The sequence below is a fragment of the Hyalella azteca genome, unplaced genomic scaffold, assembly GCF_000764305.2.
Source record: "Hyalella azteca isolate HAZT.00-mixed unplaced genomic scaffold, Hazt_2.0.2 contig16511, whole genome shotgun sequence".
NCBI classification, from domain to species: domain Eukaryota; kingdom Metazoa; phylum Arthropoda; class Malacostraca; order Amphipoda; family Hyalellidae; genus Hyalella; species Hyalella azteca.
The window spans coordinates 1,090-73,178 of NW_025946330.1; the positions used below are offsets into that span (position 1 = coordinate 1,090).

The following is a 72,089-nucleotide window of genomic DNA, read 5'->3' on the forward strand; positions in this document are numbered from 1 at the left end:
AATATATCACGTAAAGTTTTCACTCAATTATCGTCTCCAAGTTCTGGAGCTTTATCTGCAGTTCAGTCAGTTACCTCACACACCGATTGCTTAATGAGAACTAACAAGTAAACACTAACAATCATTCCCGCCACTTTGGCTGATGCACACAATTGCTTCTGCATGTATAACATTTACGATTTACGAAGGTTATTAAACTATTCTGTTGAATGCCAGTTACTGATAAATTTGTAATATAGAAGAATTTGTATCTATCATTTTTTCAAATGAGTATATTGTATTGATGGTTGGTGTCCCTGCGGCCTGCCACCTTCTTTGTTTATGTTTTTTCGTTAAATTGGTAATCCTGAATCCTGATTGTAATGGTAGGAGTTTCTATGTCTCAGCTTATTGCATCAGTGGTCAGTTTTGTATTTGTCCATTGAATCATAGGCAGTTTTTCATGTATTTGTGAGTGAGTGTACATAGCGAAAATGTTATTCTTTGTGATTTCCATCAATGATGACATAATTACACTATTGTATTACCGTAAAATGGGGTTACTTTGACCAGCGGGGTAACTTTGACTGCTTTTCGTTTTTTTAACAAAAACCCCCAAAACTCGAAAACGATTTGACATAGAAAAATTTTGTCAATGGACATCAAAGGCCTAATACTGAGGCTATGTAACACAATAGAAAGATTTAAAAAGTTTGCATATCTAATAGGTTAAAAAATTAATAATGTGACCCACAAAAAAGAGATATTATTTAAAGCCTGTCTGAGTACCCCCTCCAATTTTTTTTATTTTTGGTAAAATAACTCCAGGTTTTGATGCATTGTAGTAGAACTCTCCTAGTTTCATATGCAAAAGACAAATTTTAGGAAAGTGTCATAGTTTCCAAATGGGGGGCGCCGCCCCCCAATGGGGGAACTTTGACCACCTAATGGCAGCCGTGATGGGGTAACATTGACCGGCTTGGAAATTAAGTTAAAATTACCATAGGTACCTATATAACATATTTTATGTTTGATACACCTATTAATGTTTTTTCTTTATTTTTCAGACTCTACAGAGTCTTATATATGATAATTTTAATTTAATTTCCAAACCGGTCAATGTTACCCCGTCACGGCTGCCATTAGGTGGTCACATTTTGCCCATTGGGGGGCGGCGCCCCCCATTTGCAAACTATGACACTTTCCTAAAATTTGTCTTTTGCATATGTAACTAGAAGAGTTCTACTACAATGCACCACAACCTGGAGTTATTTGGAGTTATTTTACCAAAAAATGAAATTGATTTTTCCACCCGGTCAAAGAAACCCCAAGAGCTGGGGTAACAAAGACCATCACTTTTTTTTAAATTACATCAAAACTATGAGAGGCAGGAGCCAGCAATTTATGGTGAGTAAAGCTAGAGTATAGAGGGGGGATAAATGAGAAAAATGGGAAAAACGCGCATAAAAAAAAACTATGGGGAAAATGAAAAAACCCATGTTTGAATCGACAGGTATGGTCTTTACGAATAGAATGATACGTGTCTCGATGTTGTAGGATGATGTATGTAGGAGGAGAAAGATTTTCCAAAGTACCTACCCCTTTTTAGCCGTTTTTTATCAATTTTTTTGAAAAATTCATAGAAGCAAAATGTTCTTATTTTTACAATTTATGTATGTATGTGAAGTTTCATGATGATCGGATAATAACTGAAGAAGTTTTTCCAGAGGGTAGCCGGTCCCCTTAAGGGGACCGGCGTAGAAGTCCTTAAGGGGACCGGCTACCCTAAGGAAAAACTTCTACAGTTATTATCCGATCATCATGAAACTTCATATACATACGTAAAATGCAAAAATAAGAACATTTTGCTTCTATGAATTTTTTGAAAAAATTGATAGAAAACGTGAAATTCATAGAAAATGGTTAAAAAGGGGTACTTTAGAAAATCTATCTCCTCCTACAAATATCATCCTACAACATCAAGACACGTATCATTCGATTCGTAAAGACCATACCTATCGACTCTCACATCACTTTTTTCATTTTCCACATGGTTTTTTTATGGCGTTATTTCCCATTTTTCTCATTTTTCCCCATCCCCTTCCCCTTCTCCTCCATATAAAGAACAAACCAGACAGGAATTCAAAAAAGTGATGTGACAATCGATAGGTACCGTAAAATGGGGTAACTTAGACTGGCGGGGTAACTTAGACCACTTTTCGTTTTTTAACAAAAACCCACACAACTCAAAAACTATTTGACATAGAAAAATTTTGTCAATGGGCAATAAAGGCCTAATACTGAGGCTACATAACACAATAGAAAGATTTAAAAAGTTTGCATATCTAATAGGTTAATAAATTAAAAATGTAACCCACGAAAAAAAGCTATTATTTAAAGCCTGTCAGAGTACCCCCTCCAGTTTTTTCATTTTTTGGTTAAATAACTCCAGGTTTTGATGCATTGTAGTAGAACTCCTCTAGTTACATATGCAAATGACAAATTTTAGGAAAGTGTCATAGTTTGCAAATGGGGGGCGCTGCCCCCAAATGGGATAACTTAGACCACCTAATGTCAGCCCTGATGGGGTAACATAGACTGGCTTGGAAGTTAATATAAAATTACCATATATAAAATATTTTATATTTGACAGCCTATATATGTTTTTTCTTCATGTTTCAGACTCTACAGTCTTATATATGGTAATTTTAACTTAATTTCCAAGCCAGTCAATATTACCTTATCAGGGATGCCATTAGGTAGTCACATTTCCCTCATTATGGGGCAGCGCCCCCATTTGCAAACTATGACACTTTCCTCAAGTTTGTCATTTGCATATGTAACTAGAAGAGTTCTACTACAATGCACCAAAACCTGGAGTTATTTGGAGTTATTTTACCAAAAAATATAATTGATTTTACCACCCGGTCTAAGTTACCCCAAGAGCTGGTGTAACAAAGATTATCACTTTTTTTGAAATTACATAAAGACTATGAGAGGCAGGAGCCAGCAATTTATGGTGAGTGAAGCTAGAGTATAGACATGCATTTTGCATGTTTCAATTCAAGTTTAATTTAGCTAGTAAAAAAATGGCATCATTTATAAAAAAAGTGGTCTAAGTTACCCCATTTTACGGTATGGTCTTTACGAATGGTATATGTCTCATTGCTGTAGCTTGAAAACTGTAGGAGGAGATAGGTTTTCCGTGACAATAAGTTGAACTTTTCAGGACGGCACGACAAAGTCCCGCGCGCCTCAAAATAGGCACTCAATGTAGCATGGATACCAAACTACAGGCTTCTGTAGCTTAATCCACTCCAGGATGCTAGCGGCAACTTGTAGCGCACCTCTCCGTACAAAGTTAGGAGGGTGACTGAGCTCAGATGCCAGATACACCATGCCAGATACACCATATATGTAGTCTTGCCGCTCTAATTTTCTTAGGTCTATTTACTGAAAGAACTCCACCCCCCGCCCCTCGTTAAAACCCGGCCGTGTGCGTCAATATTGCCGTACATGGATCGCAGTAGTATCGTTGGAAAGCTCAGAATGTCAGCTTTAAGATGAGACTAAGCATGTAACTGCAGCACAACTCAAGTAGAAACTATATTCAAAGATTTCAGCAGCTAATTACTTTATATCTAATTAGTTAAAGAACTCTCCCACCCGCTTCCCTTTAAAGAGACATCATGAACGTAAATATTGGCATACAGCGATGGCAGTGGTACCATTGGAAAGAGCAGAATTCCAGCTTTCAGATGAGCACAGGGAAAACGCCAAAATTGAAAATTTTAGGGTAGCCGGTCCCCTTAAGTTAGCATCAGTGCGTTAACATTGTGTGCATTTGAGGCGGTCCCTTCTAGCTTTCTATCGCTGATTGGATTCCAGTGGCTGTGACGTTGCACACGTTCTAGCAATGATTGGATCCCTGTGACAGTACATTGGACGCTTCAAGCATTGATTGGATTCTTGTGACTGTTACGTTGGACGTGTTCACGTGTTGATTGGATTCTTGTTACTGTGATGATGCAAGCGCTGTTTTTTTCAATAAAAACCGCTGTGGCATCTTGCAGAGACTCATCAGTGATGATGATGGACTGAAAGTGGAAGTGTGCTGGACGTTCTAGATTTTTGGGTCCTGCTTTTTGATTTGCTATGTTTACCAGTTAATATATTACCCCTCTGGAGTTCCACACTGCCCCCAGGAACCTCCTCCTGGAGTGGGACTCTCTGCCCTGGTGTGGGGCTCTCTGCCCTGGAGTGGGACTCTCTGTCCTGGTGTGGGACTCTCTGCCCTGGAGTGGGGCTCTCTGCCCTGGTGTGGGACTCTCTGCCCTGGAGTGGGGCTCTCTGCCCTGGAGTGGGACTCTGCCCTGGAGTGGGGCCCTCTGCCCTGGCGTGGGACTCTCCACCCCGGTGTGGTCTCCACTTTGGTGGCCCCATTCTGTAGTCATTCAGCCTTCAAGAAACATTGGACAAATCTTCAGATTACCTAAATTCCTAGCTGAAAATAATGTTCCTTAAATTTTTCAAACTGTCCTGTCATGGAGCTGCATTGAACTAGTCTTCACTCTTCAGAGGCTCCCATAAACTTTGATTAAAGAAGAAGGGAGCGCAGCCGTGCACCACCAATTTTGTGCACCAATGAGCACTGAATTGAACTTCTTGGATCTCTCCGGTCATCCACCAATCAGCCGTGAACCACTCTGCTTTGTCCTCTTGCGGCTTTGCATAAAACCTGCCGTGCACCACCAGGCCATGGATCGAATATGACTTCCGGGCATCGTTAAATTACGTAATTTTACGTTCATCGCATCTGAGGATAGCATAATGATCTCATGTGTGGCGCAAGTTAGGGCATGGGTGTGATAACTAATACGGGATTAGATCTTGAACTGCTGAATAGAATAATTGCCTGATGACTGACTGTAGTGGTAGCACCCAACTTTGTAGCGTTTGGTACTGAATTGCTGGCCGCCTCTCTGAGGAGGTCCATTTGTATATAGATATGAACTGCTGTATAGATATGGATGCAGGAGTACCTATATAGATGTGCTTTGCGGCTCTGCCGGGTTCCATGGCTCTGCCGTGTTTTGTTTTCTTCAGCGGGTTTGCCGTCATTATGTTATTGCATTCATATTTTATTGTTCTTTTGTACTATAATTTATTTATTTATTGATTTTTTATTAATTTATAATTTTTGTATTTTCTTTGTTGTTTTGTTATATTGTTGTTTGCTGTTTTGTTGTTTGTTTTTCCTTAATATTTATTTCATTCAATACTTTTATCCTTATTATTTATCTATGTTTAATTTTGCATTAAAAATGTATTATTTATATTTATTTATTATTATTTAATTTTTTTTTCTTCTGTTATTTTTAGTTTTTTTTTCTTGTTTTTTCTTTTTCTGTGTGTGTGTGTGTTCTCTCTTTGTTTCATATTTTAACTTTCAGAGCTGTTAGACTGTTAGGTACCAATTAAACCCAGTTTAGGCAAGGGGCTTTATGGACTAGCTTCCAGTGCTCCTATAAGAATAAATTAGAAAGAAGTTCAACTCTTCGGGCTGAACGAAAGTTGTCGTAACTCGTAAGTAACGCTCTTCTGGACTAAAACTTTCAGGTTATTATTTCATGCGGCTTGAGAATAAACGAAGGAAATATTCACTGGAACATTTAATTCTAGTCTTTTGTCTGACACTTCTGATTCCGAGACCCATTTTGAAATATTAAGTTGAACTTAACTCGCTAGTCAGTTCAGTAGTCGCTAAGTAGGCTACTAAATAAATTTGTCTGTTACACTGTTAGTGATAGTCACAATTCTCGTATGCCATATGTCGATATGTGACAATGTCCCGTATCAAATTGAAATCTAATAAAAATATAAAGAGCTAGGCAGTAGGCAGCCTTGATATGAGACTAAATGAGAGTGAGACAGCAATGAATTTGCAATTCTGAAAGAGTTCTTACCCCGTACCCGGTGTACCGCCGTACCGGTACCTGTAGCCTGTAGGTGTTTATACACGAGGCAACTGCAGTTTTGCAGGCTGAGACTCTGAGAGCCTATACTACATTAGTTGAGTAGAACATTTGCTATAATTACAATTCAGACCGAATGCTTTTAATATAAACCTTTGTTGAAAAATCATGGTTCCGAGACCTTGCATGATGCGTCAATACCACATCAAACGGCCATCAGTAGAGTATTTTTGGGAATTGGGACAATACAGTGCGCCCGCGCGATGTTGGGTGTTGACATGCTGTCAAGTGAGGTGTGGTGTGTATTTGGTGGATTTCATGGAAGATGGAACATAACATAGTATGATGGTAACCATAACTACAGCCTACAGGTTTGAGCCTTTGAGAAGGCATTTGCGGAAGGGAAGCAGTTGGTGTGGTGGCATCATTGAGGCTCTTGCCAACAAGGTGAAAAACTTTGTAGATTGGCGATTTGGCGTAGAGTGTGGCTGTGTGGGTGAGGGACTGGATTGGTTAAAGAAATAACTTTGAAGCATCATCTTTTTTGTTCTGCAATCTCTCAGCAGTCAGCAGAAAATCCCATAGCATATAAAAGACACTTGAGAATGAGTACCGACCAATTCAATGAGCTTCTCATCATGATTGAGCCACAAATAACCTACAAACCAGGCTGGAATTCTAAAATTAGTGATTCACATAAAAAAAGTGTTCTGCCTTAAAAAAAATGTTCCAGGCAACTAGAAACAGGTATGCAGGCCGTCAGAAATTGGCTTCGGTTACGGTAGCTATGATTGTATGAATGTCAAGTCAGGCAACACTGTCACAGAGAAGGTCCCTTGCAAGATTGTTAATTGCCGCTTATTTGCGCGCGTCACTTGCAGATGAGCAAGAGGGATGGATCTACAGAAGGAATTAAGGAAATACTATTTACTCCCAATATAATAGTTTCAAATTAAATATAAAAAAACATTTCTGGCACCTATTTGTTAGTTGTTACCTCAGCTTTCAAATTGAGGAGAAACTCATCGGCAGTTGGAGAAACTTCTCGAAGAAAAGGCAATGCACCACAAACAACATGACACTTCACAGTTGACTGACTAGGTAGAATAGACTCAATAGTCAATAGAGTACTCTAAAGTAAAAAATTTAGCATTCAAAACTTTAGATTCTGTGAACCTTGTGATTTCTTCATTATTAAAACTTTAGAAGGCTCACAATATATCACGTAAAGTTTTCACTCAATTATCGTCTCCAAGTTTGGGAGCTTTATCTGCAGTTAATTCAGTTACCTCACACACTGATTGCTTAAGGAGAACTAACAAGTAAACAGTAAACACTAACCATCATTCCTGCCACTTTGGCTGTTGCACACAATTGATTCTGCATGTATAACATTTACGATTTACAAAGGTTATTAAACCATTCTGTTGAATGCCAGTTACTGATAAATTTGTAATATAGAAGAATTCGTATCTATCATTTTTTCAAATCAGTATACCTATTGATGGTTGGTGTCCCTGCGGCCTGCTACCTTCTTTGTTTATGTTTTTTGTCAAGTTGGTAATCCTGATCGTAATGGTAGGAGTTTCCATGTCTCAGCTTATTGCATCAGTGGTCAGTTTTGTATTTGTCGATTGAATCATAGGCAGTTTTTTATGCATTTGTGAGCGAAAATGTTATTCTTTGCGATTTCCATCAATAATGACATATAACTACACTATTGTATTACGCTCTTGAAATAAGAATTTTAGCATTACGCATTAAGTTAGCATCAGTGCGTTAACATTGTGTGCATTTGAGGCGGTCCCTTCTAGCTTTCTATTGCTGATTGAATTCCAGTGGCTGTGACGTTGCACACGTTCCCTGTGACAGTACGTTGGACGCGTTCAAGCGTTGATTGGATTCTTGTTACTGTGATGATGCAAGCGCTGTTTTTTTCAATAAAAACCGCTGTGGCATCTTGCAGAGACTCATCAGTGATGATGATGGACTGAAAGTGGAAGTGTGCTGGATGTTCCCGATGCTTCCCGATTTGCTATGTTTACCAGTTAATATATTACCCCTCTGGAATTCCACACTGCGAGTACAAACTATATGTCTCTAGTCTAAAAACAACACAATATCATCTGGACTCCACACTCCACAGTCCACTTTAAGTTCTTAAAAACTTCTTATTAGAGCTGTCGTTTGAACATGATATGCAGCAGGCATGGGCCATCATGCCATGGAATGATCATTGCTGGAATATATCTACTTGGCAAGCTGCGACTGGATTTTTTGAGCCTTGTCTTCATGGCTTTGCCAGCCGTGTTTTCATTTCTTTGAGCCATGGCTTCATGGGTTTGCCAGCTGTAATTCCATTTCTTCAAGCTGTGAATTCCATATCTCAGCCATGAAAAGCCATTGCCCATCAGCCATTTATGACCCATTAACTTGTTATTTACAAAGTCCCTTAGTATTTACAAAATCCCATACAAAAAAAGCCACTCGCATTTGTCTTCACTAAAGCAGCAACTGAACATGTGATAATGCAGTATGATCAATCTGACGTGACCGCCGACCGGCTGACCGCAACTACGCGATCTTCATGGAGGAAACATTTTGAGTTGACTTATCACATTTTGCATGTTATTTTGGCGGGAGGCATGAGCATTGAAGTATATACACTGCAGATTGCGGAAGTTAAAAATTTTATGAAATGACATGTTTGCGAAGTTTGGCAAACCACAATTTTTTCAATGAAACAAAAATTTATTACATTAGAGCTGCAAGATTTCATACCTACTGAAATTATATGATATTAAAGCTGCAATATTTCAGAAAAAAAATAGGACTTTTCCATCCCTGAATTATGCAGCATATACTTGCATCACCAAAGTTCTAAGAATGAGAGTGATGCAGTTGTGCTGCGCATACTACAAAAGCTTAGGCGCTACTGAGCAGTGGGCACACTTGACTCAGTCAACTGCTTCAAAACAACTTGAGCTGCTCTGCATGCAATGCGCTAGCTAGTTGCCTTTGAAGATGTTGATCATTGCAAAATTTACTAATTGCCCTGTGTATAAGCACCTTTTCTGCTAGGGCTAGTCTAATTTAGACAATGACACAAAAATTCACCATATCTTTCTAAGAGAAAGCATTTCGGAGACCAGCTCCATTGCCAGTTCATAACACAAAGTTCAGTCCAAATACAATCAATTAGTAAAGTAAAATCCACTGTTGGGTATTAAAACAGAAAGCAGGTAAATGAGACATGAAATTAAAGTTGGTAAACAGCCTATCAACTATTTCAAGAGGAAAGAAGCTTAATTGGCATTTAGGCTAGGCTTTTGTTTGACTCTTTAGGTTTTAGTAGTAAATTATTAATTTTGTCCTCTATATTCAAAATTATTTAACAATTGTCTTAGAATAGTAATTTCTTTAAATTTAGAAGGGTCGGTGATAAGATTAGTAAGGCTACTGTTATAACGATTATGATCAGCTAATACTACTCCTTTGCCCTTATCTGGCTTGCAAATGATGAGGCCCTTATTTTTGGCCAGGTCTTTTAATAAAAGGAAGTCAAGTGGCTGAAAAACAGATGAGAAAATTTTGTGGGATTTGAAACCGTGAAAATGACGGTAAGCTAAACTTTGCAAATTACCAAGAAATTCCTGACAGTTGGTAATGAAAACAGTTTATATGCAAAGAGCAAGTCTTTCAAAAGCTTTAAAGAACTTGTAGAAATCCAATTTAGGAACAGGCAGACAAAAGTCAAGTCCAAAGGTTCAAGGTTCCAGGCTTTATGAACTATAGTTGAAAGCAACTTAATCAGGGTTACGTGGATGAATTTCATTATCAATACCTACCTAAGTTATCAAGTTTCTTCTGATGGGTCTTGAATGAAGTTTTCTTGAATGCTTCAGTTAGACGTCTGGCGTGTTGACGAATAGCAAATGCATCGAGGATGAAAAATAGTACATGTCCAATTTGTGCTTCACTTACGGTGACCAAGTCAGTTAATTCTCTAAATGCCTTCTTCTTGGAAGATAATTCCAAAGAGAGAAAATTCTACTTCTTCTTTTTTTCTTCTTGGAAGATAATTCAATAAATATATACAAGTAGGTATTTAATTACAGTGAAACTGCAGTTTCACTGTAATTAAATATATATTTTTTTGTCCTTCAGTGCTAAGTGGAGCTGTTACATACTACTTTAAAAAGAATTCTATATTTTTCTATCATTTATTATTTTTCTGTCCAGTCTTAGCCAAAGTACTTAGGTACTATTTATTTCATAACAGCAGCTCAACATCATTTTCATTGTTAAGTATTTCTACTACATTCAAGATGGCTCCTGCTAAACAAAAGCAGAAATGTTCTGTTGGAAGAGCTCTTATAAAGCAAAAGGCTCGTGAAAAGAAAGAATTCTTCTCAAAATATAAAGAGGTAATGTATATTATTTAATTATTTGCTTCTTCTATGTAATTAAGTAATATAGGTAGTTGTTGAATAATTGCCAAAGGAATTTTTTTGTCTAAATTTTTACCAATAATCATCAAGGTTTTTTTTTACCTACCTACTGTTTTTTATTGCAATAGTAATTCTGTTGACAAAGCAATAGTTAAACTTAGAATAGTTTGAGAAATGATGCAAAAGATTCAGCTTTGTCCAAATTTAAGTCTTTTCTAATTTGGCTGAGATGAATTTGATGGGACAAATTATTTTTTTAAACTTCCATGTAACACATTTTTTTGTTCTAGCAATTGTCATGTGATTGTTTATTTTTTTGCTTTAATGGAGTGAAGGATTTAGTTATTTTGCTCAGAGATTGTAATCCTAGTTATTTAAGTGTTGATTGGCTAGCACGGTTGTTTTCAGAATCGTCACGTGCATCCTATTTCTGCTGCTGGTGTTCATGAAGAAGCCAGTCTCAAGTCCATCACACAGCAAACTGACCTGGCTGACTTCATGTCAAGAATTGAGATCCATCAAATGAATTTTGAGGTGTGGTGGTTATATATGCTCAGCACTCTCCATAGACTTTTTTCCCTATATTTAGCCTCAAAAACTTTCTAGAACTTTGAGTAATCGGTTAATATAAAACTTGCAATTTTCATGTTTATGTCTCAATTGCTGTTTTTTAGTGAAATTTGAAAATGTTCTAGGTTTACATTTATAATGCCACTGCAAAATTAGCTGTCATGATTTGTTGATATTTAAATTCACTTCATGATAACCATTCCATAAATTTCATTTTTTAAACAAGTACTAAACTTGGTTCTACCATGACAGAATCGTCAATGCAATGTGAAGGTGCAGACAGTAGATAGAGCAGCAGGAATCCTCACTGAATCTGAGAAAGAGCGCATCAACAAAGCTCAAAAGCAGCACTGGCATGAGCTGCGCATTCCTCGCAGGTACTCAGTTCTCTCCTTGCTGTTCTGTGAACAAATAAAAAGTTTAATCAACTTTAAGTGTTTGTGTTGGAATTGAATATGAGTGATTTTAAGGATGGATCATATATACCTATGCTTGTAATCAGTAAAAAAAGTTTTTATTTACTACTGGACGCCAAATTGTATAAGTATCAAAGTATCAGTGATAGTTGATTCTCTAGGCCTGCTTGGGATGAGATGACTTCAAAGGAAGAGCTGCAACAGGCTGAGGCTGAAGCTTTCCGGCAGTGGCGCGTGCAACTGGAGGAGCTGTCATCTGTGGAGGACATTACTGTTACACCCTATGAGAAGAATCCTAGGGTGTGGCAGCAGCTCTGGCGAGTTGTTGAACGCAGGTGCCTGATTATACTGTGTAGTCTTATTGTAGCCTATTGGGTATTGGATGTGTATGTTCTATGCATGCATTTCCTTATATCTGAGAATTTATGTTAATGTTGATAGTGTTGGTGAATCTCATCACTCTGTGTTTTCAATGCCTCTTCTCATTAACCATGTTTGGTGTGTATTTCGTAGGTAGTGTTGAGTTTTTTACTACGTTCTGGTATTGAAAAGCCCAATTTTTAGCTTTCTTGAGTGAAATAGGAATTAAGTTTGCTAACAGTTTGTCCACGTATTAGCTATGGCACAGGCTCTACTTGCCGTTACATCTGTCATATTTATTTCAAGGTTAACGAAACTACTTCTGCAATGGTTTTGCTGTTGACTAGGTACTTCCTTTGTTCCTTTGCTAGTTCCTTTTGTTTGCTAGTTCCTTTGGAAAACTAATATAAGATGCATATGGTGCGATGAAATTTAGTTTTTGCTAAATCAAAAAGTATGATTTACTCATTTGCTGGTGAGATCATCAACTTGAACATGTCCTGAAATTGAGTACCGTAAAATGGGGTAACTTAGACCGGCGGGGTAACTTAGACCACTTTTTGTTTTTTTAACAAAAACCCCCACAACTCAAAAACTATTAGCCCCCCATTTGCAAACTATGACACTTTCCTCAAGTTTGTCATTTGCATATGTAACTAGAAGAGTTCTACTACAATGCACCAAAACCTGGAGTTATTTGGAGTTATTTTACCAAAAAAAATAATTGATTTTACCACCCGGTCTTAGTTACCCCAAGAGCTGGGGTAACAAAGACCATCACTTTTTTTGAAATTACATAAAGACTGTGAGAGGCAGGAGCCAGCAATTTATGGTGAGTGAAGCTAGAGTATAGACCTGTATTTTGCATGTTTCAATTCAAGTTTAATTTAGCTAGTAAAAAATTACATCATTTATAAAAAAAAAGTGGTCTAAGTTACCCCATTTTACGGTACGTTCAATGAATTCAAATGTTGCTCAAATTTACTTGCTCTATAAGTATTAGATGAAGTTTAAATTTCATATTTCATTTCGTGAAAGTTTGTGAAATTATGTTACATTCTCCTGAATGGCTCATTACCTTGTTGCAGTGACGTTGTGGTGCAGATCGTGGACGCTCGTAACCCCCTGATGTTCCGCTGCACTGACCTGGAGAAATACGTCAAGGAGGTGGACCCTGATAAGGTCAACTTACTGCTTGTCAATAAATCAGACTTTCTGAGCGAGGAGCAGAGGCAGGCTTGGGCTGATTACTTCAATATAAATAATGTCTTTGCCGTATTTTTCTCTGCATTGGCAGCCGGCAATGAGCTTGGTAAAGAGCTGGAAGATTTGTCTGAAGAAGAGGATGAAGAGGAAGAGTCTAGGGACAATGTTTCTGGCGAGAGTTCGAAGCTATTCGAGTTCGAAGCCCCTATCGTGCCCGTCTCTCAATGTGATGATGAAATCTCTTTAGTTTCCAGTGAAGACGAGTACGAGAGTGCAAATTCGTCTCTTGATGTTTCAGATTCTGAAGAATTAAACAAAGAAAACTTAGCTGAGATATCGCTTAATTGTTCACAATCAAGCATTGAATCTGAAGCTTTAAAACCACCGACAAATAAACAATCAAACAACACCTCAGTGCCTTCAGCAACCAATAGCATAGCTGAGACTTTAGATTCTGATAATGTGAAATCGTTAACAATTGGCAGCACACACAAGACTGCAGCTTCCTTCGTAACAACCAGCAAACTGCACAACAGAGAAGAGTTGATTGCTGTGTTGGAACACGCATCTCCTGCACCTCGTCTGCTGCAGCAGCACACCACCATCGGCTTGGTCGGCTACCCAAACGTCGGCAAAAGCTCTACCATCAACTGCCTGATGCAGGGAAAACGCGTCACCGTCTCCGCAACTCCTGGCAAGACTAAGCATTTCCAGGTCAGTTTACGCACAAACCAGCGACTTTCTTGATGCACGGCAGTTTGTTACGATGAGAACTTAAAATTAATTTTGTTTAACTTACTGCGGTACATTTGACGTGTAGGTTGAGAAGTTTTTCCTCACTTCTGGACTGATGTTGTGTTATATGCAAGCCATTTATATTTTCAGAGTTATAACATTGTATGTTTGCAGACGCTGTTTTTGACCCCTGAACTGGTGCTGTGCGACTGCCCTGGTCTGGTGTTCCCAGGGTTCGTCAACACCCGTCAGGAGATGATCATTTGGGGCATCCTGCCCATAGACGAGATCAGGCGCGACTACCACAGCCCCGTGACACTCATCTGCAGCACCCTGCCTCCTGCCTCCCTTGAGGCTGCCTACAGCATTCCTCTCCCCGCCGGCGACTCCAGGGCGCCTACTGCAGAGGAGCTACTCACGTCCTACTCAGGTGACGAGGTCCTGCTGCTCAGGTGACGAGTTCCTGCTGCTCAGGTGACGAGTTCCTGCTGCTCAGGTGACGAGTTCCTGCTGCTCAGGTGACCAGTTCCTGCTGCTCAGGTGACGAGTTCCTGCTGCTCTTTGCTTTCACTTTTTCGTGGCTCACATGAATTTTTGGTCACTCAACGTATTTTATGTCTTTTTATTCATCTTTCATTTTCAGTGAATTGAGGAAAAAAGTGTTACCTACTACTGATGTTTCCTCGTTGATTTATTGAATAATTCAAGGTTTGTTGGACTAACTCGTGATCTTGCACCGCCTCTAACGGTCGTCATTTGTTGCTCGTAGCAGTAATTAATTTAAGAATAGGTTACTTCAATCTTGTTAGCCTAAAGCTAGGGATATCAGTAGCCTTCGTGTATCCAGGCCTTAAAGTTAAGGACAAGTTTGTGATGAGGTTTTGAGCGACTGCGTACTACTATTACAACAATATGCTAATACTCTTCTTGGTTTATCATGAAGTGTTTTAAAATAAAGAAGTATTGCAGTGACACGCAGCTTCATGTCGGCACGAGGTCGTCCTGACACATCCCGCGCAGGCCGCGCCATCCTCAAGGACTTCATGAACGGCCGCCTCCTGTACTGCGTCGCGCCCCCCGGCCTCGACCAGCAGCGCTACCACACGTACACTGTACAGGCGGTCAGTCCTTAGTCCTTAGACCTTAGTCCTTAGACCATAGTCCTTAGACTATAGTCCTTAGACCATAGTCCTTAGCCTGCCTCAAACAGCGTAGTGCCGACACATTCCTATTATCCTACAGTCCAGGGGCCATACTTTCAAAACTCGCTAAGTGAACGTAAGTACTTACGCTCTATTTTCTTGTCTATGATTGGTGGATTTGGCTTGAAAGGCCGTCAATGATTGGCTGATGAACTTGCGATCTCTTAACTTTTTTTTGTAAGTATAGGCATTGGTCTATATTGATCCTAAGAAAGTTTGTACGGATCTTTCATCTTTGTCAAATTTTGAGAGCGTTTTTATTCACCATTTCTTCCTGGCGTGTCATATGCCGATGTTGGCAATGCGACGTTTGCCTGATTGCATGTTGCTCTCATTGTAGCGTGTGAGGTTTTAAAATCATCTCAATCCGCCAGCAATTATTTCGATATTTCTGTCGTACCGTCTTGATTCGCTGTAATGAAGGTCATGTTCTAGTGCAAATTATAACAGTACAGCTTCAACTTCAACGCTAAATGAAAATTTTTCACTGTAGGTATTAATTATTTCACATTTTTTCAATCATTTTCTCTCAAAATATTGATTGACTTTTCTACGTGGATATTTTTCTCGATCTTTACCTTCCTTGAGTATATTCAATATATCATTTATTAATGCAGAACTTGTACGGATTTTTCAGAAATGCAAGAATCGTGTCAAGCTCACGCCCATGCAGAAGATGATGATGGTGAGTTTGGTGAATGATTTCTGCACCTACAATACCTAGTGTCTAGTGTGCCTACAATACCTAGTGTCTAGTGTGCCTACAATACCTAGTGTCTAGTGTGCCTACAATACCTAGTGTCTAGTGTGCCTACAATACCTAGTGTCTAGTGCGCCTACAATACCTAGTGTCTAGTGTGCCTACAATACCTAGTGTCTAGTGCAGGGTAGTGCGCTCTACACGTGCCCTCTATTACTGTACCTACAATACCTAGTGTCTAGGGCACCTACAAAACCTAGTATCTAGGACGCGGTAGTGCGCTCCTCCCTTCCTCCAGCCCGGAAACCCTCCGACATTCCCCACACTGCGGGGATGGCAGGGCGCTCGTATCATTGCTGTGTGCGGGGCTGAAACAAATACTAAGGGGCACAGTATTGCTGTTATCTCGCTCTTATCTGGCCGCCATGTCACTAACATTTCTTGCCTGAAGACAACTGACCACAGTCTCAAGACTGCTTTATTATGGTCTCAGTACAGTTCCTATAAGTTCATTTTCAATTTATTGCATTGAAATGACCTTTAATGTAGAATATAATGCACATTTATGATTATTTCAATTATTTTTTACATTACATTGAGCACATACATTACATTGTTCTTTTCCATCGAGTATTAATACATTCCATCATATATTACTTGCATTAAAACTCACAATCTTTGTTATCTTTATGGCATTTCTTACATTCTATCGAATATTTTTTCATTACAGTAAATATTTCTTACATAAAAAATGCGTGCCATCTATTAACTTCACTTGCATTTCAACACCTGTTCGCATCATGATACCTAATTTCTCATAATTCTATCAAAAAATTATCTATTACATATCACATTGCTTCAACGATCCAAGTAGCCGGGTTGATGATTGACTAAAATTAATTCATGATTTCTTTGTTTCAAGAGCCCATCACATGGCATCGATCATTTTTAACGCATAAACTCTCCATTACATCCACACTAAATTCATTACATACAATTAGAATTTTTTATTGCATCAGGTTCGGAAACTTTAAACGTTTACTTAAACATTTACCTGTAAATTTCTTTTTTTAGGCTCAGAATTTATGTCATGTCTATAAAGGACATTTTCTGGTGAGAGATGTTCTATCCTCGGCGTGACCATCACTTATTCTTTGTTTGTCCTGCCTTACCGAGATAAGGAAATGATTATATGTGAGATAAGAAGTCTTTATCTCAGCGCCGCGAGCCGGTCAAAGTTTCCTGCTAATACGCTCATTAATTTGATAGCTAGAGTGTTGATAATTCCTATATTTGATGATATAAAAGCATTCAAACATTGATAACTAACACTTTTATCTGCGTTGTTGGGTAGGTTAGCAGCAGAACCAAAACAATTGAGTTATTACGGTACATAGCATACGAATTGGCAGATCAATTCAGATGCTATCACATGATACTGAGCTTCCTGTGTAGCTGTATTTAAAATGGCTGTAAAGTATACCCATAGATTATGACGGTCTTAATTCCTTATTTTATTTTTGTTGGGATTAATTTTTAATTTTTAAAATGTTCAGTCGATCGTATGAAGTGTGGGAGTGTTCGCCTCTGATAATATGTCTGAGTACCTACATCGAACTAAAAGAGGCCATCTTGTTGTGGAGAGAAGCTAACGTTGTATCATCTTACCTTAGCCTTAACTTCTTTATTTCTCGACGATACTTAACTTATTTCTTCTATATTTCTCTTGTCTAACTCGACGATTTCAACTCCATCTCAACTCCGCTCATGTCTATTCGACATCTCGTCTGAACACAGCGTCTCACCACACACCATGTAGTGCCTCACCACACCATGTAGCGCCTCACCACACCATGTAGCGCCTCACCACACCATGTAGCGCCTCACCACACCATGTAGCGCCTCACCACACACCATGTAGCGCCTCACCACACACCATGTAGCGCCTCACCACACACCATGTAGCGCCTCACCACACCATGTAGCGCCTCACCACACCATGTAGCGCCTCACCACTAACAGCTGTCACCACACACCACTAACATGTCCCCGCCTGTGCAGCCTGAGACAGCAGACGACCGGGACGCGGAGGTGCAGCAGGCGTTCGGTCTGCTGCAGCAGCAGCGGCCCGCGCCCGGCAAGCGTCCCCGCAAAACAAGGGTCAAGAAGCCCAAGGGATACGTCGAGTACACGTGCGTGTCTTGTGAATAATGCGTGTACACGTGCGTGTCTTGTGAATGATACGAGTACACGTGCGTGTCTTGTGAATAATGCGTGTACACGTGCGTGTCTTGTGAATAATGCGTGTACACGTGCGTGTCTTGTGAATAATGCGTGTACACGTGCGTGTCTTGTGAATAATGCGTGTACACGTGCGTGTCTTGTGAATAATGCGTNTGTGATAATGTTTGATCACTCGATGGATGTTATGCGATGATGTTTGATCACTCGATGGATGTTATGCGATGATGTTTGATCACTCGATGGATGTTATGTGATTTTTGAGCACGCGATGGATGTTATGTGATGATGTTTGATCACTCGATGGCTGTTATGTGATTTTTGAGCATGCGATGGATGTTTACTGCAAGGAACGCATCCTATATTCATCGTGTGCGCCTCTCCTGATAGCCCCACGTGCTCTTATCTTGGATAAGGTCATTCTTGTTGTCCTTGTGCCGGTTGTTATCATGGAATGCTGGCCTATTATTATAGGCCCAAAGTGAAAATGTGATTTCAAGACTGATTTACAAATTAATCAAAGTTTTACAATATGTTTACGTACTCCAAATATTCAATACATAAATTGAATTTCATGACTCGCGTGATACTGTTCTCACTTTCCTACACATCTCTTAACATTTGTTGTGTGCAGCGAGGACGAGAACGGCCCCGTGATGGTCATCACCAAGCCATGGAGGAACTTGGAGAAAAAGCAAAAATCCGTCAAAAAAAATCCCAACACGAATAACCCATATGCTGAATATCTCTGGTGATCTTCAGAGGTTTCCTCGCCTTCTAAGATGCATTAAACATTACTACTTTGGCTATATTTTCTTATCCTCAATTATATGTATAGCAAAATAAAAGAAATTGAAAATTTAAGTGTGCGGGAACATCTTTGTTCACATGAGGTTGATGAATCGTAACATGCCTCGACATACATGATGGTGTAGTTAACGTGGATGCTGGCTAATGGAAGATGTTAGTTTCTACTTAATTTTGGTTTGAGTGAGACACGGTTCCCCTAGTCTGAAATATTTTAATTTACTTTCCATTTACGGAGAAGTAAAAGTTGTGTCTTGTTTTGAATTGAACGCAAATATTGATGTCACACTTGTTCATGTAGATCGTATTTCTTTATCCGAACATGCTTCGGACCCAACAGGAGAAAAAGGCAAATTTTCTCTAAAACCAGTCAAATTTTGAAAGTTTTATTTTTAATAAATTTAATACAAAATACTATTTTGTATAATTAAAATAATATTTTTCTATTTTTAAATGCATAACGGATTAATTTCTGAGACATATTCTGATTTGTTTTCGCGTGCAAGATGGTATTGAATATGAGCTGGAATTGATCGTGCAAACATACGACCTTTTCATGCCAATGGAATCCTAAGAATTCTAGAAACACGCGTCAAGTGTTTGACGTGACCCATATTTGGAGTTAGTGCGATTTTACAATTATATTGCAGGAATGGTACCAAGACCCGTCTGTTATTTCCGTTCTTTTTTATAGCCGCATTGAGAAATAAATATCTTCAATTTCGGCAAAATAGATTCTCAGCACTTCACTACGCGTGACACTTTTTGATTTCTGTTTGACCAGGAATTGATTATTGCTATTCATTCGTTTAATTTTTAGCAACGAATTTTTTTATTTGAAAAAAAGGAGGAACTAGCGGCTTGGAACTAACCGAAAAGTAAATTATCATGGATGTGGGGGTTAGATCCACGTCATCAAATGTTATATTCATAGGCTAGTATAGCTTCATCGGCCAATCACATGACTTGAAGCTCCAAATAATTTTAAGAAACCATGTCGGCTACTTATTTGAAATCTGTTCAGTTAAGTATTAGATATTTATTGGTCATCAGAATTTCTAGTCCGATATGGCCTTAAATCATTCGAATGAAGCCGTAGTCGAAATATTTCTCTTGTACAACCATGTGAACTGAATAGAGATGACAACAATAACAAAAATGTTTCTGTACTTAATTGGATTTTCGACTATTCAGTGCATTACTCGACCAGTATAACGGTATAAATTGAGGTTTAATTTAGTATCGATTAATTTCTTAAGACCGGACGATTGGATGCGCCAGACGTTTTTGAGGCAAGTTTTTCAATTTGCAGTAGTCAAAAAATTTCTCTCTCCACGGAACAGTTGTGACTGAAATGAACTAATGAAAATTTTTCTTCATTTTAAGCCATGCAATTTTTTATTTAACCTTTATTCGGTTGTTAGACGGCTTCTCAAGCAGCTCATCGTCCTTAAAAGTAAGTTAAGTTATAGTAATTAGAAACTGAATTGTAAATTGAAAATCGTGAACTGTAAATGAAAATGAATTGCAAGATCGAAGCACTGGTAGTATAGTTTTAATATCCATGAAGTTTTATGAAAATATGTGAGGTAGGCAGATAGTACCATGGTTGGATAGTACGACATGTCTGTATCCGGCGCTTAGCCCGCCGCACGGCAGTAAATGTGCGACGATTTATATTTCAGATGGATTGATCATCATACAACACAACAACCAAATTTCTCGCAAGATTTGGAAAACGACATTTGGTATGACAAATTAAAGATAAATGGGGATAGTTGCAAGTTTCTAGTCACTTCGAGAATTGAATGGTGTGACTATTTGCAACTTTTATTTGTATCGAGATCCTGATAAGCCTGAGAGGCGTTTCTGACAGTGAAGAAAAAGAGCTCTAGTTCAGTACATACCAAAGCGTTGTCGACGATTGTGGTGGTGTAATACAGTTTTGCGCAGTCAGTCGGTGTGAGTAAGCTGCTCTTCAATATGGGACGAATGTTTAATTTCTGTTTGGTGGCGGTCCTGCTAGTAGGTAAGATACCTAATATATTTTAGAAGCCGAGGTAATCGTTTAAGATTAGTTCGCTTGTCGGATTTTGTAGCAATCAATTTAGCAGGCGCTTGATAGGTTGACTCGAACCTATCTATACAAATATAAGTCGATTTTTTTTCTGAACGTGGCCACAATCACATGACGATGATTCACTTTCTTTCCTGTTGCTGTAAATGCCGTTAGTATTCATGATAGAGGCTTCTACATTTCACGTTAGGTATATCGATTGGTCGGCAGCTATATTATTACAAATATAATCGTTCTTTTCATCATTCCATTATTATGATATAGACGATCACGATTCCCATTCCAGAATTTACAAATAACAATTATCATTATCAACTACAATTGATACCCATCAAGAGTTCACTTTGATTTATTGTAAGTAGAATCATAGATCCAAATTTATAGTTTATACTATGATAAAAACTATATCATATGCCTTGATAATAGGCTTATAAATGCTGGTTAGCTACTAGCCATTTAGGTACATGAGCCCTTAAAACATTTAATGAGCCCTGAGACTAAGCTGGGCTTAGAACATTTCTTGAGCCCTTAAAACATTTAATAGCTATACTAAACTCCAAAGTATAGCCTAAACTTGCTGCTTGTAGTAGTGTAGCTTTAATGGAAATCTATTTGGAATTTGGAGTTGTCAGAAATGACACTTGGCCCTTGTGCATCATGTGCTCCATTATAAATTTAATTGTTTTTGTGATTGAAGTGCCCATGATAAATTATTACAAAGAAATTCACCAGTCTCTGGAATCTGGATTCTACAACCCTTGCATGATTTCTTTTGAGAATTGTTTAAAAATGTTTCAAATATGAGTACGGTAAACGCGGTATATTCCGGCATCGTGGGTAATTCAGTCACCTCTCTTTTTCCTTTATATTAAGCTTTGTTTTAGTTCCATGCGTTTGTTGATGGTTGAAATGGTGACGTCGTACATTTGTGCGTCAAACTACTGCCAAAACACTAGGTCTTGGCCATCTAGCAGGAAAATATTGAGATCCAAAGAGACAATGTGGGCTACCCAGTGATATCATTGAAAAATGTGTCAAATTTGACAGTTGACCTTGCTCTACCAAATAGTGAATAACTGTTTGTATAGGAAGAATATTATGGTTTGAGACTTTTAAATACGTCTGTGAATATATTAGGAATCCTTCAAGTATACTTGTATTTGCTGATTTCAAGTGATAAATAAATTAATAGATGATTAAGTTGAGAAATGGATTTAGACACATGAAAACTAATTCCGTCACAACTTGAATTGGACACACACAGATCGTTCCAAGCTATGTACAAAAATTAAAATTTGCTTAATTAAAAGCTTAATAGTTGTTAATTAAAAGCGTAATTAAGTAGTGTTCAATATTCATTAGTGTTCTAATTCAAAGCTGTGTTGTATTCCAATACAGCTCACACAGGGAACGGAATTTGAACACATGGATGATGGCATTACGTATCAGTAGAATTTGAAGCACGGACGGAATACGCCTCTCCACATGCCAAATATTGCCACACACAGTGTCGGAATATAGGGATTTGGTAGGTTTGCATTCTAAAGGCTTTTAAATATGGCAACATTTTGTGACGTTTAATTGTTGCTGGCGCATAGTACGGTGTTTTGTGAGTCACATAAAGCAAACAGAACTCGAGTAACGCATACGGTTATTTTTTATAGTTTTTCATTTTTATGTGTCCTTAATGTGTCAGAATATACCGCATTTACCCTATTTAAAGGCAGTTGTTGAATGTTCTTTTATTTCATCAGCAATGTGGAATTTTTTTTTTCATTTTTCCACATTGCTTATCATCTAATGTAGTACTTGCATTGGAGAAGCCAAGACTTTCTGTGAACAATATATAGAATAGATGGATGAAATGCAATGCCTAAGTGAAAATTGCAGAAGCCCTCCATCAATAGGACAAAACTGACTGTAAATCTGTCAATTTTGTCTCTTCCTATTGTCTTGTGTCCATATTTCTTCGATTTAAAATGAGATTTTCACTATTCCGTAACTTATAAAGTTACCTTTGCTAATGAGATTGAGATGCATTGGGACAAACTACAGAATTTTTAAAATTGGTTTACTATGGATTTCCTAGTTTATTCAAAATTTAAATACCTAAATTCATTACCTACTTATGAAAATGCTGGTTTCCATAATACCTTACTGGTCTACTTATACTATGACTCAAAAATGAATTTGAAGGAAGTCTAAAAACACTTGGCTCTGCTACCGTGATGTAATGACATCAATTTCTAGTTTGGCACTTGAAATGGCCCCTTATTAGCATTAGGCGACTGCATTCCTCGATAGTCTATAGACTGCATTGAATTGAGGTCAGATATTTAGACCAGTTATTCAAGGACATGCTCAACTGACTACTGATAATTTGTTAATTGGAAGCTCAGTGGAAGCTGCATACTGGATAATTATACAAATGGGGTTGTTTATGCCATTCAGAATAGTTATATGGAGAAGCTGATAATATCAAGGTATAAAGAAAGTTTTTGTCAGCTCGTTCATTGTAATGAATGTCCATTTATAAACACTTCCTCACTGCTTTCTAGACACGATATTTATGCTTTTTGTCTACTCGTGCTGCCAATTCATAGAATTTGAAGTAGTTGCCAAACCAGTTATATTATCACAGGCCATTTCATATGCCTTTTTCTCCTGGAATTTCACCTTTTGCAGGACTGTAATGATATAAATAAGACTGTATGGCTGTTTCCTTTTGTAATTTTAAGTAGATTTTATAGGCGGCTTTGAGTTGTGAACATTACTTAATTAGTTTGAAAGAATTTTTACAAATGGCTATTGAGAGCGTGTTGAGAATCTACAAGAGATGTTATAACATTAACCATATCATGTCATTCTATGGAATTTTGTTTGTTGGAGTCTTGGTGTAATCATGTCATTGATTGCATCAAAATTCTGTAGTTTGTCTGGTCTCCATACAAACTGTTATCCAGCATTACTACTGTTGAATTAAGATTCTGATAGTAGAGCAAAGTTTTCAGTACGGTCCCTTCATATTTCTCTATTACAAAAGTGAACTGCTTTGAATGTAGGCAAGAGTGGTTATTGAGTATATTGTTACTGGATCCATTTTCAATCAGTCTAGTTTTAATCCTGCTCTTGCTGAATTTCTGGTCTTTGGATGGACAAAAATGGCCAAGTTGGCTAAGAGATAGAAATCCTTGAAGAATAAAACTTGAATTCCAACTGCTAAGTTGCTGCTCCATTGAGCTTGTGTGAAAATTTATAAAATTAAGCAAAAATAGTCAAAATATACAATGAAACTATTAATACATGGTTTGAAGTTATGAGTTTGTGCTAGGTAAGTAGTTTTGTATATACAAGTTTGATTCTCAACTTGCCCATCATTTTGTTGAGCTTTTTGTGTAATTGTTGAATTATTTCCTTTCGCATATTGCTTCAAGATGCATAATCTTTATCTGATGGAATTTGCACTGTCCTTTCCCTTTTCTCTCTGGGCTTCACTTGAGTCTTCATGCTCAATCTAGCTAATAAATGGCTAAGTTGCACTTGAAGAAAAAAATGTCATATTGTTCAAATACTGGAACTTTTTGTATGTAGATCTCGTTCGGCCCTTCAGCTGGGTTGAACTGGGTTATGATGACTCCTACAAGAATAGAAAGTGCATCGCTGTTTGCAAGATTTCAAAGAATTTTAGAGTGATCCCTTCATGCTGCCCCTGTCCCCTCTTGTACATGTATTAATGCATGGTTGAACTAGTAAAAGGTTGACCCATCAGAAGCCCATTTATGCGGATGTAGTTCGTTGTTCGCCTGTGACGTTACTGAACTCAGTGACGTAACTGATCTCAGTGACGTAACTGATCTCAGTGACGTTACTGATCTCAGTGACGTTACTGATCTCAGTGACGTTACTGATCTCAGTGACGTTACTGATCTCAGTGTCGTAACTGATCTCAGTGACGTCACTGGCATTAACCAATCACTGAAATGCGATCATACCAGTCAACCAATCCGTCGTGGGAATGACGGGTTTGTTTAAGTTTCTCGATCTACGTGACGTAACAAGAAAGCTGAATTGAGAGACGGAACCTCTCGTGGGCCAACCTTATATAGTTCAACCTTGTTGTATCAATGAGCCGTTCTATTTTCCTTCTGCTGCCTTCAGTATGTTTGCAATAAGTTTCTATTACTTGGGATAACGTAAGGCTGGCATAGCGGACGTCACGATGCCATAAATAAATAATAAAGATTAATTGCCACAAAATTCGATTGACGGTGGACTGTGTTGAAACCTTTCAGTAAGAAATTACTTGGAAATCTAGTAAATGACAACTTTCTAATTTATTCGGATATGCAGGTTTTAGCAACGATTAAAAATAGACTACCAATCTATTGAATTTATTGAAGCTAATCGTTGTTGGTTTCCACGTAATAAAAGTTGGTAACGTCGAAACTTCTTACTTGGAAATGCATGTATTTGGACGAAAATCGGCTTCTAACTCGTCCCATGAATAAATAGATTCTGACTTGCGTAATACTCAGGCTCGCCTTGCGGTACAGCGCTATATTTGACGAATCCCTGACATGTTGCAAGCGTCCGACCAGCTTACGTAACCGTATCGTCAGCAGCAGGCTGGCCTCTGTAATACTCTGCCTCTAATGCGCTCGAGTTTGCTTTGCGGTCATGATCACAGATCGATAGCCTGGCCGTTGCTGCACGTTTTCTGCCGCGTTTGCATTACCACGAAGTACCCTTTGGGCTATCTCCAGTCACTGTTTACTGGTCTATCATTGCTCTGTTGAAAATTAAAACTAGTGACCCAACACTTGTGCTTGGAAATAACCTTCAAAAAGAACGTATCCCATTTTATTTTGATCGTGCTGTACGGACAGCAACACCAACTGTTTATTTGCAATGTACACATTGTCAATTGATGTCCATCTGATGAGATCGCTTTTACCACTTTCAACTTGACGCTTTTACCACTTTCAACTTGACGCTTTTACCACTTTGAACTTGGCGCTTTTACCACTTTGAACTTGACGCTTTTACCACTTTGAACTTGACGCTTTTACCACTTTGAACAACCACTTTGAAACTTGGCGCTTTTACCACTTTGAAACTTGGCGCTTTTACCACTTTGAACTTGAAGACGGACGTTCTGCAGTTCCATGTGAAAGTTTCCGTTATATTGAGCGCTAGTTTTTCTATCGTTGCATGCGTAGCTACACTTCAGGTTCTCTAACCCAATATCGGTACTACCGTTGAGCTCGGCGAAACCTCGGAAAGATTATGAAGTATGTCATCTGCAACAGATATAGACTTGGTCCTCCTAGTACATGCCGTTCATGTGGCTCCTATTTCCAAGATGTTTTCGGCTGTTATTTTCGCAGATTCAGTCGTTCAACGTCAGGAAGCTAACTGGAGGAACTTGCCTACATTGAAAATACTTGGCGAGACAGTTGACTTTACTAGATACGATTCGTATCGTCGACTGAACCATCATGCACTCGAATTGAGACCACTCTTGTCTACATCAGTAGTAACATTGTGCCAGATTATTTATCATATTGGATATTTCTGCGACTCCCCTAAGCGAATTTTTTGCCCCGCAGGTGTCTATGGAGATGAGAGCTCTACGTCTTCTGTAGCCCCTCCTCCTACCAACGAAACTCCTCCAACAACCACCACCACTTCAACAAGTACCACGGACTCTACCACAAGCACCTCGTCCACGACCTCAGCCCCTACCACATCCACGAGCACCACTCCTGCCACATCCACAACCACCATTCCAGCCTCTACCACCTCATCGCCCGTCACGACCCCAGCTCCTGTTAATGACGATCAGTTCTACAGGGTTACTGAAGACAACGTGACATGCATCATGTTCTCGGGAGACGTAAAGTTCACTGTGACGTACCCTCAGGCTGGTGGGAAGGTGAGTCTCGACACTTTACTATAGAATTCATTTGTCTGCATTGTCAAAACTTGAAATTTACTCCTCGCTGACTGCTATAGCGGTCATGTTGAATTTGCACCAAATGAACCACCTTAATTTTCTATCTTCTACTGGAAAGAACCAATTAATATTTATGAACGTGTAAGTTGTAAAAAAGTACTTGCACTAAGAAAAATTGTATACGTATATACATTTTGTATATAGACTTCTCGTATATAGATGGCCACACTAGTAGTTGACGACTATAGACTTCAACAATAGAAAGTGCTTTTCTTTTTAAACTGTTGAATCTGGACAGCTGTTGCCGTTCGTGCTAATTGGATTACGTGAAAAACAAAGGCGAACGTCAATATGTTAATCTTGCAATAAACATCTCGCTTCACCGCAGTGGCTTTGTCCGTTGAATGGACAATGTAATACACCTTGATAAAGTTCTTTTTTTATTATTTATTACGATGGAGTTTCATCATGATTACCCGCTTACCCGCCTACATTTCTTCAGGTGAACACTACGACAGTGAAGGTGCCTAAAGCCAATGACAAGACGAGGCCGGCTACCAGCAGCGGCTCGTGCAACGGCAGCGAGCAGTATCTGCTCGTCGAGTGGGGTGCCACCAACAAGAAGTTAGTGCATATCATGCCACAAAATGCTATTGTCATTCCCATCATTATATTGATAATGAGTGATGTTGGTCGAATAATTGCAGCTGCAATTAATCGGGGGCGCGAAATTTGTATATAATCGATACTTCCTTCGGAATGGTGTCCTTGCTTCGTACATTTGAATGTTTTGGTGAAAAAGAATTGCATTGTGCCTCTATAAGTCGTCCTTGATGGTCTAGCGAATTTTTTTGTGGAACTTTGTCGAGTCAGTACCGTCAGTGGGCATACCGGTATTAACTCAAGGACTGCTAGCTTCAAAAGGCATTGCAATTTTGAATTTTTCAGCTCGAACTTCCGTCTTACTTTCAACTCGACCGGACTGAAGTGGGAGCTGGTCCACACGGAAGCTAACATCTACATGGATGAGGCAACCTTCGTGAATGCTTCTGACATCGGTGAGCATTCGATCAATTTTGTCTCACAAATAACATCGCGAATTATTATCCTTATATTTTCATTAACTTCGTTGCTGGTAGTTTCGATGTCTACTTCGTTAAACATAGTGTGGTTTTAATTTACATTGTGAAACTAGTTTTTCCCAAAAAATTGGAACATCGAGAACTTTTCTCGGAATTGCGTAATTTATAAATCGCAGAAAACTCTGAGTGTTGGCCGATCGAACTTGTTGATCTGTGCATTCTAAAAGCATTCTGCATTCATTTGAAATTTGAATGGTGTCCATTAAAAACACTGAACTTAGTCCAGGCCCACAGGAGTCCTGACATGCCGAAATGTATTTTTTTTATCAGGGCAAGAATTGACGGTGATGGGCGAATTCCCTGGCTTGAGCTACGTAGCTGTTGACACGAACAGCAGCCTCACCTGTCGCGCCCTCACCGAGAGCAGCAACTTCACCGGCCAGGTAGATCTCGTCTAATGGACGCACTCTGCCACATTGTTGGCGCTCATTTTCATTAACGCGCAACTCTAAATCAGAGCACCCTGTATTTTTGCGAAATAAATGCATTTTTGGGGAGAATAGCTTGATACTTTATAGATTGACTGGATCATTATCCGAAATTATTATATCTTGCATTTCTTTCCAACTATACTCCCAAGGTATTCGATTACTACGCCTTTGCGGAACACTGTTTAATTTGAAATTATTAGTCGCATACTTATAAGCCCCCTGGTGTACCCGTCAATATTTTTAAGTGAAGGTTAATGAAGTAGAATTCTATCGATAAATGGATTCATTGTATTTTCTTGTGCACTGGTACGCCAATGCCAAGCCGCTGCTGGTATACACAGTGCTATGTGCTGTTGAGGTGGGTTAATAGCTTCATAAAGCGATCATGCAGAAGTTACATTCTGGATTGTTCATTTCCCAGGCTCTATATTTTAACTGATTCGTGTTTTCTGCCTGTGAATTCTATGGATTGGGATAAAGACACATTCTTGATAAATTCTGTCGTAGGTACTGAATTCATCCAGCAAATTCGTGGTTGCGGCTAGTGCCGTGGGTGTGGAGATGCAGGCCTACAACAGCGTGCCCAACACCACGAACCTGCAGCAAGGCAAGTTTATTCCAAGCATGTCTTGATAGTTACACAAATACTAGCGTATCGTCAAAATCCTCAATTCCTTCCGCTTGATTCTGCTAGCAGCATTTTAAGACCATATGTTTAATCCTACCCTGCAAGTTACCATGTAAGGTAATTAAAGTTATCTTAAAATAGCCCACCTCGTTCCTCCGGTTAGTTCCATGCTGAGGAAATACGATGTGTGCTCTTCAGGATCGGTTGTTGCCACGACGCCGAAATGTACGATCTTTCAGCATTTGTGTTTCAACCGAATATGGTTATATTTTCAATTAACAAAGACGAGAGGTTATCGAAGGGAAATTTTGTAATTTCCCTGTATGCTTGCATATTTAGACCTATGATAACTTCTGAGATTGACACATTCTTGTACTAGTGTTGAGCAACATTTAATTTCTTCGTATCTTCGTATGTCCGCACACTGAACTATTAGAAAAGGCTCTTTCAATGAAACTTACGGTATAGCCTCTTCATTTCCCACGTTACCAGAGCTATAAAAGTGAACTTTGAACCCACATTCATAACAGTATTGCAAGTTTGCAAGGACGAAAATTGTGGAGGAAGTTGTTGAGGAGCCACGTGTGTGTCTGTATAGAAGTAGAAAGGAAACTCTAATTGATTAGCTTTTATTTATGAGTAGAACGGGCCTGACTTCTTGATGTGAAATCTGATAACGACGGGAGCATTGCATACGTTTCTCCAGCGACTTGGTGGAATCTTAGTTTGTTAATACAAAGTATACTAATCTGAATCTAGAATTGCCTCTAGTTAGTCATTAACCCTCTACCGCCGTATGGCACTCTCCGGGAACATAACTTGCAACTTGAATTATTCATAAACTATAGAGTGTAACAATCTGAGGACGCAACAGAGAACATTAAAGTTGTACGTGGCGGCAACCATCCGTGCACGTCATTTTGCGCTCACTAGAACGTATTTTTTTTTTAAGTAGACTTGACAATATTTTTCCTGTTACTCATGTCAGGCGGTAGAGGGTTAATTAGGACAAATCAGAATGAAGACTAATTTTCACTTGAACAGGTTCTCGGTGCGAAATGGACATCACGAGTGACCTGGTGCCAATAGCAGTCGGCTGCGCGTTGGCGGGGCTCGTGCTGCTTGTGCTCATCAGCTACCTTGTGGGACGTCGGCGCCGTTCTGCTGCCTACCAGAGCGTCTAAGTTTCTCATAGATTCTAAACTTCATCGCTGGAGTGAAGTGCGCACCACTTGAAACTTCAGTAATCTTAACAGCCCTGTTTCCTCCTGGTTGCGTTAGATTATGGCTAATTTAGCTGATCAATTTTTGGCTAGGATTGGTATTTCGACTTGTGGCTGAGGTCGTGGATTTACCAACAGTGAAATAGTCGGTGCTCAGTCGGATCTGAATCAAATTTTGGGGTTTCTTTAGCCGCTAATAATTGTGGACATCTTTCATTCTATTGTTTACGGTAGATTAATTTCAATAAAATATCTAAAGTAATAAATTTATATTAAAAGGAGCTGTTATTCATAGAATTTTATCCTCGATGAATGTAATGAACAAATAAATACATAGGATGCTCGTATCTTCGTCTAATCGCATTCCATTTGACGCGCTGTTATGTGGGTAAACTGCCTCGTTCCAGCAGGCGGAATGAGGAATGGTGACATACAGTGCGACAATTGTTGGTTATGTGTATTGAAGAATATAACTATATTTTATGTTGCTATTATTAAGTTCCTATATTAGTTACACTGGTCATGTATGGTGAAGATATTTTGTGATCAGATAGAACATATCGCGTGGCATGATCAGGTGCGTAATTATACGTATTGCCAGAAGGATCAGAAATTATCTCATCGCTGCAGTGAGATAGGCGGTCTCTTGTGCTGAAGGCGACGGTCTTGATCTTACATGCTCAATGCAGTTAAAGTGCCCGCGCTCTAACGTAAATTTCAGACCCTTGCTTGAACTATCAACCGCCGGACCTGACATAGCCTATCGGTAGTTATTTGAATTGGCAAAATTTCTCGTGGATCCGTATGGATAATCCGCTAAATCGTATCTTTTGGAACAAAGATACCCAAGCGAGAGCGAATGGGAGCATACATCGGAAGTAAATCAGACTACTAGTATTGATGGATGCGAGCACCTCAGAATGAAAACCTTGGAGATTTTTCAGCAGGCGTATACATGCCGCGGAATCTTGGAAGATGCCACACGTATAATAGTGATAGTTGATCATACATGAGCTGATAACGTTGCTCTGGTCTTCGTCTCGTAGTCATGGCTGCAGGCCTTATCGCCAGAAATAGAGCTTGGTCTCAATTATACTAGGAGCATATACTGCATGCCTGATGCAGTTGAGCTTAAGGCCATGAATGGCACTCGTTGCTCGACGGCAGTGTGATATTAATCTTGTTAATCCGACGCATGTAAGTCGTGCGTCCATTGATATAGGTTTGCTTAGTAGACCGTTTGATGTATCGGTGTGGCTTGGGTTACTGCGAGCGTGTTGTTTTCAGGTATAACTATTTATGCACGTACCTTAGATCTTCTGGCGCATAAGCCACAAATTTGCTGGTTTCGTATGGCTATAGTTTTGCTTTAATCTTTTTAGATGCGTATATATTCTATCTTCATTTATATGCATAATAATGAAACTATTACGATGATAACTTTGGCGTTCTACTCTAAGTTATATGCATTCAAACAGGAAACCATGGAATGAATTAGGGCAACTGGTTTGGCATTCATGGTTAATGAAATTCAGTTTAACGAACCTAGTAACTTCAAAATGAAGCCTATTTGACAATTTAAGTGCGTAAGATGCTTCTTTTGCCAGAGACGCCGCCTTCAACTTATCAAGGTATCTCAGTTTGTTAACTCCAGTTGATTTGGCTGTTAGTAAGCAGGAAAATTATAAATTTTAATGTATTCATTGATGTAAGTATACATACAAAATATAACTTTCGAACTTAAAATGACTTTGCTTCCCTTTGCATTAAATTCGCGACACATAAAATTTTGGCAAAGCAGCAAAAACGTAAAATATAAATCTCTTGATTGCATTGCATGTTGCAACTACTTGAACAATGAACTCTTCTTCATTTTCGACTTCATAATTTTAGGGTCTAAAAGGACGGTGCCAACTCGGCGGCTCGTGTCTGCCAATATTTTCTGGTACTTAGCGTCGGTAGGTTCCTGATATGGCAGTTCTTCCTCCTCGCTATCGTCATCGTAGGTGACGCCCATCTTGCGCTTCGCTCTTGCACCTCTGCCAACTTCTCTCCCATTCAGAGATGTTCTACTTTGAGCTGCCGAAAGCACTTTCATTGAACCAACGGAATTAAATTTGTACTTCGGCTCATCCAAAATTAACGAATCCATTTCGCAGTTCTTTCTTTCTTCGCTGCACTCGCCACCGATCGTACCAATCTGCTCCTCGGCAGCGGCAACAACAGACTTCAAGTTTAGTATTTCACTATGAGAATGACGATCAGGGAAATGTGAAGATGGTGGTTTTTCTGTATTTAAATGAGAATCTTCGACGAGCTTGGGTGCCAGTGATGCATCTTGGACAAATGTTTCACTTTTCACATCAATGCATTCTTCATGACTTTTCAACCAACTCTCGAGAGCAATTTCATCAATCTCATCACCATAAAAGTCGTCTAGCTCATCATTGTAGTCATTAGAAGTATTGCGTTTACACCATTGCTCAGAGGTCTTGATGAATTTTGGAGCATCTAAGGCACTCCCATTCTTACCGATTGTGTTTACGTTCAGCTGAGTTGCATGCACGTTCTTGTCATCAATGTCATTAGAAGTGATACCTCGACATATATATTCATCATGAGTTAAGCGCCCGTCATGTGCATTAGTTTCTTGCTTAGCATTCAAAGACTTTATGGTTTCTTGAGAATGCGTTCCATAATTGGACGGAATGGGAGACTGTGAGTTTTTGGTCTTTTTAATCTTGAGCCAACCGCTGCTGCCGGAGGCAGATTCTTCAGACACTGCATTCTCAACGGTCGATTTGGCTTCCATAGCTTGACTGGTGGCATCACGGTCATCCTAGAACATAAATCATTAATTTAAAGTCTTTTTTTCAGCTATCTTCCGAAATAAAGAGTTTTGAAATTTAAAATTAGGCTCGTCTTCTAAGCATGAAAATGAGCAGCATTAATATCCATCACAACCATGAACCTGGTATCTACCAAGCATACTTTCATTTCTGATTGCTGATTAGAAAACGAGATCGGTATAATCATAAATATTATATCGTTAATTTCGATTATAGATTGCACCGACCTCGGCCTGGACGTCTGAAGGGATGAGGATGCCGCGACTGGAGCAGAATTCCCTGACGTGGGCGACGAAGGAAGCACCAAACTTAGCTACTTTGGCCGCAGTCATGCCTTCCACTGCACAACATACGCGACTGTTATCATGGCTGTTTAATTACCGGGATAATTAATTACATCGCATCGGCTTATTTTGGTCAACGTATACGCAACTTCCAATACATCAGAGTTGAAATGTCACTATCTTTAATTGGCAGCAAAAAAAAAAAACTTTCCGGGAGGAAAAACGTATAACACTGAATATGCGCATCGGTGAAAAATAAGTTTGAAGAAATCTTTGTATCGCTCGCAGTCACGGGAACTAATAAGTTTTTCATCGCGGCACTCCGTCACAGAGTAGTGCGGTAGTGGTGCATACGCGTGGCTACGCGTATGCACCACTATACATGTCGAATACATGTATGATAATAATAATTGTAATATGTATGCACCTATTTAATTCGTTACATTAATTGCACACCAAATGGAATTCAATTATCTGAATTAATGATTATTTAGGAAGATTTGGTCCTAAACTTTTAGCCATCTTGTGCAATTACTACACGCCTCGAAAAACATTTTAGCTCCTCGTTGAAGATCATCATTTATCTATACGATTATATGAAATAACTTGCTCCTCCATCACCCCTAGGGAGTAATTTACGTCAAATATGAGGACTTTTCAAGAATACCTTGAAGAAGTTGTTGAGTGTTGCACGGCAGCGACGAGGCGATGCCGAGGAGCGTCTTGTTGTGAGCTACCATGTAGGGCATGTAGCCGCTGTCGTCGCCAAGCTTGTTGCGCAACACCAACAGCGATCTGTACAGCTCCGTCTGGGTATAATATTATTATATTACTATAAGAATAATATTTGTATAAGGTATATAGGGTATAATATTAGTATAAGATGGAAGAATTTGTTCCTTTAAGCAGGTATCATTGGAAGCCAGAGCATTTTCGAACGGTACTCTGATTTTTGAATATATGTATGCGATCAGTGCAAACGAAAAATATTGTTCCATATATTGAAAAATTTAATAAGAAAATTGTCATTAAAATAAATTCTCTGGGCTTCAATGAAATCTGCTTCAAGTCTGGGTATAAGCATACGATGGTTGTAACCAGCAGACGATATCTATACATACATAGTATAGTATCTTCGGCATTAAAGAATGTGCCTGGATAGGCCTGTCACCGATTCTTGTACTTTTCTTGGCTAGACTGGCTTTTGATCAGATCTTTTCAACAGACGGTAGATTAAAGGTCGCTTCTAGACATCAGTTGTTCCGTAGGGTACGAGGCATTTTAAGACTAAACATATGCTCATGCATGGCCTTGTCTAGTCTGTTCTTGAACGCGTTCATACTCGGAGCGTCACAATATCTTCAGGGAGGCTGTTCCACATGTCAGTGACTCGAAGCGAGAAGAAATGTTGTCGCGTGGATAAGTTGCACCGCAGTTTTTTTAGTTTATAGCTGTGGCCCCTGGTGTTGGTTCTTGTTTCAAATTCTAGTAATCCTTCTGGGACCTTGTACAAACCATGAGTATACTTGTATACTTCAATGAGGTCACCACGCAGGCGACGATAACGGAGACTGGGAAGCTTCATAATCTTCAATCTTTCTTCATAAGACTTGCCCTTTAATCCTGGNGTATTTGGAGTCTGATTACCTCTAAAATGGGTTGGCTTTGTGATGTGCTGGTATAAAAATGAGTCTCTCACAGACTCCATGAACAAGGATGAAGGGTGATTCTCATCCCTTGGAGAGGATTCATGTACCCAGTCTATTTCTGGATGGTTAGAGTCACCAACGATTAACGTATGCGACCTGCTGAAAGTCATGCTTGGTAGAAGACTGTTCAGTACTTTATCGTTATCAGAGGAACTGTTGGGTGATCTATACAGGACACCTATAAGGAGGCTATCCCTGCTTTTTAAAGAAAGGTTACACCACACTGATTCTCTAGCTGATTGGTGCTCTGCTGATAACTTAACTTGTTGGGCCCCATAAAAGGTTCTAACCCACAGAGCTACACCTCTACTACACTGCTCTTCGTTTAAATTATGAAAGCAATCAAAACCTGGCAACTGAAATTCAACTGGTAAAATTTTCCCCCCGTGATTTTTGGGGAGTGTCTCTGTAATACAAATAATGTCTATACACTAGTTTCCGATCACAGTTAACAGTTCATTTCTTTTGTTCAAAACGGAATCAGAGTCGTGTAGAAACATTTCAAAACTTTTTGTGCACTTCCATCTTGATGTAAGCATAAACTTTTTACCTTATTTACAGAACTGGATTTATATACATGATTTCCACTATTTAATTGTCTTCCATCTCCCGTGGCTGGCGGCGAGCGGTCGGAGTCCTCGTGAGATCTTGAATGGTGTTGACATGATTTTCCGTGTTTATGCGTCTGTTTCGCTCCTGCCATTTCTTGCGGAAAACCGCCCTCTCTAAAGGGGTGAAATCCTTTTTCACAAAAACAGACTTGAATTCAACAGTTTCTCCCAATTTTTTCGCCGCTTTCAGCACGCTCCAAACCTGGGCCGGATCCTTCACAGTCACCAATAGAGGTTTGCATGCGTTAATAGCAGCATTCTTGGAGCGCAGCCTCTTGCACGATGCAATATCAACCTGTGTGCTTAGTGCTTTACTACAACAGTCTGCCACATACTTATTATCGGCCATCACACGTTCGTTCGTCTCAGATGCGGTGCTTTCGGAAATGCCGAACCAAACAAGGTTGCACTTCCTTCGTTCTCTGTCTAGTAATTCGCGGGAGCTTTCGCTAGCAAGTTCCATCTTTTCCAAGTTTCCTGTATTTTTCCGTTGAGCTCTCTCTTCGATCAGCTCTCTGCGCAACGAGCTCAGTTCATCACTCAAAGAGCCAACTAAATTACTCAACGTGTTCATCTCTTTCCGATAATTGTTTTCCATTGCAGCTCGAAATGCTGCGAATAGAGCGAACCAATTCTCTTCCATCTGCTTCTCGCTTTTCCTGGCACGGAGAATCGGTTTCTCGCAGTCGCTACAGAACCAATGAAACGACTCTGTTTTCTGTAGGAAAGAATATTCTGCAGAGCTCAGCTACACGACTCATACATACACGACTCTGTGAAAAATGAACTGTGGTATTACTATCAAAATGGATATATACATAGAAGACTGTTAAAATTTTAACCATTAAATATATGCCATCTTCAGCAGAACACCTACACAACTAATTTACTGTGGACTCCTTATCCATTCAATTAACAATATAGATAAGATCGTTTTATTAACTCTGGTAGTCATTGGTAGACGGTCAGTTGAAAGCATAAGAGGTAGTTTCCATTCTGACCTTATAAATAATCGTTGTTTGATCCTCGACAGGTTGATCGTCGCGTACAGCCACTGGAGTCTCGGCGACATGTTTGTCTACGGGGCGACTGAGTCGCTTGCCACGAACCTCAGGCAGGAAACTGCGCAAATACAACAAATTTTGACATTTCTTTTACAGGGACAATCGTACCACACTCGCAGATGAATACCGGTATATGAATCGAAATGCTCGATATCTTCTACGTAAACGTGAGTAAAAATAATCAATTTCTCTATATTTACACCCTTTCTGTCAATCGCTTTCTAGTTAGCTGACCAGCAACTTGCAGCAGCGTGGTGTGCTAAGTCCACCATATTATACAAGAAAACCGATCTTACCCATGTAATGATGCCACGCTGATACCCTGCGCTGAAGTCTCCTTGTTCACCGCGTCAGTTTTTTCAACAACTCGAGTGGGGATCGGCGTCAGCTTGACGACATAGCGGAGCTCGTCCCTCATTTCCGTGGTGGGCGCGAGACGAATCACACTGCCCCATGACCCAGGAAAAACACAACACTTAGAGCAAAGTGGATGAAAAATTAAAAACCATTAAAAACATGATAATAGCGTCCTAAAGGTATCCAAATTGTTATGAAAATAGACATTGGTGAACACAATACGCAAATGGGGGAGAATTTTAGTTGCAATTTACAGTCACCCTTGTTTCCTTGGCATATCAAGATATTCCCTGTCATCTCGTTGGTCTCAACTACTTGCTTAAGTTTAATTGAAATTAAATTGTCATGTTGTTATAGTCAAGTTCGGCACAAAGTAATTTACTGAATAAATCAAATCTTTCAGGCACAACAGACATAAGCATACAGGACCAGCAACATTTAAAGCAAAATGTGTCCTTGACTTGGAAAATATTTCATCCTTTTGCTCATACTTATTAAACCTGCACCGCGGGACAATGACTCAAGGAATACGACAGTGATACTTGCTTTTAAGCAGGCAGTTCTGCATCTGAACTAACCTTCTCACATTACAAACGGCTCTCCACCTAAAGCAAACCTGAACGGCCACAACTAATTTTATTCGATAGAAGAAGGTGGAAAGTCGGGCTAACGTAAGTGGGTTAGGCCAAATGCAGAATTGCCTCCTTATGACCAAGCATTCTTGAGCGGTGGCTGTGAGCTTATGGCTCTACTGGCTTGACCAGCAACTCACTGATCTCACCTACGCGACCACCCACCTACACACAGACAAATAGTGCAAACCCCACACAGATACTACACCAACATACTAGATACAGTACCCCCAACCCCAAGGCATCACCAGCACAAAAAAAAAACACACACACACAATCATGACACTTAAAGCGCTGGAGCTGGCCGGCAACAACAAAGTCCTCTCCATGTCTGAAATTTTACTTGACACTAAAACCCACCACCTGACATAAGCAGCACAGAAACACAGCTCTCTAGACTGGAGAGAGTACACCCAGCCAGGCTTCGCTGCGGCCACCACCCTTCACTACAAACATACTCAAACAGAATAGGCCAAGCAGACACAGACACCTGCCCATCCTGCCAGAGAGCTCCCCACACAATCACTCACATTCTCTTGGAATGTCCGCTCTGGCAGGACCTCAGACAACACCACCACATAACCTCGACCCTACAGCTCTGGAGCGACCCCCTGTCGGTGGTGTCGTACCTGCGCGAGGGGGTCACTTATAAAAATGAGACCGGGGAACCACAACAACAACAACTCACTGATCTAATTCAAGTGTTTCGTGGTCTGCCGCTTTTATCTCTGAGACTACATGTAATTATAGCATGCCGAGGCTATGCGTTGGCTCTAAGGCCAATTTAAGAGCTTGATTTGTGGCCCGCAGCTGCACCCCCTATCAAATGAAGACAAAAATCATCACGAAGAAAAACAAGAACACACCTATTAGGGCTTGATAAAACCTGCCGTCCCAGGTGAGTGAGAGAGAGGGCGCTGAAGGAGAAGGTCCGACCTCCACCCCAGCCTCTGCCTCTGCCTCCTGATGGCGTGATGAGCTCCTCCACAAGATGTCCACTCAACACCAACTGCTTCCCTGAACACATAAGAAAAAATAAATAGGTAAGCAAACTGCTCCGGCATCATTGGTGTAAAATTATATTTGTTGAACGAATGAGCACAGGTGAAAGTATGTTGAATAAAATTACAAAAAAAATCAATAAATGACATGCGAGAAACAATAAAGGCTATTTTCAAAAAGTGTCCATTGATAAAAAATTTTCAACGATAAGAGGCTAAAATAAATTGACGTTGCATCAAGAGTACTATGTTTCAGTTTTTCAACATTTCAACCCAGAGTCGGAATGAAGAAAACCTCACCAAGCAAAAAAAATATGATAAATCAACAACTAATAATTTCACAGTTTTATTACCTAGGGCCTTCCAAAAGGATTCATTGCGATGTTTTCCTTGTGCGAAGACGGAGAGTTTGCGCCAGTAAGCCTTGACCTTCTGGCTGTTGCTGCCTCGCAGCACGAGCACTACGTTGCCGACAGCGCTCGCATCACCGATACCCTGTCACGAGGACGTCTCCATATTAAAATACTTTCCAAAATTTGAACCCGAATAATTAGAAAAGAAATTTCATCACAAATTTCAAAAATCCATTTTAGTAATTTTTGGGGGTGTCACATCAGAACGCTAAAGCATATTCCAATGTTTGTACAACGTGAAGCTTATTAACCATACAATAATAAATCATGTTAATTCAGTATTTTAAGTACACACCTGTAATGCCTTCATGAAAAGCAAGGCGTCATTCGTGAAGTCGTAGCAGCCTGACTCGTCCATAGACGATTCAACGCGGGATACAAATGCCCCTTTAAGCTTTTTTTGCTCTCTAGAAATACACGCGCATGCATTATACTATTATTTACACATGCGAAGTAAAATAATACAATGTATTGCAAAGAAACATGCAAGCGATCTCAGACATCAAAAAAAAAATAGAATAAGTAACGATATTCTGAGATAACAACCGTCATTAAAATGTAATAAGTAACGATATTCTGAGATAATAACCGGCATTAAAATAGAATAAGTGACGATATTCATAGATAACAACCGTCATTAAAATGTAATAAGTGACGATATTCATAGATAACAACCGTCATTACATGACGCTGTCTCAAGATTCAAAGCCCAGTGAGGTCACAACACGACTTATCCTCACCTCCTGGTGCAGTTATCACAGCAGCGTGCCTGCTGCTCCACGACGCAATTGGCATCGAAGTGGCGCAGCAACAAAGCTCTCCTGCATTCGCTGCCAGCGCTCAGCAGCTGCTCCAGCTTGCGCTGCATCTCAGCTCGGTGGTCGCGGTGCGGTCCTTCTCTCAGCTGACCTAAAAAATATCTGAAATAGAATTTTGAAATGTGACTTCAGATAAAATATCCAGCCTTTAACATATGCATATTAACTTGAATTATTTATATATTAGTCAAATTGATCAACGTAACTATATCATCTATTACTACAGCATTTAAAATTATTAATTTGGAGACCATCCTTGACATAATTCTTGCAATAAGTGTAGCAGAGTTACTGCAATGCACTGACAACGACTAAGGAGGTCTCTAACAACTTATTAGTTATCAAATGGTTATAAGGAGCTTCACTTGTTCAGAAGGAAGTCCTTGGAAGAGTAGAAGACCGTGCAGACGCTAGGCATTCCGTCCCTGCCAGCGCGGCCGATCTCCTGGTAGTAGCTCTCCAGGTCGCGCGGCGCTCCGTAGTGCACCACGCGCCTCACGTCCGGCTTGTCAATCCCCATACCAAAGGCCACAGTGGCAGCAATCACGCCCACCTCGAGTTACACATTCACGTACAATAATGTACATTCAGGCACATATATTAGTGTGTATTGACCATGCAGTGCACAGATTCATTTACGAAGCATGTATCTAACAACAAGTTTTATACATATCTTGGCTGGCTATACAAGTTCAGGTTTTGCACATCTATGTACAAAGACCATTCCCGAATGTAGCTTTAAATAACCATTTCAACCATCTGAACTCTCCTCAGGATGGAAAAAATGTACCTAAAAAGGGATAGTTATTAATTCAATGTATAATGAAAAATATTTATGGTTGCACTCACTTTGTCCTTCACAAAATCTTCATGAGCTTTCTTGCGCTGCTTAGGCCCTAGCCCAGCATGGTACACACTGCACTCCACACCCGCACCTTTAGCACAACATTTCATTCAGGTAAATTTCCCAGCTATGTAAATAAATAAATGTTGATTTATACTCATCAGAGCATTTAAACCCAGAAATTATTGGGTTAGACGATAAATACCAAACGCCTGCCGGCAAAGAGTAGCAGCTCGTGCGTTTCTTTGATACCAATTCATGAATAAACTGAGGCGAAATAAATCATGATAAATTACTTCTGAGTGCAGCAGCGGTGTCTTCAGAAGATTTTTTAGTTGGACAATAGACAATCGTGGGACCCTCTATGCCCAGGTCACGGAGCACCAGCGTGATATCCTCAGCAGCTCCAGATCCTTTAGGTTTCACCTCCAAGTATAAGTTCGGTCGATTAAAACTTGTCACGGTCACAACGGCGTTTTTACTGTTACAAAAAATAAATTGTTAGTTGCTTCTAGTATTGTTTTGATAAGCAACATGAGAAAATTCACTTGACACTCAGCTGAGGAAATTGCGATTTTTTTAAATTTAGCATACATACTGACAAATTTTGTAGTGTAAAGTCTAAATCATTTAAAATTGGAAATACATATGAAGAACATGTTGATTTATTTGAAATCAGTTGAAATAATTAGCAGAAGGAAGACACTTAGTGGACATTGAGGAAATGTATTTACTGATTGATATAGCTCACTTGTATAGTAATAAACAAGTGAGTAACCATTAAAATGACGTTCTAAACTCTCATTAGATTTTCTAAAAGGTGAATATGATCTATGAATATAAAGAATATGAACTCGCAGCACCTGAGTTTAAGAGATCTAGCAATGTCTTGGATGACAGGTGCCGTAGCTGTGGCTGTCAGACTAATGATGGGCACGGAAGGAAACTGGTCCCGAAGCACTCCAAGCTTCCTGTAATCCAAGAGAAGTCAATGATTCAATGAAATGTCCAATGCTATATAGCTGGAAAATTATTCCAGAATTGATTACAATACATTAAGCTCTTTTTCAAATCAAACCTCAAAACATTGCATTCAAAGAAAACAAAATGCATATTGTAAGATATACCATTATTCACCAATAATCAAAGCTAGAATAAAAAAGAAAAGATGAGCCCATATAAATTGAACATATTTCCACAGGAAATGTTGTAGAGTCCAGCTTCTTTTCCAGTTTGAAATTACTTGAATACACCTAAGTATACTTACTCAATTACTAAGACCCTTCATTTTAGGACTGAGTGATTATTAAAAATAAAATGAAAAATACCAGAAGAAGTAACATGTAATAAGCAAAAGGAAATAACACCATTCATGTATAATTTCAGTCAATGCAAACTAAAGGCTAAATTCCAACTTGGATTCTGTTACAGCTAAATGAGGTGGCTGGGTGTGCGCAAATGCACTGTAGTGTGCCTTCTACTTCTTAAATACATGACATAACTTCTCTGAATTGCTTTTGTGTAAACATGCCAATGTGGTGTTGAGTTAACACAGATGCCACACGGTATGTAATAAGACAATTTTTGCCCTGTGCAATTTTTGAAGAGACACTAAAAGGCATAAATGCAATTGATGCCTCCTAGTCTTGCAAAAGGCATCTTCATTGGCAAAGTAACAAAAGTTATTGTCAGAAGCATGAGATATTTAGCTTGATGTGGTCTGCATTAGAATGCTGGTGACCTTTTTTGTAAGATAATTAAATAAAATTGAAATCAAAATTGGCTCAGGCCTAGCTCTCAGTAACCTGTATGCAGTCCTGAAGTCATGTCCCCATTGACTGACACAGTGGGCTTCATCCACAGCAAATAGAGTAATGCCATTGCCACCAGCATGTAAGTCTTGCAAAGCTCCAAGTCCACCTGAGAAAATTACCAATTAATAGAAATAGGGATAAGCTTTATTACCAGGAGCAATTTTAATGTACTTTTTTTGCCAAGAAGTTTTTCCGACAACATGCAACTTACCAACCTGAACAAATGTTGTAAAAATAGATGCTACTTCTAAGGAGAATTGAAAAACATAGAAATAATTAGTTTAATGAAATTTTTGTAATTAATTTATTATTACTTTATTTAACATTGATAATCACAAAAACAAAAACCTAAGGGACTAGCTTGTGATATGATCTTTTTCTGAAGCTCTCTCTTCAATTGTCAGTCCTACCTCCACCAACAAACTCTGGAGTTACATAAACAACTCTGAAGGAATTGCAGCGAAGCTGAGAGTATACTGTGCGGTCAAGCTGTCCACTGCCCAGAAAGCAAGCTGGGATGTTGGCAGCCTAGAAAAAAAGTAATAATTTACATAATTTAATTTTACAGAATATTCTGATCAATGCGATCCTTTTCTTCTTCAAATTTGGTTAGCAGCAAAGCTTATATATATAGGTAATTTCATCAATTGAAGCAATTGGCAGGATGTATCAATTGTGAAAATCCTTAAGAAACTAGCAAAAGCTTTTGATAGATGGAATACATTTCTCAAAATAGCAATTAAAATAAAATATAACAAGGAACAAACAACAGAAAACATTGATTCAATTACTTGCAATCCAAGGACTTGATCTTGCATGAGAGAGATGAGAGGTGAAACCACCACACAAACACCCTTTCTGAACACTGCAGGGAACTGGTAACACAGAGACTTGCCATAGCCTGTTGCCATGACCACGTTGTTGTCCATGCCCTGACAATTGGTATAAATACATCGAAAATGTGAACAAATGAAGCAAAATACCTATCAATATATAGAAATAATCTCATAGAGAATTTGAAATAGAGTTTGAGAATAAAGTTTAAACAATTATACCTTCAAAACTGTGCTGATAATCCTCCACTGCATTGGCCTGAATGAAGTGTGCCCAAAAACTTCATTCAGTACACGAAGATGCTCGGTACTTGGCTCACTTTCCTCCCATGTTGAACACTGAGAACTCATTTTGTCGCACACTCTTTCCTCAGCTCCCTGCTTAGAGGTGAAATTAACATCTGATTAATACAACCTATTACTGATAAACAACCAATTGCCTAGTTATGATGTGTGTGTAGTCAATAGGCATCATTGTTGTATTTATAAATTACTGAAACAATTTGTTACAAAGAACATTTTAGAATCAGGAATGACACTGATGAAGGTCAAGGGCAATTCTCCTATTGAATTTCAACTCTTTAGCGGGCAAGCATTAAAATATTCAGAAATTAAAATTTCAGAAACTAGTTCAAGAAAGTAAGAAGTATTATACAAAATATTTATTACTATGCATTTTTCAAATTCTCCATATTGGAGGTTTAAATTTCAGTTGAAGAATTTATTAATGTGGTCACTACCTGGTACATGTTAAAATATTTTCTTTAGAATGAAAAAGTTTATGCACATGAAAAATTAATAATGTAAAAATTTAATCTAGTTCAATTCAGTCAAGTTACCTTGAATAATTAAATATATATCAATACTTCCACCTTTTAAAAAATGCAGTAAGCGCATCAATTTCATTGTCCAAGTCAAAACTTTCATTTAAATGCTTATATTTAAATGTTTAGGCATGGCAGGTGTGATGTTATGATAGAATGTTGGGCAGATGATTGACTGAGGCTTTATAAGGACACCTCAAAAAAAAAAAAAACAGGAAGCTGTGGTGGATCTCTTTGTGAGGTGATTTCAAATGACCATATATGGTAACTTGCCCATGAAAGGGTTAAACAAAGAAGATGATTGAGCTGTTTTTTATTCTACTTATAACTTCAATCCTACCAAACAATTAGGATACATAGTTTTTTTTTCCTACAGCTCAACTTACAAAAGAATTATTGCCTTGAAATAAGCTCAACTACAAGGTTATTCTAAATGATAGACATAATTTAATAAGTTAGCATTCATATACCGTACATTAGCATAAATTCAAAGTGAATAATTCACACACCAATGGAAAGAAAAAGATTTTTTTTTCAACTTAGCTTAGTTGGGTACCTACTTTTTGAAACCTGACACTCACTTCCTAGTGTGAGGTAGAATGCATAGGAAATTGAGATCTTTCTCTACACTTCTGGCCACCAAAATCTCCCAATCTCACCCCATGTGACCATTTCTTATAGGGTTATGCCAAGGAAGCTGCTTACATCCCGGCTCTGGATGGTCTGAAGAACCGCATCACTGCTACACGCTACACTCAGTAATAGAAGATATGCTTTCTTGTGTGTGGGACAAGTTTGGCTACAGTTAAGATGATTGCCGTGCACACAAGGGGACATGCTGAATATTCATAAATGTGTAAAAAACTTGAATTTTTTTCATTTGTGTATGAATTATTCATTTTTATTTTATACTTAAATAAATACTAACTTATTAAATTGAGTTCATCATTTAAAGTATGTTAGCCTTGTATAAATGCAAATCTTTGCTCAAGCACCACAAAATTTTCAGTTCTAAGTTCAACTGTGATTAATCCATATTTTGATAGCAATAGGTATGTACTATACATAGACTGATGACATGGCTGTGTCTGTGAGGCAACCAAAAGACTTGATTCAACTTGGCAATAGTTGTCATGGCCAGATTTTACTGCCATCCAAACAACAGCTTAATGCAGGCAAAGCAAATTTTAGAATTTTGTTTTTACAAGGAAGTAACCAAAATAGTATGAATCCAATCAGTCAAAATATAAGTGTTCAAATACCACAATAAGGTTGCAGTTAAGGGGACTGCCCTAGCATATGAAAACTTCTACAGTTATTATCCGATTGTCATGAAACTTCACATACATACGTAAAATGTAAAAAAAAAAACATTTTGCTCCTATGAATTTTTCGATTAAGGGACCTAAAACCCGCCTCCCTTTGAGGAGCTGTCACAAAGTCATTTTTCAACGTACAGGGACGATACTTATAGCGTTCGATGCGCAAGAAAACAACCTTCAAGATGAGATAAGAAACAGAAAAACTCAAAATTTTCAAATTTTAGCTAGGGCAGTCCCCTTAAAGAACATTTTGAAAATAGAAGCCTGAAAATTCTATCAAGAAATTTCAATTCAAGATATTGAAAGTTTGGGACATACAAGCTCCTACAGGAGATAATTCATGATACCGTTGAGATCAATCACATGTTATGAGTTGAATTGTGATTTGCCACACTGCACCTGCAGAGTTAAACTTTTTATGGTAAAAAAATAACCCAAAAGCATCTAGCTGTATAAATCTGTAGCCTTTCATATGGGTAATTTTAGTTTATATTTGCCCAAGGGGACAAATATATTGGCCTTAATTTAATTTACTCTAGTGGCCTTTTGTTTGAATTTTTTTTTATATTTTTGTCACCAGTCAGATTTCTTCAATGAATAAATTTCAGCAATTTGGTATGGATGCAATTTAGTATTTTGCGCTTGCACGATAGCTGGTAGCCTGGAGCAAAAAGGTTGAAGTTGTAAACTGCAAAAATTCTATTTTTAATGAACTCAAGACCCCAGTAAGCCTTTTTCTTATTGTCAATTATTCATGGATTGAATAAATTTTCATTAGATATGGTCATATTAGTCATTTAATTGCAAAATATTTATTCATTTTACTTACTTGTGCAGAATGCATCCCAGCTTCACATAATTGTTCCTCTATGGCAGCAATATCTTCTTCATTTTCCAGCCATAAATCATCTTCCCAATCTTCCATAATGCCAATTGCCAATTAATAATGGTCTAAATAAATTCTACAAGCCAAATTTTGGTGAATAAAGAAAAAGCTAAGTACAAAAAAAAATGTTACACTTGAGACTGCAATGAGACATCCATATAAGACATTTATATAATAAAGAAAAGAAATAATTACCGTAGCTAATAATTTATAATCAAACATCCAGAACTTAGCTACTGAGTAGTGAGTACTGGTGCACTGCCAGCAGGGTTGGCAATTTTTTTATATTTGTTAATAAAATAAGAAATAAACTATTTTTTCATGATTTTTTTATTTATTTGGCTTTTTATTTTTTCAGCTTTATTGTCTTTTTGAACTGTAATTTTTATGTTGCAATTAGCCTTCTAACAATAACAGTATATAGATAGCTAAAAAGGGCAGTTATTGCTTTCAAGAATGGCCAAGGTTGTGTTTACCACTTTGGGACTTTTGGGTAAACAATTATTGATACCGTCAACCGGGGCTACTCGGGACGGGCAGGGTAACAATACCAACGGCGAGAAGCAAGCAACAGCATCGTGCATCAGGTGGCCCAAATGAGGGCAGATGAACGATAATCAGAGGCGGCGATCCATCGTGGCCTGGGACTGCTATGTCCCAAACAAATACTAAGGATACTAAGGTAACTCAGGACAGTCCTCTGACACGGCGTAAAACTGTTTTAGTAGCACTAATTGGAATATTGCAAAACTATATATAGTGGCGTAAACGTCAACATTTTTCCTATCTGTGTAGTATAAAGGAAGTTAAAAAATACTACATATACTAACTTTGAAAAATTCCTGATTAAAATGGTGAAAAATGATATTTTGAAAAGTTACTTCTGCTAAGGTCTGTAGTTAAAAAAATATTTGGTGTTCAAAAAATTTTGCTTAGAGAAAAGTGGCAGACAAGTGTCAGCATGAAAACTTTATTCGCAAACTTTACATACCTCAATCCAAAAAAAATGGCACCATTTCCGCACAGCGGGGCTACTCAGGACAACCAACCCCCCGGGGCTATTTGGGACACCCCTAAAAATGCATTTACGGTAGAATTTCAGTTAGCAAAGGCTCCAGTTACTAAAAAAAGTGATCAAAAACAAAGAATATTGATTACATTTACTTCGGTCAGTGAAAAAATTTCACTTATCGAAAAATTAGTGCATCATCGGTCATCAAAAATTGTACATAGAATGTCATATATAGAATTGTGCATCAGGCATTGTAGAATGAAAAGTAATTGACCTAAACTATGATTTATTTCTCCAAAACATATGATGGTTGTCACTAAAACGTTCCTTTTTGTTTCTGGTATGTTTTTCACGATATTTTTTATAGTAAATTCACTAAACGCAAATAAAATGGTGGGAAATTACAAGCTGTCCTGTAAGCTTACAGATACAGAAAAAATGCTATAGGGCTGCTGATATGAAGCTTGCAGTGGACAAGGTTGTTGTAAATGCTCAATGGCATGTTCATTGATACGGTAATATTGCATCAATAATATGGTAATATCGCATCAATAATACGGTACTAATTAATGTATATGGTAATATATCAATAAAGGAAAAACAAGTAAAAATCACAGAAAATGTAATTTATTCTACCTCTACATCATCTACAATGAAAGAGGAGGACTTCAGAGTACTGTTTGTAATGGATGAGTACACTCTGCATGCTTCAAATGTTTTAAAATTAAGTTTTATTTCAAGTGTCCCGAGTAGCCCCGTCAAACAGGGCTACTCGGGACACTCTTTTTTTGCTTCTGGCACCTCACAAATAGCATATGGAATTTTTTTGGAGAAGCCATGTGATAGCCCTTGCAAAGAGCTTTGAAATGAGCCTAAACTTGTTCACAAAATGTTTCATGGCAAGAAGTTATGAATGAAAAACATTCAAAATCGTCCCAAGTAGCCCTAATTGACGGTAAGTCTATTCATTAGCTTTGTAAAGTTTGTATAGAGCAAGGTAACAAGCTAAATATTGACCATTTAACTAGCTTCAATATACAACAACACTCCAGGAATGCAGATCTTCTAAACATTGAAGAGTCACATAACAGATAGGTAGCTGTTAGCACAGTGCACAACACTATCAATAGATCTATTAGTTTCAAGTCCTATAAATCTACCAGACAACTTAAGTAAAAGTGGCTGGTTTGATGCTGACACATTTTATGATTGGTTTAAGACTCTTCTGTTGCCATTTTGCAAGAATTTGCAAGGTCACAAAGTGGTAATTGGAGATTCCACTCACATGCATCAGGACGTGTTTGATCTTTGCAATGCAAACAAGATAAGCTTCATCTTCCTGCCGGCCAACACAATACATCTTCTGCATCCACTGGATGTTGTTTTCTATGAGCCATAGAAAAGGAAATTACGCAAGACCCTTGTACATTGGAAGAAAACTTTTGGCAGGAACCTTGCAACGCTACCGAAAGACTGGTTCCCGCGCTTCCTTTCAGACCTCTTAAAATTGATCAACAATGAAGTCCTTCACAATATGAGCATAAGATTTCAAGCAACAGGATTGTGTCCAGTTGACAGGGAGCGAGTCCTAAAGAAACTTTGCAGAGCCCATGCAAGAAGATATGGAAAATGCAAGGGAGTTGGTCTCCCATACCTTGATGCATAAACTCCAAGAAATCTGCTCACCACCCACTGAAGCCAATAATGCACCTAAACGAAGGAAGTCCATCAAGCTAACTCTTGGGAAGTTGCACACAGGGCCAAGGGCCAGCACTTTAGGTTTAGTAACAACACCAATGTTGCAGGACTTGGCATATGTGAAGAAAGTGTTACAGTTTAATGAATATGCAAATGAAGAGGATGATGACTTTGAATCAATAGATGAAAGTGAACTTGCTAGTGCCCAAAAGTTCATTGATCATGAAGTTGAGATGCAGGAACCTGATGAGGACATCTCTAACATCACCTTCAATGATGATTTTATCCTTGTAAGGTTAAACATAGAGGGAAGTGTACAACGTGAGAAATTTTATGTTACTCGCGTCAGAGAACAGCCACAAACATATGACTGCGATGTCAAGGTTCAATTCTTAAAGAAGAGCACTGACTCGAAAAGGCTGTCATTTGTCTACCCTGTTCAGCATGACATGGCTGCTTTCAGACAATAGAACATCATGCTTAACACGTTGGCCACTGTAACTGGGGGTAATCTTAGGGCAAACCAAGCTCATGTGTTTCAGCTCAAAATTATATAATTTTCTATTTCAATCATTTATTGTTTTACTTATTACAAACATGGTTATTATTTGTCGTCTTTCATGCTTATCATGCAAACCAATATTATTTCATTCATTTGTGTCTAATGTCGCCCTATGTTTTTATGTCTCGTTTCAGGTATTGAACGGCCCCATAAACCTAAATTAATGCATGCCAAATAAACTTGTGTCGAGTTAGCAGAAAATCCTGAAACTCGCACCGCCATCACCAGTTGGTGAGTTGGCTTAGTCTTTGCGTGTGATTCAATTATGTACATATTTTAGGCCGATTGTTTTATGCATTTTGGTTCTTATTCATTATATTGTCATTTATTGATACAATGGTTCTTTCCATATCTGTCAGCTTGAATAATTTTTAGTCTGATGCTTGTGCTTGCAATAATTACTTTGTTTTCTTAAATCATTTTTGCACTTGAAAGATCTGCACTTGCATTTGCTCTTCACTGTTTCAACTCTATAAAATATATTCCTTAATTCACTATCCTATTTTGTTGTTCATGTTTAAAGTCAAATTAACTCTGATAAATCTCACATGGCAACTAAATTATTTCTCTTATTGCATGTATATTTATGTTTATTTGTTTGTTTCAGTTGCTGTGTGTATTGCTCCACCCATTGTTTCATATTCTATAGTTTCATAGTTCTATAGTCCTAAATATCTTGTTTATTGATCCAATTCTAAGGATGAGTTTGGCAAACTATTTCTTATTGTATAAAATTTCAACATATTGGCTTTTTTTAATAAATGAAAATAAACACTCAAAAGCAAATCCCGAAGTAATTCATTAATTCCTGTTTTCTGTGACAAGCACTATAAGAGTAATTTTCAGTAAGTGAACAACGAGTTTGTTACACCCGCTAGTGCGCCCGGTTACACTGCGATTGCTGATTTGGCCCGAATGCCGTACGGGCAATAGGTTCAAACTTGTATATCTTTATTTACCCGGCAGATAGCAAGGAGAAAAGTTGTGTGCAGCTCTGCAGGGGTATGTTCTGTCATTGTGTCACGTAAAATTGGTGACCGTATTTGGTGCACGTTGCTCAGGGTTGAAATTCATCATTATTCCTGGCGATGTGTACCAAATGAAGCCATGCCTGTTGTGGCTCATATTGTCTCATGCCGCCTATCCTAATCACTTCTAATACTATGGGCGATGTGTACCAAGCAAAGACATGCATCTATGGCTCATATTGCCAAAAAACGCCTTAAGTTATCACTTTTATTACTGTGAGTGATACGCGCAAGTAACCTACATTAGTTTTGGGTCATAATTGCACACATAATGACTACTGGTATCTCTTAGCTTCTTGTGAACGGTGTATATTATGCATGGAAATTACTATGGAAAGAGGTTGGTGTCCAGTAATTTTAAATAAAATTGAGGGTATTTACATTGTTAGTTCAGTTATATTTACCTTATAGAGATCATTCATCGTATATATTGTCTTGAGCTTCTGTTACAAGCAGCATCTCAGAGAGAGTAAAATCAGGATATAGATATCAAATTATCGAGTGGGAAAGTCAGGACAGCCCACTTTCATTGAACCAACTAGAACTAAAACCAGGATGCGCTGCCATGAATGCTACAACATGCTCTCAGCAAATGAGGGAATTGCCGTAGCAAAGGTGAAACTCAAAGGGTAAAAAAATATTTTGATGACTGTGAAGGAAAACCATACATGTGCGATAATTGTTTTTCAATCACGTAATGCAAGATAATGATGTTGGCAACACCTAATGTTATAGTTTCAGATCAATAAAAATATATTTTATTTTGTTTTCATGCTGTTGGGGGTCAGCCCCTCTAAAGGTCAATGGTCCGGCGGGTATAGTACCAGCACATGAAGCCAAGCAAAACAAACGGCAGAAGAACCAAGCAAACGTGTATTAAATATACTCAGTGGTACATGAAGGTGAAAGGTGAAAAATTAGTTGGTTAGTAATGAGACAGCCCAGGGCTATGAGTGTTGTGGTGAACCTAGCATGAGAACATAAATAGCCAGCAGCCCAAACTGGTTTGAACAGTAAAGAATAAATAATGATACATGGTAAATAAACTAAACTGGGCCAGAATAATGATCTGTAGCATGAATCAAATCAAGAATAATGAAACCAAGGAATCAAGGGCTCAAAACAGGCCCTGGGTCAGGCCTGGTCCATCAAGTGGCGTACGCACCAAAGAATCAAGACGGCGGTGATCTTACTTGTGAGTAGCAGTGGGGTAGACTCAACTGGCACGTTAGGGCAGCTCTGACATGAGTTGCTGGACAGGACTTGAAGAGGCATCCACGCTGGCCTCTAGTGTCAGCTCGAGTAGCTCAAGAGCAGCCCAAGACTTGTCTACAATGTTTCTCAGTCAGCCCAAAGCTTGCCTGTCACTCGTCCAGAACTGGCATCAAACTAGCTCAGAACTTGCCAGAATATGCCCCACGTTGGCCGCTCTGCAAAAGTGCAGGAACAAGAACACATACCGTAAAACCTATCCAACAATAACACTTGAAAGACATACATACACTTGAAACGCATAAATACACATTAGCTACCTACTACTAAACTCTAGAACAATTTAAAGGGATGATTGAAAATATATACAAACATTTACTGATAACATTCCATAATTAAAATTTAGGACTGAGATGCATGGCAAGAGTGTTCCCTTGACTTACCTATTTAAAGAGCCATGATAGTCTTGGGGTAGATTAGTGACAGATCAGCAGGCAGTAGTCAGGGACAGAAAGCATGTTCATTTACAGCAGGTCAGTCAGCATGGGTGAGTAGCAGGTCAGTATCACAGTATGAGTGCAAGTTATGCAGGACTATAGAAAACTGACTCTCAAACACTGCTTCACATTCACAAATTTAACTTTAACTAAAAAATTTTAAAAGCAAAAATTTCTTGCAGCCCATGATAGAAAACATTGTTGAAAATGAAGCATTGGGAGACCCACACTCAGGAAGATGTATATAAACGGGGAATTTTCTCGCGTAAATCAATCTAATTATATTTTTTTCGCGCAGACGTTCGTGCAAATCACGGTCATCGATTCCACGCCGCGCAGCACTCGGCGCGGGCCGCGGAGCCATCCGACACAGTTCTGATTTAGACACGGTTTTCATCTGAATGGAATGGCAACATCGTCTGTAGATGATTTCAAGTAACGCTGAACCAGCATTGCCAGATGGTATATTTCTATACCAGATTTCACAAATCTGGTATTTTCAAAAGGTGTCTGGTATAAATATTTTAGATCAGGTATATATGCCTAAATTTGGTATTTTTCTGGTATTTTCTGACTTACTGCAAATTTACTGCATTTAGTTCCACCTCTGAAGTTTGAACTTCGTCCAGCGTAGGCGTGGATTATATTATTATTTATATGAATTGCCTTCAGAGCGGTGCGATTTGAGCTTTCCCGCCATTTTTGGAACCGCAAGTTTTCATGTCAACCGGAACTCGAACACCACAGCAGAGAGTATTTTATACAGCTAATGAATTTCGCAAACTTTGCTGGAAGAGAGATTATTGAATTTTAGAAAAAAAGGCGGGATAATTCAATGAAGGCTGGTGGCAGAGCTGCAATCTTGATACTCTATTGTGATTCGTGCTATGATAACCTACGTAACAATTTTCATATGATAGTTATAATTTTTGCACATTCAAAGTACACATGACATAACATAACGCACCCAGATTTGGAAACCAGTATTGCTCAAATGAAGCAAAAATAAATGACAGACCATTGACTTATCTTGCAAATATATATATTCATATTATGTATCACATAGCATAATTACGCTCTGTAATTATGCCATATTGACCTAATTTGTATAGTCCATTTACGTGCATTGTTATTAGGTATTGATCGTGTCGATTTTGCCGGCCGGGAGTATGTCGGTAATGTAAATGTAGTCACAACATTGGCATGCAGGATTGTACTGTTGACATACAGGTTCATACCCTACTTGCCGCAACCAGTCCAGTCATTCATTAGAAGGTACCGATGGCACATCTAAAGCCATGTTGCCTTCTTTAGTTCTGTAATTCATGTCCGATTGAATTGTGATCTATGAATGAATATTCATTACTGTGCTGACTCTTAGAACCTGAGTCCTGAGTTGACGCGGTAGCAATCTAGTTAACTCGTATCCAACCACAACACAGTGCGGATACACGTTTGTGTGTACGGTCAGTGTGATTACGTAATTTGCATTGCCGCGCGTCCATATTTAAACTATTTTAGCTTTCTAAAAGTACGGCGCTGTCGGCGCACGGCGCATTTTTTCTACCGGCATAGTACGGCGCACCGCGCAGGTCGTTAAAATGACAATATAAATTCCCGCGCACCTGGCACATCTTCCTGACCATGGTGGGAGACGTGTGGTTACAGCAGGATGGGGCTACAGCTCACACAGCCCGAGCCCCGAATGTCACTCAAAGTTTTGAAACGCATGTTCCCAGACTCTGCTCTGAGCCTCCTGAGGGGTGATTTACAGTGGCCTGCGAGGTCACATGATTTGAGCATTTGTAATTTCTTTCTTTGGGAATATCCATAAGAAAGGGGTTCAGAAGTCGCCCTCACACCCTACCACAGCTGAGAGCCTGAGAGAACAGATTATTGTAGCAGAGGACCCCAGAGGTTATGGCCATACCTTGCCATATGTGTAACAGTGTAAATGTGCTGTAGAAAACTTCCAAGAACGACTCCAACAGTGTGATGCAGCTAACAAACCCCATATTCCTGATATTGTTTTCAAAACATAAGTATTTTAAATGGTATGTTATGCTAACCTCTAGGAAAAGGAAAATAAACTTTCTTCTTTATGTACCTCTATTACTCTTTTATTTTACCTCAAAACTGTTCCACCCTGTATTAGCTAGCTAACACATTTAAATTGTATATTGTAATCAATATAATAAATAGTCAAATAGTTAAAGATTACTCTTAACCTTATAAGAATTAGCTAAGCTGCTAGGCAGTGAGTGAGTAGCCTATGTACAATGTACCTATTGCACATGCACACTTGATGGCTGATGCCTCTGTACCAAAAACATTCAATTTATTTATTAGAACCTATTACTGTAGTCTGTAAAATGGGGTAACTTAGAGTCTTAGACCACTTTTTTTTATAAATGATGCCATTTTTTTACTAGCTAAAATAAACTTGAATTGAAACATGCAAAATACAGGTCTATACTCTAGCTTCCCTCACCATAAATTGCTGGCTCCTGCCTCTCATAGTCTTTATGTAATTTCAAAAAAAGATGACTGGCTTGGAAATTAAGTTAAAATTACCATATATAAGACTCTGTAGAGTCTGAAACATAAAGAAAAAACATAAATAGGCTGTCAAACATAAAATATGTTATATATGGTAATTTTATATTAACTTTCAAGCCAGTCTATGTTACCCCGTCAGGGCTGACATTAGGTGGTCTTAGTTACCCCATTTGGGGGCGGCGCCCCCCATTTGCAAACTATGACACTTTCCTAAAATTAGTCATTTGCATATGTAACTAGAAGAGTTCTACTACAATGCATCAAAATCTGGAGTTATTTAACCAATAAATACAAAAATTGGAGAGGGTACTCTGACAGGCTTTAAATGATAGCTTTTTTTCATGGGTGACATTTTTAATTTTTTAACCTATCAGATATGCAAACTTTTTAAATCTTTCTATTGTGTTATGTAGCCTCAGTATTAGGCCTTTAATGCCCATTGACAAAATTTTTCTATGTCAAATAGTTTTTGAGTTATGGGGGTAAGGGTTTTTGTTCAAAAAACGAAAAGTGGTCTAAGTTACCCCGCCGGTCTAAGTTACCCCATTTTACGGTACACACTAAAGGCAACAAGTTTATATACCATGTCATTCATAGTCATGGTGGCAGGGAATTATTGTGAGTACTTATGCGTTTGCAAGAGCATCGACAGAGATAATTCAAAGTTTGCTAATGTTAACAGCATTATAATACATGCAGAAACGTAAATTTTTTTAGAGATATTTAAAATTTAGGCTCTATGACTTGTAAGTTGTATACTATACAGTCGAATGAGTCGATAGGATTTCAAGTGGATTCATTCAAATTCAAATTCGGTCCACCACGCCCCACGGGCCCACGGCCAGTGTAGCTGTCAGCTGACTTTCTTCAGAAGTGCAAAAGCTTTTGCCGGTGAAGGTGTTTTACGATCGGTCCGTAAAGAAGCGTTGATCGGTTCAAAATGACATAAGAACAGGTTCTTTTGAATAACCTATGGATTGCCACCATGTTCATAGTACATTTATACTAAACAATGAATAACAATACCTCAATATAATATTATATAAATGAAAGACTGCTACTCAATATATTTAAATATATGAAAAAATCAACTAAATCAAAAAAATTATTTTTTATAAAAAAATCAAGTGATTTAATCATTTTGATTTAATCATTGCCAACCCTGCTTCTTCTCATGGAGAGAAGAGGAGGGGGGACCGGTGGAGGGCCGAGAAAGTCAGCCGGAGCTGGGTACCTACTTGAAACTTAAAAGTTGACTCTGGACGGAACCCTCATTAAATATACTCGAGGTATACATAGAAATACAGTCCAAGATCAATTTAAACGTGATTTATCAATGATTATTTATTTTCCGGTTAACTTTACGCAATCGAGGGCAATAGACACTACTTCACAGTTCACACTAGAGATGTTCACTCGATGAACGCAGCTGACTCTCTCCCTCAGGGCCTCAGCACAGAACGCAGAGCGAAAACCAGGCTCAGACGGGTCGCCTGCCGAAGACCACCACTGCCCTGGATGTAATGGACCATCATGATTCCTGCCTTCCGGAACGTAGCCTTCAACACCTCAAGCCGTCCGTATCTAGGCCGTGGGTCGAACCAGCCCTCGTAGAACGGCCACTTGTCGAAGGCCGATAAATTTTGGAACAGAACTATGTTATCTGAAATCTAACCTCAGATGCAGTGAACGTAAAATTACGTAATTCATGGCTGATTGGTGGATGTCCGGACTCCGGAGAGATCCAAGGCGTTCGATTCAGGGCTTATTGGTGTACAAAATTGGTGGTGCACGGCTGCGCTCCCGCTCAGACAAGTTGTACCGAAATTTCGGCCGCAGTAACGGAATTTCGTGCGTTGCTCATAACATTAAACATTCATCTCGAGAAATTTATAGTGATTCTACTGTTTGTTATTTGTTTACAAGGCCTAATTGTAAGTACCATTTATTTAAATCATCATCGTTTCTGTCACGTTGTTCACGATAAACAGTAGTTGTAATAGAAAAAAATAGACCGACGGACGGAAATGACGAGCACAATAGCACCGTTCTTCCATAAATGAGAAAATGCGCTGAAAACGACCAAACTCTAATAAATAGGTGCAAGAATATGTAATTTTTACTTCGACAATATCTCGTTTAATTCGAATTAAATTATTCCTGCTGCCCGCACGGCAATAAATTAGACAATTATTGGCTATAAATGTTTTATACCTTATTTGCTTGGCAATCATTTTCCAAGCCATCACAAATATTGCTTTCATTCATGACATGCCATTTATGATACAAAATAAGACTATCAATTAACGAAAATACCTGAAGTGGCCCCTACATAGGATATTATTATAATAGCTTATTATGTTGCAAAGAAACTCATAATAATAATATATAATAATAGCGGTTTCAGCGTTTAGTAGGCCGTAGGCCTGTCGCCGATTCTTAACATCACAGAACATTCACAGCATTTTGCGGTCTCGAGCTCGCATCTCACTGCTACAATTCTGCTGTGCTTAACCGCCCGGCCTCCTTGCCGATTCTGACCAGAAACTGGCGCACAGAGCTGGGATCGAACCCGCGCCTCTCTGCGCCAATCTTGGTACTCTGAACTTTAACCACTGGGCCACTATAACCACTGGGCCACCCATAAACTTTATCTTCCTGTCAATTTAACATGTATAAGAAAATAATTGTACGCTGTGGAAGTTTCATTTCCAAAAGTGCACCGAGACAAATTACCTGCACATTTGAAGAGCCTTGTGCTAAAATGTTTATTTAGTGACGAAACAGAAGCTAAAAACTATTTATTATAGAGGACACGACTTTCTGTAACTGTAAAAGATTTCTGTAAACTTTAAACTACTTCTGTAACTGGAGACGATTTCTGTAACTGTAAAGTAAACGATTAGTAGAAGTTTACGAATTAATAAACAAACCTTTAGCTGGCGAAGTAATTTCAATTCACGAAAAGACAGAGCTAGGCAGCGCTACTTTGAAATGTAGCGCCGCTACCGCTACATGCTCTAAATGTAGCGGGCGCTACCGCTACCGCTACACCCACTAGATTGTAGCTGGCGCTACCGCTGCCGTTACAGTAAAATGTAGCGCTGCTACATTAGCCGCTACAATCCAGAATTATTGGAAATTTCTAAATATTTATTGTTCTGCTATTGGGAATTACTCATAAACATTTAATGATAATAAAACATTTTCAAAACATATCAATGCAACTTTATTGCAAATAACCTAACCGAACTGGTATGGGTTAGATACAGTAAATAAAAGTTACAGTTATTTTTATGTTTTAGCTTCCCTACATGGATATCTACTGTAATCTGCCAATCTCAAAAATTATCCACATATACATATAAAAAATCAGTCTTTTATTTGTATATATATGTGGATTATTTTTGAGATTGGTAGATTAAAGTAGACATCCATGTATGGAAAGTGGAACATAACAATAACTGTGTAAAAATAACTGTAAGCAAACTGGAACATGGAAAAATACCTGTAAGTGGTAACTGGTAACAATTTAACAAGTAACAAGTAACACTAGTAACAGACACTAGTAACAGGCTGAGGTTGACAACATTACACCAAAATATTTCGTACAGTTTTATTCTGTAATTTATATTATGTATGAATCATGCTGGTTTTTAAATAATATTTAATACTATTAAGTAAAATCTAAAGGCTTTATCTATAAATGTAGCGGTAGCGCTGTAGCGGCAAAACCTCGTATCGCTACTTAAATATTTTCGTTTGAGGAACGAAAACAATCTAATTAGAGCTCGGAGTTTTAGGCTATTTGCTTTTAACATGTTGAAAGCTCTATTTGATCTTTTGGATTGTTTCTTCCTCGAATTTAATCGTATCAGTAAAGAAAAAGGAAGAAAGCTCTGCGGAAATCATTGCCGCCATCGCTCTGCGGAAATGATTTCCGCCATCGCCAGCTTTCCTTCCGTTGACCTTGAGCGGCCGCCGCGTTGTAGGCGCAGCCTGCATGCTCTCTCAATCGCAGCACTGCCCGCGTAATAAAGTTTGGGGAGGAGGTGGCCTCAGCACAGCCTAAAACTCCGAGCTCTAATTAGATTGTTTTCGTTCCTCAAACGAAAATAATTAGAGCAAACTCCGTTTTAGGCTGTTTGCTTTTCTACCAAAGTCGCCCTTTAGGGTTTGGGGGAGGAAACTTTCAGACTCCCATGAGAGGTAAAAGAAGCAATCGAGATATTTAAACCAAGTTTTACTTAATTAGTGGGGCAATGCAAATGTTATATACAATAGTGTTGGCACTAATTAATGACCGTTCTCCCTCCTACGAACTGTATTTTGGGAACCGATAACGTCCTCTGATAGCAACGGATGAATACGTTGGGGGTGCTCCAGAAGCCGTAGCGCATGATTTCCTCCATGGATACGTTGCGCATCCAGGCGATGGAGTGGCTAGCCCGGCGGATGTCGTGGCCCAATGGATTTCCTGGAGAGTCGCCGAAGGAACGAAGGGCGTGAGCCAGCCAAAAGGAGCATCTCCCGGTGTTGAGTGGCTTATGAGACGTGGGCTCCAGGAAGACGTGGTTCCTGTGTTCCCATGAGGTCGTTCGCTTGAGGTATTCCTTCAGGTGGTAAGCAGGGCATAACGCATGTTTCCCACCCAATGTAGGGAAAGAGATGGGTGGTGGACACCTGTCTACTGACTGGTTTTTGTAGATGAAGCCCGGCAGGACTGCGATCGATACGTCGGTGGGTGAGATGGAGCACCCTGATCTAGAAGCGTTAGCTAGCTCTGATGCTCGGTTTCCGGATGCCAGAGCTGTTAAGAAGAGACATTTAATCAGAAGGTCCTCTGTTGTTATTCGCGGAAGGCGGAAGCGTCTAGATTCGAACTGTTTGAAGATAGCATCGAGGGACCAGTCGATGTTTGGTTTGGGAGCGGGAGGATCGGAGAGGAACTGCGATTTCGAGAGCTCTTGGAATTCTTCAGCGGTGGTGTTCACTCCGAAAGCCAGGTACAGGGGTTTTCTGAGCGCTGCCTTGACGTTACGTATCGTCATAGCCTTCAGGTGCTTCTCCTCGTGGAGGAAGGTGAGAAATCGTATAACTGTATCGTGGGTGATGTCGGTTGTTTCTGCAGGGAGCCACTTTTGGAAGCGCTTCCACTGAGATTGGTATTGGCGCGTGGTCGAAGAACGAACGGCCTTGACTAGTCGTTTGGCGGAGAAAATGGAGAATTTTTCTGAGTACAGTAAGGTTAGAAACTCCACGCGATCCATTTCCCGCACTCTTCTGATGAGACCAAGCCGACGGCTGCCTTCTGGTGGAGGCGAGTTAGGAGAAGGAGCTGTTTTTGCGCTCTCTTGAGGAGGACTGGGTACCATCCGGCTGATGGTCTGTGTGGCGATAGAATGACCCCGTGATGTTTGTAGTCCTGCAGTTTGGGTAGCAACTGCGGTATGAAGTTTGGTGGAGGGAAGATGTTTGTTGTGTGGACTGGCCATGAGGTCGACTTGTAGTGGTCCGTGCCGGTCCGTGATCTTCTGAAAGGTCTCCTGCGGAAGGCCCCACTCCGCCGGGCGTGGGTCCTTCCTGCTGAGGGCGTCCGCTCAGACGTTCAGGTGACTGGGGATCCTGTGCGCGTCTAGTAGGAGTCGTCTGCTGTTGCACAATCGGAATAGCACCGAGGCTTCCTGCTGGAGATCTGTGGACTTGCTTCCCATCTTTTTTATGACTGAGCGCGCACATTCGTTGTCCGTCATGAGTTGGATCGTCATGTCGTAGACCTCCAATAGCTCCAGTGATCTGACTACTGCCCGGACTTCCAGTCGATTGATGTGGAGCAATGCACCGTGGTTGAAGTTCTTGCTTGTCTGGAGACCCCAACCTTCTGGTGAGGCGTCCGTCCAGATTGTGAGGGCTGATGCCTCCCGCTGGAATGGGGCGGTCTTGGTGAGTGGTGCAAGGCTGATCCGTGTTTCTAAGCCGGTGAGGAGAGTCTTCGGGATCGGATGCCGCTGGTCTCTTTTGTGAGCTGGGCCTATTAGTTGGGGTTTCGCGATCAGGAAGTAGTGGTGGCGGTATTCTGGGACGAGCTGAGCCGCGAAGTTCAGGGAGCCCAGAAGACTTTCCCAGCGTCGTCTTGAGGCAGACCCTCTGTCCCTCAGGCGTAACATGGAGTTGAAGATGGAGGAGGCTGAGTCTGTTGGGAGAGACCACCGACCGGCTTGCAGCAGCCAACGGACGCCCAGCCAGGTGGTGTCTTGGGTGGGCTCTAGCGCTGACTTCTTCCAGTTGATGAGGAAGCCCAGCGATTGGTAGTTTGTCGAGAGCTCTTTGAGTTGACGCGAGAGCCTCTTGGGCGCCCCCCAGATGAGCAAGTCGTCTATATATCCGAGCACGTGCACACCCTCCTTCCTGAGTGTCTGCAGGGGTGCGTTGAGCAGCTTCGTAAAAAATCAGGGGTCAGTTGTTGGACGGCTTGCCGGGGTTTGTAGAGGCGGATGGAGCGGGCTTTGCCGCGTTATTGTCGCCGGAGGATTTAGGCTGTTGTCCCCTGAAGGGGTGACGGTTGCCTAGGCCGCCTCATGCTGCTTCTGCTGTTGGAGGAGTTGCCTCCGCGGCCTCTTCCCCTGTGGTAGCTGGAGTTGCCACGGAAACCCCGGCTGTCGCGGCTACGATGACCGTCACGACCTCTGTTGGAGGATCTGTCACCACGAAAGGGCGCCGATTTGAAACTTTTTGGCGGAGGACCCGTAGGCCCTCGTGGTGTCCGAGGCCTTTCGTTTCTTTGTTGAAATGCGGGGCACCGCCGGTTCGAAGGAGTGACCGTACACTTTCCCTTTTTCGTGGACTGCATCGATGGTGTCCTTGGGGAACAGGGCTGGCCCGATCAGTGGGGCCTTAACTAGATCTGACACCAAGTCGAAGGGCTGCATGCCCTTGGTGACTTCTTCGCGGCATTTAACTTTGTTGAAGTTGACTTTAGAACCCAGTGAGATGAAGGCTGGGGTGAGGTAGGACATGGCCAGGTTGATGATGCCCTGTAGGTGCTTGGCGGTCTGCTTGCCCTCCTTGCGGAAAAACTTGGTGGCGTGCTTCGCCATGCCCAACACTTCCATGGTTTTACCGACGAAGTCGAAGCGGACCGTCTGACGCGGTGGTGGAGGGGGTGCTGGCGAGGGTCCTACTGCAGGGGCGGAAGGCATTGTCCAAATGCCCTCACAGGCTCATGTGTTCGAGGGACCATGGTTTCCCGTTTAGGGACTGTAGGCGGGGGTCCTCGCTCTTGAAGATGAGGAGGTCGTCCTGGGTGGCCTCCGGTTTAAATAGGCGGCAGCTGGCGAACAGGTCCCTGCCAGCGATGGCCGTTGTCGTTTGCTGGTCTGAACAATTTCGTGTTTCTGACCTGCTTCGTCTTGAAGCTTGCTCTGTTGTATAAGACGCCGTCAATGCGCCACGCCACCCTGTTTTTCGACTTCGGGACCTCCTCGTAGTCGGGGACGACGTACCATTTCTCGTCCTCCGTGGAGGACTCCTCGGACTCGGACTCGGAGAATGTGATCGGGGTGACGTAGATGGGGCGCTGGCAGTCTCGCTCGAGCTGAGAGCGGCGGGTGTTGGTAAGGATTGAGAGGGCGTTTGTTGGGGCACGACCTGTGGAGATGCTGGTTGCACAATCTGGGGAGCACGTGGTTGGTGGACCTGCGGCGGGAACACCAGGCTTGCAGCTTGTTGGACCGGGGAAGGATCCGCGTAAGATTCCTCAGGCTGCGAGGACTCGTCCTCTTCAGAGAAGTCCCCTAATTCATCCATAGAGACCGGGCCTTCCCCTTAGGAGGAGTCTTCCCCCCCCCCCAGGAAGAAGCGTCCTCGAGCGAGGAGAGATGTTCTCGCTGAGGGTTGTAGCCCGAGGTTGATGGGACAGGCTCGGTCGTGGCGGGGTCTCGTTGCATTGCAGTCGGGCGAGCCTCCAGTGTGCCCAGTCGAGCGGTGATGGAACGCAACATCCCGAAGATGGCGTCAAAGTTTCCCGTGTCGCTGCCCGTCGAGAGTGATGCGGTAGACATTGCTCCAGGGAGCGTTGTCGCTGAGGGAATCTTTGTCCCCTCATTTCTCTGTTCCGCTGACGCGGGAGATTTTCTCGCCGGTGCGGGAACTTGTCCCGCCGATGCGGGATCTCGTCCCGCCGAGGCGGGTATCGTTACCGCAGGCGCGGCCATGGCTGGTTCAGGTTGGATAGGTGGTTCGTAGGAATCCACATCCTGGATGAGACCATCGAGGCCTGGAAGGTGCCTGCTAAAGTTTCGTACGCGGAGGGAAGTAGTGCCGCGGATGCCTCCCCAGTACAGTAGGGAGCGGGAACGGCGGTAAGGCTTGGCCCTGAAGTGGCGGGAAGTGGAGGGTTTCTGCTTGTCCCGGCGTTATCGGATTGAAGGAGTCAACCGAGATGTACCGGGAAATATCTGAAGAGCTGGAGGGCACGGAGGAAGCTCTGGAATGGGGGCGTTTAACTTGGCGATACCCAACTTGGTCCGACGATACTTGGCTTTGTCGTTGTCGGAAGCCCAACGGAGCCCTTCCCCTTGCCGCCTCGATTTTTGTGCCCTGTTGAGGGCCTGGCTCTGGAGGCTCGCGAACATTCTGCGGGCGAGCTCTCTTTCAGCAGGATCGGCGTCCGTCAGCTTAGGAAGCAGGGATAGGCACTCGTCACAGCCTGAAGGCTTGTAGATGCCCCCGATCAGAATGCATTTGCTGTGTTTTGCACAGCTATGTTGAGGCCTCTTGGAGCACTTATAGCAGGATTCGTCCGCCACGGTAGCACCAGAGGAGGAAATGACAGTTGTAAGAAACAGAAGCGACCCTTCCAGCATCTACAATGCGAAATTTTATAGGAATATAATGCAATTCAAATAGGTATCCTATTAAAATTTTAATAAACGACATGGTTTGAAACAGGGAAAACTTCCCGCACCCTTCGGCATGCGGGAGGCTGATCCAAGTTTGGAGCGTGAATGAGTATCGGTGACGAAGCATACCGACAATCTATTGACGATAAATGAATCTGAATGATCGCCGGCGGCAAAGCGCATCGGCAGTCTATTTAGATTGAATTTAAAAATAAGGCGCGGGATCGCGGGAAGCGATCCCGCCGGTAATGATTCCCGCCAGAGTGGCGGGAAAACTGANCGTTGCGAATGTAAGCCCCGCAACGTTGATAGCGGTACGTCGGTTTGGCACCGCTATTAGCTAAGTTACACGCGAAGAGAGATTTAGACGTGAATTACTCGAGAGACTAGTGTTAGGAAAGTGTATATGCAAATGTAGATATTCGTAAGTTGCACCTGTAGAATAAATTAAATACAGTACGAAATAAGCTAAAGTCGATATATGGGCAATCAGGAAATATTACATTTTTAAGGTAAATTTAGCAGCTATTTAAGGGCTCACCCCAAAACGTTGGTGGACTAGACTGTAGCGAGGTTACAGTTGACTGAACTAACGAAGAAAGAAAAAGTCAATTTAGAAGTTGTTCTTATGTTTACGCAAGGCTTGATTTTATTAGAGAAATTGAAGAAAATTATGTTCTTTCAACTAATTATAACTAAGTTTAACATCGGATGAAACTCTGCTCAACCCGACACAGTCTCTAGCTCACATATTCCTCTCACTTTTTAAACTCATTTTCACTTATAATTTATGTTTTTCCAAAGTTTTTCAACTTATGTTTTATTCCTGCATTGTACGATGGCTGGTCAGAAACGATTAAAACTAGATGGAGAAGTTTCTCGTTTTGCTAGGCAAAATGCAAAGATCGAATCACAGAAAGCAGAGGAATCAAATACTCTATATGGTCGCTTGTGAACGTCACTACACGTTCATAGGCGATTCGCGGTTTCGATTCGAAAAAGGAGCCACTATACGCGCTTATACTGCGGAGAATCTTCAATGGAAGCAGGAATTTTACTTGAATTATCATTGAAATAATTGCTAGTTTTGAATCGATGAAACTATTCATAACTTGAGATCCTCGATTTTAATATTTGATGTCTAATGGAAAAAAATTATTTCACTATCCGTAAAAATTCTTTATGAATTAGTATGCAGATTTCACTCAGATTTTTGCTTAAAAATTATAACATTGTGCTCATGGAAACCCTTTGGTAGAATATTTTACTTATAGATCTCAATCTATCTCTAGTCAAGACGCTACAAAACTTTTGAGCTCGTGTCGTCTGAAGACATAAAAATTAATATACTGTCCCTTTGCTGACAAATTTAAGTATAGCATCAGAGAAATGTAGTTCACCGTTATTAATTCTACTAGACGCAAAAATGCAAGTGTAAGCTAGGCACCTATGTTATATGCTAAACGATTTATCGGACTCCTTATCTCAGGTTCATCTCTCATTGCAGCACGTTATGTATAGAAGCTCTGATATGGGTTGCGATATATTTTTTTATTAAAGTAATGCTAGTTTGTTATCATCATCGTTATGAGGTCATGTTGTACGAGCCTGCCAGTGATAAAACATACGAATATCAATTAGGTCCCACCTTCAGTGTGCTACCAGATCACAACCTGCGATACAGATCACAACTCGATGAGTGCGTGATTAAACAATTTTAATTAATAATTCAACAAGAAAATTCAAACAAGAACTTTATCGCCTGTAATAGACTATCCCTAGGGGTTACAAGTTTAAAACCCATACTCAAAATAAAGTGATGGAGACGCTGAGCCGCCGGTCAACATTATTTGGCATCTTTATGGTCGCAGCAGAACTGGTGAGTGTTTGTTAAGGAAGTTTTTTACTGTTATGGAAGTAATTAATTCCAGTCTTTGTAGCTTGGACGACAGTCTATATTCCCTTGTATGTATTTATTTGAATTGAAAGAGTTCAAAACGGTGTCATTATCATATAAGTTTAGAATTAAAGAAATCTTGGCTAATGCTAATGTAATCATGTGTCAGATTATTATTGCATCAGCTAGTCTAATTAGTTAATAAAAGTTAATTATGAAACTGAAAGTAACCTAATGCCATGCAAAAGAAGACATTGAGGAGGAACTGTTGCATGAAAGTTTTAGCAAAATTTACAAAGTGAGTTACAATGTTAGGTCTTCATCTGGTCCTGAGGAAAATTCATGAGGAAAAAACAATGTGCATAATTTTGTGTGTTAATTTTACTGTATCAAAGATGTCGGACGCGGCTACTCTAGTCGCTTCGATATTGAAAATTATTTTCAGTTCATGATTTTAAAAATATTTTTTCGACGTTTTTCGCAGTAACTTTGTCTGTTTTCTGAAGTGAATTTTTTATCGTGGTCCGCTGATTTCACACAACATTTTGATGCTAAATTAGTTGGAGAATTTAGGCGGAATTTGTTGATATGATAACCATTTATGACTCATGTTCTCATACGCTGCTCGATATACTTGTAAAGGAATCGGTTTGGTCTAAGTTTACAGCCGAAAATTGTGACAAAGTCACTGGGAAATCATAAGTTATTGTTTAAAAAAAGTATATATTTCTTTGTATTCCTTTTTTTATCATATGGTAGAAAAAATTGTTGTCGGATCGTTTGTTCCGTTGGTTCAATGAAACGTGGCACAAATAACAGTAAACAGGCTTTATTCAGAGAACATTAACAAGCAGAGTTACACAGATACAGAGTGTTCGGACGGCACGACCAGCGTACGTTAAAAGGTCCGCACACGTGTAACACCGCTAAAAGACTCCTGGATCAACCCGCCACTGACTGACGACACATTGTCACAGCGAGAAATCCGCTAAATTAAAACACGAGAAAATATGACAAAACCTAATTCATTAATGAGGGATTACTTTAATTACCAAAATCATATTAAGATACAAGGCTAGCGTGAGACAGGCGAACTCACAATAATACAATCTACAAATGTTAAAAATTACACCCTGCAACAAAATGTTGACGCTCTGTACGTAAACAGAGTTTAAGGAAGACATACATTTTTTGGAAGCAATTGTCGGTTGGTCAGTATCGACAGTGAACCAAAAAATGCTGTATGCTTTTTTCACTACTGGTATAATATTGAGGGGTTATTGGTGATGAGGGGTCGTTGAATTAGCTGGCGATTTAATTGGTTTGTAGTTACTTCCCTATATGATTGTAGGATAATAGAAGTGTGCGGGTTCAAGGTTTAGGAGTGTTTATTTGCTCCGTGATAATTAGGTAAGGTAAGTAAGGCCTGCGAACAAGGGTTAAGCATTAAAACATGACAAGGGTTCAAAATCAGAATACAATCCACGCAGAATTAGCGCTCGAGTCAAAAGTCTTAATGATCTCCATAAATTAATAATCTGCATTTTATATTCAAATCCACACAATTCAATTCAAGATAAATATAAATTTAATTCATAATAAATCTGACCAACTCATCTTTACATTCTATCAAAACAGTAATTTAGGGGATTAACTTCCTATTTATTTCATAACAATACATCCTAATAATATTAATTACTCAATAATGCACTGCCAACATAATATCAAACTCTTCGAAATATAGGAACATTACTTTGCTGCACTGTTCAATTTCTATCCCATGAATTTACAATTTTATTGTTAACAAAATCATGTACACCAAAATCCAACCTAGTCCTTTTTGATCATTGACGTTTCAATCAGTAACCCAAAATTAATTGAATTTAACATTGCCTAAAGTTTTCCAATTACGTTTATCCCATCTCATTTGAACAATACTAATGAATATTAATGACTCTTCAATATTAATGATTCAAACTGAATCAAAATCAATAATCAAATAATTATATAAATAAACAACTAATAATTTAATAATCAATAATCAATCAATAATGAATCAATAAAGAATAATCAATCAATATCCTGAATTTTAACATGAACGAATACAGGGCAATAACGGTAGTGTTAGAACCATGGTAATGAATCGCCATACTCATTGACATTGATTTTACCTGGGTAATTTTCAATCGTCATTTTAAACAATATTTTGCCCTAATCAAAATGTGGATGAGTGGCGCAATGGGAACGCAGGTATTGCTTTGCCCGAGGACGCGAGTTTGGGCCGGCAGAGGACTTGGGATGGGCCTGTGGCCGCAGCCTCCGCAGCGCGGCTTATGGAAGCGGCGGACCAAATATCCAGGGCTCGTCTACTTGCGGCGGCGAAGAGAGAGAGTGGCTTGTGGCTTCACAAGACGTAAATACGCGGCGTTGGCAGCTCGGTATCGTTTCGAGCCAGTCGCATTAGAAACGACGGGCACATATGGTGAAACGACTGGTCCTTTAATATCACAGATTGGCCGTCGCATTACGGAATTGTCCGGCGAACGTAGAACGACTCGATGGTTGAGCAAAGGTTGGGTTTGGCTGTACAGAGAGGCAATGCAGCTAGCATCCTAACAGCAGTCAGAGAAAAGTTCGACGTGGGCCCGCTCCTCGCTCGCGTCACAGCTCAGTGACCCTCGGAGTCGGTGTAGGCCACCATCAGAGGTGTTAAGGTCGGGGCCCTGATCATTGATATGAAACCATTCCCTGTTTTTAATTAATAAAATCAATTCTTTGTTTTGTTGGAATGGTGAGTGTGGGAGGGCTTTAAAAAAATGTAGTTACCTAAAGGAATTAATCGTCCCAATATTTATCCCATTTAATAGCCTCACAATATTAGAATAAGTGATCCCTATAGACCTAATTCTTCTTCATTTGAACTAGGAGGCTATACAAGATCGGATCATCGGAGGGCTCAACCAGACTAGCCCCTAGACTAGGATTGACGGAACACATTTCCTAATTAATCAATAACTCCATTGAAAATACATGAATGCTAGAATCAACTCCACAGAACATTATTATTTACAACAAAGTTACACCATTATCACTAACTCCCAGTATAACAATTATTTTCGTTTGAGGAACGAAAACAATCTAATTAGAGCTCGGAGTTTTAGGCTGTTTGCTTTTAACAAGTTGAAAGCTCTATTTTATCTTTTGGATTGTTTCTTCCTCGAATTTAATCGTATCAGTAAAGAAAAAGGATGAAAGCTCTGCGATAATGATTGTCGCCATCGATAATGATTGTCGCCATTGCTTTCCTTCCGTTGACCTTGAGCCGAAGCTATGGTGTGGCCGCAGCTTGCGTGCTGTTTCAATCGCAGCACTGCCCGCGTAATAAAGTTTGGGGAGGAGGTGGTCTCAGCACAGCCTAAAACTCCGAGCTCTAATTAGATTGTTTTCGTTCCTCGAACGAAAATAATTAGAGCAAACTCCGTTTTAGGCTGTTTGCTTTTCTACCAAAGTCGCCCTTTAGGGTCTGGGAGAGGAAACTTTCAAACTCCCATGAGAGGTAAAGAAGCAATCGAGAATTTTAAACAAAGGTTTACTCAATTAATGGGGTAATGCCAATGTTGGATACAATAATGTTGGCACTAATTAATGACCGTTCTCCCTGCTACGGACTGTATTTTAGGAACCGATAACGTCCTCTGATAGCAACGGATGAATAAGTTGGGGGTGCTCCAGAAGCCGTTGCGCATGATTTCTTCCATAGAGACGTTGCGCATCCAGGCGATGGAGTAGCTAGCCCGGCGGATGTCGTGGCCCGATGGATTTCCAGGAGAGCCGCCGAAGGAACGAAGGGCGTGAGCCAGCCTGAAGGAGCATCTCCCGGCGTTGAATGGCTTATGAGACTTGGGCTCTAAGAAGACGTGGTTCCTGTGTTCCCATGAGGACGTTCGCTTGAGGTATTCCTTCAAGTGGTAAGCAGGGCATAACGCATGTTTCCCACCCAATGTAGGGAAGGAGATGGGTGGACCACCACCAAGCCATCAGAAGATGCTTCCCTGAGGACCCCAACACAAGCCCCTGCTGCTCCAAGCACCACAGGTGGGCCAAAACCAGACCCCGTAGGCCGTAAGGCAACTAAGATCATCCATATGGAACAGACAAAACAGAAGTTAGAAAACAAACAAACAAAAACAAAATAGCAAGAAAAAAACTAAATGAAGTAGAAGAGCAAGAAAAGAAAAAGAAAATAAATAAATAAACAAAATAAAAATAAAGAAAAAATAAAAATAACAAGGCGGACCGCGGGACCGGCAAACCTCTGAGGGAGAAAGCCAGTCGGGTTAAATTTAATGAGTAAACAAATCAAATAATTAAGGTTTTGAATACTTATAAGAAACTTTGAGTCACAAATTTACCGGTTACTTTAGACGTTTAGAGATCGCAATTCACACACGTGCTACCACGGCAAACGCAACTGACTTTCTCCCGCTACTACTGATATAAACTATCAACGTCAGCAACTGCAGACTGCAGGAGCGAGATACGTAACCTGCATTCTGTAAAGTGTAAACGCCTGAACGCTAACGCTTACTAAAAAAGTTGATTTCCGCAAATTACTTTTTATCGAAAATTAACCAATATTGGTTTTGTTTTTTAAACTGATCGTATATGTGTACATTTATCTCTGAGAAATACTGGTCTTCTTAAATTACGTGGTTGTCAGAGGGTGTACGTAATTTAACTGGTCTGCCCAAAATTCCCAGAAAGCAGATATATGAATGAAAGTGCATAACGGAGATTTGATTTATTGACCATCTAAGAATTATGAACGCTTTCATCTTATAATTGCAGGCAGCGCTCATCCGTTAACTAAGTGTGAATGCTATTCCCATAATAAATTGCACATTTTATAATGTTGCAGAGGTTATCTGGCAGAAATTTTCAAAAACTACCGTTTTGCTGCTCTGAAAAATTGAAATTATGTTATGGATGATGACCTTCTTTCATAGCATAACCGAAGAAGAGGGTGGTTTTTCAAATGTTGGTTGGGATTTTGAGTTAGATTTTACAGCGTCCGCCCTCTTCCCTAATTAATTACTTGAATACGTATTGCGTAGTTTGGAGTGAAGAATTTTAAGATTTTAAGTTTCAGTTATTTATTTATGAGTTGAAGGATAACGCCGACCAACACCCCAAAAGTGACGATTTAAAATAGCTACTGGATTTCCGCCAGGTTCGATAAGGTGCTAGGCATTTCAAGTCTCAAAATATATTTCTAAATAGCTTTATCTACTAGTCTGTTCTTGAACGCGTTCATACTCGGAGCATCAACGATGTAAACAGAGAGGCTATCCTGCATGTCGGTGACACGAACCGAGAAATGTTGTCGCGTGGATGTGCTACAACACAGGTTTTTTAGTTTTAGCAGTGGTTCCTGGTGTTGTTCTTCTTTCAAATTATAGTAATCCTTCTGGAACCTTGTATATACTATGAGTATACTTTTTGCTTCATTGAGGTCACCACGCAGACCTCGATGACAGAGGCTTGAAGCTTCATAATCGTTCTTAATAGGACTTACCAATCAAGCCCGGAATTATCCTTGTTGCACGTCTTTGAAAACTTTCTAGTAAATTTTTATCCTTTTCGAATTTCAGAGACCATTTCAGAGCGACAAACAACTGCTTCATCGCTTCTGCATCCAAGAACTCGTAAGAGCGTCTGATCAGTTCAAGAAGTTTGTTGCATTTATTAGCTTGCGTTTCAACATGTTTAGAGAATTGCAGCTCCTTGACGACATTAACTCCCGAATATTTTTCCACACTAAAACTTTTTAATCATTACTCTCTCGTTTCAACCATGTCTTCTCATACTGTAATCTTGCTGCTCGTTGTTCGTCCCGAAGTGAAGTACTTTACACTTGTCAGCATTAAACCGCAGCTGCCACGGATCTGTCCAGCAAAACTATCAAGATCATCTTGCAATTTTACTTCATTTGACGCATCCTTAACTGTATTATAAATTATAAATTTTTGTGTCATCGGCATACATGAAGCACACGCTGACACTACTGCTGGCAGATAGTTTCTTACAGCAACGAACAAAACAGGAGCAAGAACGCTTCCTTGTGGCACGCAACTGTGCACTGAAACCCAGTCTGATACGTCTCCGTTAATACTGGCTCTTTCCGTCTACCCACTAGAATATCTCTGATCCAATGTAGTACATTTCACTCTTTTCCTAAAGACTTCACTTAACGCAACAGTCGCTCAAGCGGAACACTGTAAAATGCGCTTTGGCAAAAGCGAGGTACACTGCATCAACTGGCTCCCTTTCGTCTTCGTCCAGCAGGCGAGTCCAATCGTTCAAC

The 72,089-nt window shown here is 39.9% G+C and overlaps 3 protein-coding genes across 4 annotated transcripts; 2 read left to right on the top strand and 1 right to left on the bottom strand.

The window, feature by feature from the left end:
• The first annotated feature begins 10,129 nt into the window (after positions 1-10,129).
• Positions 10,130-18,639, top strand: LOC108666232 (large subunit GTPase 1 homolog). The gene is made up of 10 exons (XM_018153068.2): positions 10,130-10,381; positions 10,814-10,939; positions 11,228-11,352; positions 11,553-11,726; positions 12,840-13,671; positions 13,867-14,122; positions 14,662-14,813; positions 15,532-15,579; positions 17,656-17,786; positions 18,470-18,639. Exons 1-10 carry the CDS (start codon positions 10,283-10,285, stop codon positions 18,588-18,590), a joined length of 2,064 nt encoding a protein of 687 aa, XP_018008557.1. The 5' UTR covers positions 10,130-10,282; the 3' UTR covers positions 18,591-18,639.
• Positions 18,640-20,531: 1,892 nt separating this feature from the next.
• On the top strand, positions 20,532-30,582 carry LOC108666235 (lysosome-associated membrane glycoprotein 1). Its single transcript, XM_018153072.2, has 7 exons — positions 20,532-20,671; positions 26,329-26,654; positions 27,178-27,299; positions 27,624-27,733; positions 28,088-28,200; positions 28,756-28,855; positions 29,921-30,582. Exons 1-7 carry the CDS (start codon positions 20,626-20,628, stop codon positions 30,058-30,060), a joined length of 957 nt encoding a protein of 318 aa, XP_018008561.1. The 5' UTR covers positions 20,532-20,625; the 3' UTR covers positions 30,061-30,582.
• On the bottom strand, positions 29,939-46,500 carry LOC108666234 (Werner syndrome ATP-dependent helicase homolog). Of its 2 annotated transcripts, none has more exons than XM_018153071.2 (18): positions 46,304-46,500; positions 43,551-43,706; positions 43,287-43,427; positions 42,906-43,023; positions 42,487-42,601; positions 41,545-41,652; positions 40,978-41,162; positions 40,687-40,772; positions 40,203-40,390; positions 39,760-39,939; positions 39,315-39,426; positions 38,960-39,101; positions 38,472-38,622; positions 36,913-37,062; positions 36,554-36,674; positions 33,900-34,041; positions 33,176-33,288; positions 29,939-32,938 (listed from the first exon to the last, which is right to left on the bottom strand). In XM_018153071.2, exons 1-18 carry the CDS (start codon positions 46,397-46,399, stop codon positions 31,946-31,948), a joined length of 3,297 nt encoding a protein of 1,098 aa, XP_018008560.1. In that variant the 5' UTR covers positions 46,400-46,500; the 3' UTR covers positions 29,939-31,945. The 2 variants fall into 2 exon arrangements, with proteins under 2 accessions (XP_018008560.1, XP_018008558.1); XM_018153069.2 differs by having other exon boundaries at positions 43,551-43,709.
• Positions 46,501-72,089: the final 25,589 nt, after the last annotated feature.

What these genes read in the sequence shown, in the direction of transcription:
- LOC108666234 (XM_018153069.2), bottom strand. Translation starts at nt 46,399, where the DNA reads ATGGAAGATTGGGAAGATGATTTATGGCTGGAAAATGAAGAAGATATT. An exon ending in TCCAGAGTTTGTTGGTGGAG is followed by an intron (nt 42,602 to 42,905) that starts GTAGGACTGACA and finishes TAATTTTCTCAG; the next exon opens with GTGGACTTGGAGCTTTGCAA. An exon ending in AAGGACTTCCTTCTGAACAA is followed by an intron (nt 39,940 to 40,202) that starts GTGAAGCTCCTT and finishes ATTCTATTTCAG; the next exon opens with ATATTTTTTAGGTCAGCTGA.
- LOC108666232 (XM_018153068.2), top strand. Translation starts at nt 10,283, where the DNA reads ATGGCTCCTGCTAAACAAAAGCAGAAATGTTCTGTTGGAAGAGCTCTT. An exon ending in GAGCTGCGCATTCCTCGCAG is followed by an intron (nt 11,353 to 11,552) that starts GTACTCAGTTCT and finishes TTGATTCTCTAG; the next exon opens with GCCTGCTTGGGATGAGATGA. An exon ending in AAGGGATACGTCGAGTACAC is followed by an intron (nt 17,787 to 18,469) that starts GTGCGTGTCTTG and finishes TGTTGTGTGCAG; the next exon opens with CGAGGACGAGAACGGCCCCG.
- LOC108666235 (XM_018153072.2), top strand. Translation starts at nt 20,626, where the DNA reads ATGGGACGAATGTTTAATTTCTGTTTGGTGGCGGTCCTGCTAGTAG. An exon ending in CGTGAATGCTTCTGACATCG is followed by an intron (nt 27,734 to 28,087) that starts GTGAGCATTCGA and finishes TTTTTTTATCAG; the next exon opens with GGCAAGAATTGACGGTGATG. An exon ending in CACCACGAACCTGCAGCAAG is followed by an intron (nt 28,856 to 29,920) that starts GCAAGTTTATTC and finishes TCACTTGAACAG; the next exon opens with GTTCTCGGTGCGAAATGGAC.